We start from the raw sequence: 60,948 nt of genomic DNA, 5'->3' as shown, positions 1-60,948 counted from the left end.
ATGGGTCATGAAGAAAGTCTACAGTCCTCTGCAGTAGGAGCTGTGGGACAGCTGGGATAGCCTAAGGTACCACAAAAAGTACTGAATGTGTATATTTAGGCAACCTGAATGGAGTTCTTGTGGTGGGATTGTATTTGAGATGAAAAGCATGGTTCAATTGCCTGTAGGACACTAGGCAGGTCAACCTCCACCTAAATCCCAAAGGCTTCAGGATGTCACTAGTCCCTGGCTGCTTTATTAGTAGGGGCACTGCTTCTGCACAGCAGACTAAGAAGGGAGGCTGGGACAGTAGTGAACTCAGGGGAAACAACTACGATGTCAAGAAAAAAATCATAGAATAATGTCTCTGTTGTATTCTCCCAGTTCCTAGCAATCTGTAGATTAAAGACTTCTCAAACTGGGGAAGAAGAAAGGTTTTAGGGCAACCTGTGTGTAATACTTTCTGATGAAACCCACTTTCTGCGTTTCTTTCAATACTTCTGAAACCTTTTGTATTTCAGCCATGTGCAAGGTCCCATGGAAACCCTGGAGAGGAGAAGACTCAGGGCGATCTCATCAATGTATATAAGTATCTGAAGGGAGGGTGTAAAGAAGATGGACTCAACTCAGGCTCTTTTCAGTAGTCCCCAGTGACAGGACAAGAGCCAAGTGTCCACCGAGCCAGTTTGAATGGTAAAAGTCTGAAAGATAATTCTGTTCTAACAGGTTTTGGGAAAAATCAGTGTCAAAACAGGGCTGAAGTAGCTCAGCTGGGAGAGCGTTAGACTGAAGATCTAAAGGTCCCTGGTTCAAGCCCGGGCTTCAGCAGAGTTTTCTTGTAGATTTTTGTGTCCAGTGCTGGGCTTTCCAGTACAAGAGAGACATGGACATACAGGAGAGAGTCCAGCAAGGGGCTGTGAAGATGATGAAGGGACTGGAGCATCTCTCCTATGAGGAAAGGCTGAGAGAGCTGTTCAGCCTGTAGACAAAAAGTATCAGGGGCTATCCTACCAATATATATGAATACCTGAAGGGAGGGTGCAGAGGACAGAGGTAGGATCTTTTCAGTGGTCCCCAGTGACAGGATGAGAGACAACGGGCACAAAATGCAACACAGAAGGTTTCCTCTGAACATCAGGAAACACTTTTTACTCTGCAAGTGACTGAGCACTGGCACAGGTTGCCCAAAGAGGTTGTGGAGTCTTCATCCTTGCTAATATTCAGAAGGTGCCTGGACATGGTCCTGGGCAACTGGTTGTAGGTGGCTCTGCTTGAGCAGAGGGGTCAGACCAGATGACTTCCAGAGGTCTCTTCCAACCTCAACCATTCTGAGTCTGTGAAACAGGGACATAGTTTTACAATTTAAGGGCTTCTGCGAAAATAGTGAAATAAAGGTTTTTTTTTTTTTATTCCCTCAACCTTCAATTGCCTGTTCCTAATCCTATGTCATGGAGGGTCCCGTAAAGAGATAGTAACTTTAACCTACTGGCGTATGGGGCCATGCAGGAAACCAAAACTGTGATTTGGGAAAAGGAAAAATACCCTGTCAAAAAGTTAATTTTAGTCTGAATCACAACTGACCTTGCAGCAATTCCTCTCCCTAAAATTTGTCTTTTTCCAGGCTGAAGAGTTCCAGTGTGTCTACCTGTTACTCATAGGAAAACACCTCCAGATCTCTGATGAAGCTTTCTACCTTTTCCTGAACCTTTTCTAGTCTTACGTTGACCTTTATAAAATGTGCGGACACCCCAATGAGTTCTACAACTGAGTAACTGTGTTTTGTGTTTTGTTCTCCATCCCTTTCCGACTAACTCCTGATCTGTGGAGTCCTTCAGACAATCAGCAGAGACAAGACCTGAGTTGCCAATTGTCCAAAAAAAAAGAAGTGAGCATCAGCGAACCTTTGACTACTGATTTCTCAAAGATCAACCCCGATACTCATCCAGTCTCTCCTCCTTAATACGGCAGAGATATCTTCTTTCTCCCTGTCATTCTGGTGGTGCTCTTTTATCTCTGGATGTAACCCTATCAGATCCTGCAGCACTTCCAGGAGATAACTTCCCTGATCAGGATGTGAATAACAACTTGTGCGTAAGTCAATGACATCATGACCTGCTTAAGCCTTGAAGAGATTCCATGAGTCCTGCTGGGCAAATGCCTCTATCAGCAGCCACCACCCACTACTAGGTATGGCCAGAAGATACATTGCCTTCCTGCATAGCTCAGGAAATATAACAGCCGCTCACCCATCACCACCCTTTGCAGATATGACGTACTCAGGCAATATCCTCTGGCTCAAGGATGCACCAAGTACAAAATGCCTTCCCTTTGACCCTTTACTCCTACTGTCTACGTCTGCATCTAAATTGGGAATGAACTTCCTGGTCCCCAAACTGGATGAGAGTAGGTCAGAGCCCCCTGGGTGGTCCATGTGCAAGATTAAATTATATCAAATTTGGTATACGTCTGGGGCCTCGTTTTGTTATGAAAACAGACCTCGGGCAGTTGTTTATGTACATCCCAGGCATTGCCCTCAGGTTTAAGAACGGCTTACGCTCTGTGGCTATGCTGATCTGCTCTGACCTCATCTACCACACTGGAGAAAAGCAGCCTTGAGCCCTAAGGGCAGAAGCAAATCAGATGCCAGACACACAGGCAGTGAGTCAGAGAGCAGTGGGATGGCACAGGCTTAGCGATCAAGCAGTCCTGCTAAACAGTATTTTGACCTGGTGCTAGACTCATGGTTTAACAAGTGTGCTGGAGATCTAAATAAGGCCAGTGCTTGGCCTTAAGCACTGCCCAGTGCTCCTCCACACTGCTTCAGTGTGCCAATTCCTGCCCTTCCAGGCAATGTCCAGACACAGTTCAGAGGATAGCAGGGGGCAGGAACCATTCCCAAGAGGTGATTTGGACATAACGAATCTATTTCTGCTGAGGCAGCGGGGAGGTTTTTAGCACCATGACAGATGTGCCCTACCAGATGGCCTTAGTCCCATCAAGCAGGACAGACCAGTTGTATTTGCTTTTGGCATTATAACTCTCCCTGCAGAGGACTTGGTGTTTCCCATCACCTCTTTCGGTGGGAAAGATTTTCAGGGGTGGAAGAGATTTGGGGAGGGGAATATAATGTGCATTTGCCATGTCCTTACTCCTCACTGGGTATCTGTTCATGGACAGTATTGGAGGATGCCCAGTCTGAGCCGGCACCGTTGTTCTCAAGGAGGTAGCTGCAATCAAATTGCTTTGAAGCCTATCCTGGTTTCGGCTGAAATAAAGTTAATTTTCTCCTTAGTAGCTGGTATAGTGCTGTGTTTTGGATTTAGGTTGAGAATAATGTTGATAACACACTGATGTTTTAGTTGTTGCTAAGCAGTGTTTATACTAAGTCAAGGATTTTTCAGCTTTTCATACTGCCTTGCCTGCAGAGGCTGGGAATGCACAAGAAGCTGGGAGGGGACACAGCCAGGACAGCTGACCCAAAGGAGCCAAAGGGGTATTCTATACCATATTACATCACGCCCAGTATATAAACTGGAAGGAGTTGGTTGGGGGGCACCACAGCTCAGGGGTTTGGCTGGGCATCGGTCAGCAGATGGTGAGCAATTGTATTGTGCATCACTTGTTTTGTATATTCTTTTATTAGTAGTAGTATTACTATTATTTTCCCTTCCTTTTCTGTCCTATTAAACTGTCTTTATCTCAACCCACAAGTCTGGGTGGGTTTTTTTTCCCGACCCTCTTCCCCATCCCACTGGGGGGGGGGAGTGAGCTTAGTGGTGCTTAGCTGCTGGCTGGGGTTAAACCACAACCAGCCTGATCCGCAGCTGTGGGAAGGCAAAGGAAAGGCTCCCGCTGATGCCAGCAATCAGGCCTTCATGTTCACACTGCAGGACATAAAGAAATCCCCCGAGACCGTAATGCAGTGCTGCCAGAAGTGAGGAGAGCCGCTTACTTGCCTGCTCCTTCTCCCGACAACCTGGCTCCCTCCTGGCTGAAACAGCTTCGACTCAAACCTCACTGCCAAAATTGCCCAGTTTCCCTACGTTTGGCTCAAAGAAGGGTTAAAAGCGTCCCGTGCTCGGTGGTGCTTGCTCACTGAGAGGCAGCGAGGGAAGGTGCGGGATGAATAACTGCGGTGGGCGGCAGGCAGCGTGGGGGTGGCTGCCCTGCCAGCACCTTCCCCCAGCCCACGCACACGCAGCTCGCTCCTCTCACCGCCGCTCGGGTCCCTTCGGCGCTGGGGCCCCCACGTTGATCAATCGGCGTATGTCGGACCCCGATGACCGTCTTTTCCTGAGCCCCCAGCTCTCCCCCACAAATGCTCGCGGCTCTGGTGGTGTCCTTCAGTTCTGCTTTTCCGAGTGATTCCGCCTCTTAATGCCTTCAGTCCCCATTTACTGCTGCTGTCCTCCCCCCATCCTCGTGACACCTCTCTCCACCTTTCCCACCAAGAGCGCTGGCATGGATCAGTCCGCACGCATCCACCCTGACCGCACAGCACCAGTTCATATCTCACTGCTGCTGAGATGCGGGAGCCTGCACTGAAAGCTAAGTATATGGAAAATCCTCAGCAGGAGCTTAAAACCCTTTCCTCCAGAAAAAAAAACAAAAAACCACCAAACAAAAAAACAAACCAAACAACAGAGTAAACAGGAAAAAAAACCTGCAAGGCGTGTGGTCACTGTAGGAGCATGACTGGGTCTGTTAGTACGCCTGGGAAAGTTCCCACTGGAACTACTGAATGCAGATCACACCAGGGGTTACTGCATATGCAATGCTTGCTCGGTCGTCTTTTATGGGGTCAGACAGAAGACCCCAGACCTCTGATTTGCAGTCACTGTGAATCACTGCTGCAGTGTCAATACAGCTGCCCTGATGAAAAGGTCACACGGTGAGGCGTGCATGTTCCCAGCATCGTCTTCTCTATTTTGCTGATTGGTTTTGTGATAGTTTGCATTTCCATAGAGTGCTTTCGCTATTGCTTTCTTTTTATGTCCTTGTAGGACCTACTGTAATATATGGGCTAACTGGACTGCATGTCTGCTTTGTCCCTTGCTCTGCCAATGGCTAGCTTGAGGAGAAGGCAATTCTTTTATTCATACCTCAGTTTCACCCATCAGAAAATTGGGTAAAGTACTCCAGAGTCCTTTGGAAAGTGCTCTGAGATCTGACAGAGCGAGCTAGTCATGATTGAGATAGAGGCAGCCAGCACACACAGACAATAAAAGACATTGCCAGCCCTGAAGATTAATTTTCTAAATTACATGGCAGCTACAAGATGAGGAAAAGAAAGGATTATTATTTGCATGCCATGGGAGCAATAATCCTGCGATTACTACTCCAGGCATAAAGACATTAAGTCTTGGTTTGTGCTGCAGTGCAGAGCTCTTGGAGGTGTAGCAGCACTGTGCCACGAACAGACAGCTTGTGTGTGGTCAATAAAGGTTAACACACACTTTTGTGCACCTCTGTGGAGTCCAGACCGTGATGAAGATCACCTGTGCTCGCATTGACATGCATCCTGGAGTCCTTGCATCAGTGGGAGACAGGAGCTTCCATCTAGACCCTCTGACAGCAGATTAGGTCTGCGCATGTTCAGCCCTGCCCTTTCTCATCCCGTCTGAGCTGGTGAGGTTGGCCTCTAACGTCTTGGCAGCTGAAGTCTGAATCATCCTCTAAGGCACCAACTATCCCCACTGACTTTAGACGGAGCCTGGGGTAAGCAAGGTCTTTGCTGCTGAGGAGAAGTTCTGCCCCAAGGACCCTCCGGCAGCAGTCCACGACATGGGAGCTAACCCTTCACCACCCTTCACCATTCCCAAGAGCTCAGCTGAACAGTCAGCTTTTCCAAAAACTGAGCTTAGAGCTGCAAATCCATCCCTGCCTGTCTTTTGCAGCGGATGCTGCTTGGATTTTGAAAGGCACGGGGGTCCTAGTTCACCTGGTGTGCGTGATGTTGCACATCACTTACAAAATGTTGGTCTTGAGATGGCAGATATGAGGATCAGGGCAGTTCTTGCATTCAGGTCATCCAACAAGCCCCTGGAAAATTTTGAGTTAGGATTTCTTCTCACTGTCTAAACAGTGTCTTAAAATGGGGTTTGGTTGTGCGTCATGCAAAAAAAAAAAAAAAAAATAGAAAGGAAAAAGACAAAAATTCCTCTTTCAAATGCAGCAACTGTCCACAACCCGCTCTGAACACTGAATGCTAAAACTGGAGAATAACAAAATACTTTCTGGATCCAGCTCAGGTCCTCAGAGGTACTAAAGTAAATAGACAGTCAAAATACCTTTGAAGGGTCTTGGATTTAGTATCTATGGCTGATTAATTACTTGCAACTTAGAATGTTACTTGGGCTGTTAAGTATTTGGGCTGTTAACTTTTGGGGCAATGGGCTACCCTTTATTTTCGGTTTGAATAGCAAAGCCTAATTTTATTTGTGACTGCAGGTGCTAGTGGAGGAAAAGGAGAGAACATGAAGCACTGCTCATTACAAGTGGAAGTAGGCTATTTAAATATGCAAATTGTATTCAAAAAAGCCCAGAGAAAGAGGATTGTGGAGCTCCTGCTGTCATTTTTGAGATACGGAGATTTTCATTTCCCTGCCCAGGGTGCGATTCAGTCTGGGGCAAGAGTGAATACTCTTCTGTCAACCTTTGGGAGCACCCAGGAGGTGACAGACTGGGAAGAGTTTGGTATTCCATGCAGAAGGGTGGGTGGCTTTCAGTTTGGTTCCCAACAAGCACCTGCAGCACAGAAAACATCCTCGGCAAAGCTCTGCAAATTCAGGAAAGTAGTTAATGTAAAAAGTATGAGAATCCAGTACAGGAGTGATTATAATTACTAGATAGTATGTAAGGCTTTAAACTACACTTAGATCATCTTTTTAAGCTACTTGACTTGTGCTACATGGGTTGGAAACATTTGCTTCAGTCTGCAGAAATTCAACTATGTCTTATAATCCCTTGTTACAAGCAATTGGAAATGTCTGGAAGAAAGCCTGCCCTGTTGAGGTTTTTTTATGGGGAAAAAAAAAGGCAAATCTGGGAACACTGGAAGTCCCAGGCAAGCAGCAAATAGATAAAATTAAAAATCAACAGACAGCAGAAACAAAAGCAAAAACATCTTCATAAGGAGCAAGTTCACTGGCCATGGTCAGAACATGCTGGACACGTCTCTCGTCCTCCAGGGATTTTGGTGGAGTCGATTCCAGGCTCCCATTTCTTTCACCCTGACACGGGGAAACTCCTCGAGTCATTTTGAGTCAGTGTCTCTGCCTCCGATATTTTCATGCCAGCCTGGTTACGTGGGTGATTCTCTGCTCTAGTTTTCAAGCAGAAGTTCTCACAAATTGATGGAGGAGGCTTTGGCACCTCTGCAGGAGGAGGGGGAGAGGGAGAGAGAGAGAAAAGTATATGGAGGAGGAAGAGAAATGAAATGGGCTTTTGAAAACCTTAAAATTAGCATAGAAAACGGCGGCAGCTTTTCTTTACTCGGACTGAGTGAGAGGCAGTACAGTTGCCTGCTGTTTTTAAAGCCACACCATTAAAGATCTTGATGGGTGGCCACAGATGTGCTGGGTTGCCTGTTGCTTGAGGGAAGCTAGTTTTGCAGCTACAGCGTCAACCTGAAAGCTTGCAAAGGCAGAGTTCAGACTTTACCTTGGCTACAGATTTGCCACGCAAGCTCCCTAGTGTCAGAGCCAATAATTAAAAAAAAAAAAAAACAAAAAACAAACAAACAAACAAACAAAAAAAACAAAAAAAACCCCATATGTAAATAAAGCCAGGACTAGAAGGCTTGCAAAGCCACTGAGGATGCGCATTTTTTTCAGCCTAAGGATTTTTAGTCCCTAAGGTCTCAGATCATCACCTCTAGCTTTAAACATTTAACTGAAGTTTCTAAGTTAAGAGGTCCTTTTTTTTCCCCAGCCTCTCAGTATAGTCAGTAGAGGTAAGAGTCAGTTCCTTTGTAATTTCAGTGCTTCCCTGGGGAAAGAACCTGTTAGCTCAGGGTTTGGAGACGCAATCGGCTTTCCCCACTAAATAGATTAGCACCTCTCAGCTGCCTGATACTTTTGGAGCAAATGTGAGGTATCTGCACACAACCTTAGCCCCACCATGCGCTCCGGTAACACAAACTACCTTGGATTTGTTACAGACTGTAATTCATAGGCATACAGCTCTTGCAGCTCAGCTCATGTATCTGAGCTCTTGGCTTGTAAACTTTGCATAACTGTACCTACACGACCCTTAGGAAAGGGTCTTGGCATCTAGGAAATATAAATCCTGAGACTCTGATAGCTCTCTGGAACTGAAAGCCCTCCGGGAGATAAGCTTCTAAAACCAGGCTTTCAGGTCTCTAAATCCTGTCCAGCACCGGTCATCATATCTGCAACAGGACAGGGAGAGACAGCATTTGCTTCTAGCTGAGGAGCCAGTCCTTACCAAATTCATGGACGGCATGTGGTCACCCACCAAGATGAGAGAGTTTTTCTTTTCTTGAGTCTTCTCAGTTGTGGCTGGCTGAGAAGTGGCAAAATAGAAAATCTTTTTCCTGCCAGCCCTGTAAAGGTTCCTGTGTTGGTGTGCGACAGGGGAAACACAGTGACACAGCACGGGAAGGCTGCTGGCGCCTGGAGCTGCACGCTAGGACCTTCCCAAAGATGTCTTTCTGGAGGAGCAGGACCTGAGATCAAGACACCATACCTCTAGAAACATGATTTACCAGTTTAGAATCATAGAATCATTTAGGTTGGAAAAGACCTTCAAGATCATTGAGTCCAAACATGTGTATGTGCTGATGAAGAATCCAAGCAACACACATGGGAATCAGATGCCAGCATCCCTGGTGTGACCTTTGAGAGCCTCAGCTATGAGGGGTGGTGTGGGAAGTGAGCCGTGACTTCCCCAGGTGGGTCAAACGTGTCCTCTTGGAGGAGATCAAACATAAACAAGGCAAAAAAAAAGAGACAGGAGATGTCAGGAGAAGGAGGCAAACCACCACAAACATCTCAACACCTGCAAATATGCCTATAGCCATCTGCAGCATTAACCCTCCAGCAGCGCTGGGGGATTTGTCCCATTCCAGGGCTGGCAGCTGCCTAGATAAATAGTTAAAAGGCGGTCTCACACACTGTAGCCAAGTCAAGCGGTGTTTGCAAATGTGGAAGAGAGATTTCCTGAGGAATATGCAATAGGTTCATTAATCTAAATGAGCTAAACTTTCTGGATGATCCATTCCCCTCTATACCACACTGGTAAGGATGCTAATGCACCTCTTCTAACCCCCCCTCCTCCTGTCTTACATACTGCCAGATCAGGTTCAGTCCAGAAAGTCCCTCTCAAAATGCAGCCGTGGTATTTCACAGGAACCCCCGTCCTCCTCTCACCTCCTCCAGGGACAGCTTGCTTTCCCCTCCAGGTGAACTTTTCCCTTGCTGCCGTTCAGGCTGGCTCCCTCTCGCAGGTGGGTGTACTCAGCCTGGAGCTGGCGGGCCAGCCAAGATGAGGGGGTGGGCGGCACAGACAGGGAGCAAGTCAGTGCTCTGGAAATGTGTTACTAGTTATTCCTATTCCCCTGCTAGAGGGTTTCTGCTGTCACTCCTGGGGGCCACGGTTTCCCTCCCATGTCCATCTCCCCCATGGTAGCCACCTTTGCCAGCCCATTTTATTGTTGGGGGGGACAGGAGAAGAACAGTTGGGAAGGGGTGGAGGAAAGTCTGATGTAGAGTTGAAGAAAAGCTGAAAAATGAGATTACTGATCTTTTTCCCTCTCTGCCATGTCTTTTCATGAAACTGCCCACTTTTAATGAAACTTTCCGCAGGCTAGTCTGACAGCAGACCAGCTGCGCACACACACACAACCTGTCCAGTGAACACGCATGTAACTAGGATTCAAGTGAATGTGGTCTCTATGTGATTACAAGAAGGGAAGAAAGAGGGCCTTAAATCAGTTCAGCTTGCTGGAGACTGGTTTTGGGGGCACCTCTATCTTGTCCCTGCTTCCATACGATGGCCACTTCTCTTGCCAAAATGAACAAGGGCACCAGAAGTATCAGCAACCGGTAACAGAGCCCATCAACCAACAATTATCAAAATGATCAAGAAAGAGTTTTAACTGTTTTAGACAAAATCTTCACGGACAGATGCATCAGGGTTATTAAACATGGTAGCACCGAGGCAACTAGCAGCTGAAGATGTCTCAGCACCTCTAGTTTTGGCAGCTGGGATAACCAAAGGAGACGTTGTTCCACAGCTCCCTATATCAGAGATTTTCTCAAACTATCTGCTGCTATCCAGGGTTTGGTGGACCTGTGGCCATCCACTCCACCCCTGTGGAGTCAAAGTTGTCTCCTTCAACATTTTGTTATCAGTTGGAGAGCTGGAATGGCTGGAGAACAAAACTGCAAAAAGAGCTTGTTCCCTAGTGAATAATGTGACCAAGTGCTGTTTCTCACTTTGCCCTCTTTAGAAATAACTGGCTGGAGAAGAAGGGCAAGGTCAGAGCTATCTCCTTCCCTGTTCCACTTGCTCATGGAATCCGACTCTGTCTTGACAGCTGGTTTTAGTTAGAATTATACCTATTCTGTAGGGATGGAGATCCCTTGATTTAACCCACACTTCCATCCCATGTCACTATGTACCATGGTCATGGGCTGCTGCCAGCGAGAGTCAGGTGTGATAGTCTCTTCTAAGTAAGACCAAAAATTTATAGACAATAACATCACACATTGGTCCTACCTTCCCACATCCCTTATGCCTGCTATTGTTCTTCAGATCCTTCATCTTTGTCAAGGAAGATTGATGACATGGCAGTCTTCACATGGCATTAATTAGTTTATGGAAGCTGGTACTGCTAGATGCTTAAAGGTAAGCAAGCAGTGACCAAGAAGAGTTTGGGGCTACAATCTCAAAAGCAAAGAGGAATACAACTACTCCAAAAGTAGGCTAGAACCTAGGTGCCTACGTGTTTCACTGGGTTTTGTGGCTTATACAAGATCTCAAACTTTCTTTACAAAAATTACTTGAGGAAGGACAATGGAGAAGAGAAGGTTTTGATTCATCATGCCTTCTTCATCCACTTTGTTATGTCTAATGAAACCTGAGTATCCTCAGTGTGATCAGCCACTGCAGCAACAGAGGCAGTTGTGCAGCAAAATGAAAATTAAAGATGGAAGGTGGTTCCCAGCCACTACATGTGGCTTTCCTAGAAGACCCACTACAAGACTTTTCTGGCAGCTGTTGCCCTTCCTGAAGGACAGGAAAGAGCTCACCAAGAGCTGCTGTACCCTGACTGGTAGAAACCTTTGAATTTACAGCTAGCACACATCCTTACCCAGTTTAAACCCGGTCGTTACCATGCTCAACGACTTATTCTTCATCCTTGGTGTTTATCTCCTCCAGATACACACAGACAACACTCAATCTCTCTTAGCCTTTGCCATGACATGCAAAATGTTCCACGTTTTTCTCATCTCCATTTATGTGATAGAGTCTCCCTTTCCAGATGAATCCCAAAGTCCTTCTTGGCCATTTAAAATGGTCTGTATCAATGGTAACCCAGGCTTCTGTAGTCTCTTACATCATCTCCTGTCTGTCATGCTCTTTCCCACACTGTTTCCTCATTATTTACCTCATTCTTCACTGTTCTTCTGAGACGAGCTGTCCTCTTCTTTCTTATCGCTCCCCCCTCCTCATTTCCAATCAAGTTTGAGGTAAATTCACCTGAAAGTCATAGGAGTTCCTAAGGAACAGTCTCCTGAGCACAGCTCAGTGACGCTGATGCCAGCATTATGAAGGCTGTGTTTTCCTGGATAGCATGACTGTTCGTAGTTCTGGCAAATAAAAGGAATTAGAGAAAAAGAGGACTTGAGAGGTGTGTGAGTAATACAGCATCATCCGTGGGGACACGTGCTGGGATAACACACAAAAACAAGCTGAGAACACAGAGTACTTTCACCTACAAGTTAACTCTCACCACACTTGGGGAAGGTAAGGGAAGGCAGATGTCACTGCTACAGCTAGGGAAACTGAGGCATAGCAATGCAAATTGCACAGATCATTCAGCTGGTTTGATGGAGAGCCTAAGTTAAAGACTGTTTATCCTTTGTTGTGGGTTGCAGCTGTCTGAATTATGCAATAAAGCTTAATTTAATTGCATAATAGGAAGGCAAGACTATGAACTCCATCGATTACCTGCTACAAGGACCCAGAGCAACTGGATGTGCCAGTGCATTTGGACCTGTCCATGATGTCCCCAACTTGGCTCTTCCTCACCTCACTGCTCTTGCCCTCGTTAACAGCCAACATCCCACCGAAGCCTCTTCCCTTTCTTGTAGCCAAGCATGACCTCGTATTGGCTCTAGCTCTTCCGTGCGACTGCCCTTGAGCTTGCTCCAGGACCGCCTGACCAAGGCTGAGCACCAAGAGCACCCTGCTACCCAAGGACGCTGTCGCAGCAGAGTGATCTCCGCTTGCACAGAGCTGGCATCCGTTCCACCCGCTGACTTTCCCACCTCCAAAGACGGCTGCAGCTCAGCAAGGGGAACAAACATACCATAGAAGGGAAGCGATCTCTGCCAAGCACTGCAGAAATGGGACACAGATGGTGTCTTAAATGAGAACGGAAGTTTATTTGGGGGCTCTGTGTGTGACGTAGCGTTGCAGATCTTGCAACAGATGACAGAGACTAGGATTTCAGAGCTGGTGATGAGATAATTTTGAAGCAGTCTCTGTCCACAGAGCTATTAGCTTGTCTGAAAAAGAAAAAAGAGAAAAAGTTGAACTCAATAAATGGTTCTGTAAGGACAGGAATGTATAAACTTGCCTTTGTTTATATGTAGGTCTGGTTCTTCTGATACCCTAATCTTAATCACAGCTGTTTGTTGGCTGGTTGGTCAGCCCGGATGGTTGTGCTGATTGGCCGGGTGGCCACTGCTAGTGGAAATATATGAGGATGACATTAGCCTTGCTTTTCCCTGCTCTAGACATAAACTTTTGTCTTTGACCTCTACAGGCAGAATGGTTGGAAGGAACCTCCAGAGGTCATTTGGTCCAACCCCCTGCTCTAGCAGGGCCACCTAAGGCCAGTTGCCCAGGACCACATCCAGGCAGTTTTTAAATATTTCTAATAATGGAGACTCCACAACCTCTCAGGGCAACCAGTCCCAGGTCTCTCATCCACCTCTCTTATGAGAGATGTTCCAGTCCATCATCTTCCTGGCCCTTTGCTGGACCCTATCCTGTATGTCGATGTCTCTCTTGTACTGGAAAGCCCAGCACTGGACACAAAAATCTACAAGAAAACTCTGCTGAAGCCCGGGCTTGAACCAGGGACCTTTAGATCTTCAGTCTAACGCTCTCCCAGCTGAGCTACTTCAGCCCTGTTTTGGCACTGATTTTCCCAAAACTTGTTGGAACAGAATTATCTCTCAGCCTTTTCAGACAAGCTTAGTTGACATTAGTTTGTGAGTCAAAGAAGTTGTTTCAGGGAACAAGATACAGACAAACTGGGCTCAAAAGCAATGGTTCAAGGCACCACCAACACAGCCTCTTTGTCGATGTACATGACCTCTGTATATGTGTATGACTTTAATAATAATATGACTCTGGAGGATGTATAGAAGTGGAGCAGGGAAAAAAACAACCAGTTGTTCCTGAAGGGCTGACGGAGGAATAGTTACCTGGAGATAGGAGAAGGGCTCAGTTGGTTCACAAATCATCGCAAGGAAAATAAGGAGATTGAGCTAGGTCTCTATAGATACAAAGCTATCCATGAGGAAGCTGAATGTGAAGTGGCAAGGGTGATGGAGGATGAAGAGAAAGACAAATTGATTGTAGGAAGGGCTCAAGAGATGACTGAGAGTGGGAAGAGAGTAAAAGGGACAATCAAACATAGACTGCTTGCTCTCTGCTTCTGGCGTTGAAGACACCATCTTGTCTTATTCCTCAGACTCTCTTTCTTTTTAGTACTGTTTAGGGTGTCAGAGTCGGATGCCAGTTGTGTTGACTAATGCAGTTCTCTTCCACAGGGTTAGACTCGTCTGGGATGCCACAGCCATTCCTTGGTCCGTGACACACGCTGCTAATCGCAGAGTTAAGATCAGAACTGGGTGGAGCAGAGAGGTGTTTACACCTCTGTCAATAAAACAAATAACAGCATCCAAGAGAATGCGCTGGTTGCTTTTCCAAACTGGTCTGGTATATCCAAAACACCAAAACCCCTTCTCCGTAGGGACAGGTTTGTTTGTGCTGGTAAGAAATAAGAAAGTGGGGCTCCTCGCTGTACCTAAAGCCCAAGGTCCATATCATAAAATGCAGCTAAAATCTGGATTTTGATCCGAGGACCAGCCAAGAGCACTAGCATAAAACAGACATTTCTAATATCTTTTCATAGAGCCCACTGAAGGATTTGGAGTAATCCATGGAGCCTGGCTAATCCTTTCATATCAATCTGTCTCTCTCCAGCTAGGGAATGGGAGCCAGGCATATTCATGCAGCGATACAGGAGATGTTTGCCCAGCCCGCCAACTTATTCTGCAAATAGAGGACTTTCGCTCCCGGGACAGACAATCTAACATCTTTCACCAGCTCCAAATTCACATCTCCCCAAAATACATATGTGAAATGCACAGTAAGTTTTCCGTATCTGCTAAAAAACTGGTAGTGAAAGGTGTCAAAAATACATTTAATCTGGGTTTGAATGTTCAGCTCGACAGCAGCAGATATTTCCTCAGAGAGGTTTATTAGATAACAGTTCCTGATATCTAGGGCTCTCAAACTAGGCTGTGGAACCTCTTGCAATATCCAGACATTAGGATCATACCCTAAGTAGGTTTTCGTTCTACAAAACCACTTCCACCCCTGGATCCTAATGGTGATCCTACCCATGACCACTGAGGAGCTGATCACACATACGTGGCTGAGGGTCTCAGCATCTCTGTGCTTATGAGGTGGGGACATTTTGGACAGCTGAGCAGTGCTACAGAGTTTCTGCTTCTTGTCCATTTACACTTAGAAATTGTCTCCTTTATGCGACCTAGAAACATGCAAGATCCAGCCCTTGAAAGCTCTATGGTGCTGAGAACAGGTTCACATAACAAACCCAGAGCATCACCAAAGACCACGGCCACCAGACAACCCAACCCAAAACCCGATTCCTCTGTTACATTTTGTGTCTGGTACAGACGCTGATATGAGAGGGACCTAGAATATTGCTCAAGGATTTGGAGCCACAGAAGAGTGATTAGGTCTCAGTCCTGAAGTTGAAATGAGCAGTCCTTGTTATCTATCCTATTGACCGTCTCTCTCACCTCCACCTGAACCTCAGGATCCGTGAGAAGTTAGTTGAGTTGGCCCCAGTAAGTCTTTCCAATTGTCCATGAAAGAGGATGAGGAAGAAATCTTGCAACCTGCCCTGCACAAAGACATCTACAAACCAAGGCTGTATGTTCAGAGCAGGTCTGGTTATATTTATCTACAGAAGATGCTTACAGGAGCAGTTTCTCGAGCTCAGTGACTAAGGATCCTACAAATACAGCTTGGATCAGCCTGCAGGAACAGAAAACTCTTTCTGGTATATTTTTCCTCATTTGGATGCTGACGGAAGTGAGAAAAAGGATTGCATAGCCAGATGATTTATTAGATGAGTGTTGTGGGGTCCATCATAAGAGTTTACTTGTATGTAAAGCTTTGCTTTGAAGCGTTACTAAAGTCCAGAGTGTGGACCGGCTCCAGGTTTATTTTTTCTTTAAAGAGTCTGTTTTGAAACATCGGTGCCTCTGATTCTGTTGAAAGAGCACTGTTTTGCTCTTCCCTTAAGAGCTGTGAGCCATTTAGCATTACCAGCACTGATGATGATTACTAAATTCCTAGAAGGCCAGATGGGGACATCAGTATGACAGGTAACAAAGACCACAAGAGAAGACCTGCTGAGCCTGGCAGGACTTTTTTCTGCAAACCTCAGCAGTCTGGAAAAGGTTTCTGGGGTGACATTCATCTCACCTGACTTCTTAAAGGCTGACAAAGCAAATCTCTAAACCTGACCTAATCACTACACAGAGCTCGTAGAAATGGGAAACGCCAGTGCTGAGTTCCCAAATTGAATCTCCCTTCAAAACCCAAACCAAAAACTTTGAACATCAGCTCTGGAGGGCTCTGTATGACACTTCAGACATTATCAGCATGTGAGTCTGGCAAACTGAGCATCCCCTTTCTAGCAGCAATTCGTATAGCAGAACAGTATTGTTGCGAGTTACAACTCAGCTCCCTGCAGCCACGCCAGAAATGACATTAACCAGTGACAATGAGAAAAGGTATTTCCACTACTGGGTTCAGCTAAAACATTGGCTATCCCTAGAAATTACCCTTGTGCATGCACTGTCTGCTGTCTGTGGGGTATGAGGGTCACTGGGAGGGTGGTGGTGTCACCACATGAGCATTTTGTTTTGCTGTCCACCAGCTGCTAGAAAGTCATAGTCTGCATGAGCTGTCCCGGAGCATCCTGCATGGCTCAGGGACCAGCTCAGCAGCTTTTATACACTTTTAATGAAGCTATAACACTCTTTTGCTTAGAGAAGCCAGGTTATGGAGTCGGTCTGTGGGGTTTTCCCAAACCTGTGTTATGCCCATTGCAAAGATAGGCTGGGTCCTATCAAAAGTTTTTCTCCAAATTTTAATTAGAACTGACAGCCCATGTCACTTCTGGGTCTGAACAAATCCCATTTGTCTTTCAACTCTTCCTGAGCTTTTAGGGTGTGTGTGGAGGGGTCTATGCATTGGGATTTAGGTCAATATGGCATGAAGGAGCCAGAGCAGAGGAAAGCCTTCTCAAGGCCAGTGGTGCCACCTAATGGGAAAATTCCCAGGGAATCTATTTCTCGGAAGTTAAGTCCTTAACTGGGGTGTTGCTAGGTGACGCAGAGATGGAAATCGGTAGCTCTGATGTAAGTCTCTCTTTTCTGCTGCTTTACGACCATCCTTCCGTCAGTCTATTCCCTTTTCCCCAGCGTCTGAGCCACACAAATGAGACCGCCCCGGAAAATTCATTCTGCTTCCTGCTTAAATCCACTCTCAGCAATCCCTGAAGCTACTGAAGCATTTTTGACCTTGAGGCTCAGAGTCTCTCTGGAGAGGAAATTATCCCAGATTTTTGGATTATGAAGAGTCAAGCACAAAATAAGAGGGAACGAGGGGCTGCCACGGGAGGGGCCAGGACTCTGTGGGTTTTCTCCTTAGTTACACATTTTGCAAATGAGAGGCGAGACAGGCTCTCTGCATCGCAACCTCCACACACACTATTGCAGCTCAGCAGCGTTTGGAATCAGATTGTGGCTCTGCAAAAGCAGCAATAATGTCTCAAAGCAGTGCCTGACAAAAGTTCCCACATGGCAACCCCCTGCAGCCGCTTTGCATCATAAATAATCACAAGAGTGGGCAGGAATGAGCTGCAAAGCCTGTCCTGGTCTCAAGGGATTATTTTCTTCCCTGTGTTGTCTTCCCAGCACCTACACCTATTTCCTCATGACAATCTCGCTCACCATGGCACCCTTGCTGCCTTTAGTTTGCAGGAGTGTATTACAGTGGTTAGACCAGGGTCTTGGTCTTTCTCAGATCTCATCTCAGCTCTACCATCGATGAATCATAGGTTTTAAGCTGCCTCAGTCAGGCTTTCTTTACTTCAGTTTCTCTGAGGCTGAAAAGCTATTTCCGAGATTCTTCCCCATTTTTTCCTGGGATAAAGAAGTTTGCAAGGGCTGGCAGTTCTTATAGGTATCCAAAAAACACCAAAGAAAATTATGCTATGTGATGTTGAAGCATTGTTTCTGCTGTTCTTGGAGAGAGGGTGCAAGTGAAGGTATACGGGGGATCTCTTCCCACTTTCAGTGCCTCACTGGGCTGAAACACCACCATTAGAGGCAAGATGGCAGCTCACAAAAGCCCTGTGCAATTTCATGGCTGAAGAAGGCATTAACATTTAGGGCAAAGGGGAGAAACCTGCAATTAAGCAGGCTCAAGTCATTAATTCTAGCAGGGAGCTAAGCTCTGCTGGTAATGATGACTCTGCAGCTGTGGCTGGTGCTGCTCAAAGCCTTGAACACTGCCTGGCAGAGGTGGCCGGGCACTGGTAATTGTCCTCACAGTTCAGGCAGTTTCCAGTGACTTTTCTTTTCATATCCCTTACCTTGAACCCAAGCAACCAGAAAGGAATTAATCTGTAAGAGGGTTGGGGATGGGAAGTCTGTGGGTCCAAGGCAAGATGCTTGGGGGAAGGACGCCAAGGAGTTGGCCAATAAAGGGCTGAGCCCCAGAATGCCACGGAGGAGTGATCATAAGGCATGTGAGTCATGGAAAGGTAGGTCCAGCTCTCACTTTAGCTTACTGGGCTCATTTTTTTTTTTAAAGCTTCACTGTGTAGTGACTCCAGGAGTATTCAAACCCCTAAAACCAACATCACCTGAGGCATATTGACCTCAGGTATGGGAGTCAGGGTGCAGGATGGGTATCTGGGGAGGACTAGAGAAGAAAAGTTCAAGGCTCTTAATTGTCACACAAGTAGCCTGCAGTCAGGATTTAGCTCAATGAGTACTTTCCCCCGTCTCCTTTCTCTAGCCTGGGAGCTACATGATGCTGGGGAAGGTAAACTGAGCACCTTCTATCTACACCCTGTCCACAGACCTTACTACACCAGCTAGCCTGGGAGGAGAGGGTGGATGTATGGTGCTGTCGATGGGACTCCACAAGCCAAGACAAGCACAGCCTGGAGTGCTGGGGTTTTTTTATCAGATGTTGGGATCTTTAGCTGGAGTTTGAAGCAGAGGGAAAATATGCTCTCGTATCTGCCCAAAACGTTGGCTGTTTAACCCTGTCTCTCCAAAAACTCCCACCACAATAAATAGCAACCATATCTGAAGTTAAGCTCCTCCAAGCACCTCTGCTAGAGGAAAGGAGTCATCTGTGGCAAGGGAGACCATTCATAAGCCAATATCACCTTTCATTAGTGCCCACATGCTGTTCCCCTGCACCTGGGCTGCTGTTTCAGGCAGGATGATAATAACAAGTGTCACCCACTTCTGCTGCAATCACTTCAGTCACTCACAGCAGGGCAATTGCAGAGTCTTATTTCTCTGCAACCCTCTCCCTCAACCTGAAGCTGCTCAGCCCACTCCCCATCCCTGGGGATATCCTGCTAACAGCGTGACTTTCTTGGACTTGCATGTTTTGTGGTCCTTTGGCTGGCTCACAGCCTACCCCTGATTTCACCCTTTCCATTCTGCTCCCATCCAGAGATCATGCAAGCCAAACAGGAGCCTGTTTGCCATTCATTGCTTAACTGCTCTGCCCTTCCTGAACTGAATTTGCACATAGAGTAGAGGCAGTTTAAAAGTCAAAGCTTTAGTGTAACAACTCTCTCCCCTTTTCTGGATGCAGACTTTTAGAAGGGGAACTCCTGCCCCTTTAATAGAAATCTGTGATGTTCCCAATGGCTAAACTAAGCAAATATGTTTTATGGAGCTAGTTTGGTATTTGCTGTGTTTTTCCCAGAGGTGCTGAGCAGCAGCTCAGTAAAACTAGTAAAAGAAAAAAAAAAATAAATCCATTAGTTCCCCTGTGCCTCAATTCCCCCATGTTGTGGTTTAGCCCAGCTGGTAACAAAACACCACGAAGCCGCTCGCTCACTCCTGCCCCCCACACCCCCTGGTCTCGGCAGAATGAGGAGAAAATATAAAGAAAAGCTCATGGGTCTAGACAAGGACAGGGAGGGATCACTCACCACTTCTGGTCATGGGCAAAACACAGGCTCATCTTGGGGAAGAAACAAAATCAATTTAATTTACTACCAGTCAAATCAAAGCAAGGATATTAGGAAGTAAAACCCAACCCGAGAACAGCTTCCCCCAGCCCTCCCTCCTTCCCACCTCAACTTCACTCCCAATTTCTCTACCTCCTCCTCCCCAGGGCACAGGGGGATGGGGAATGGGGGTTGGGGTCAGTTCCTCACACCTTGTCTCTGCCGCTCCTTCCTCCTCAGGGGGAGGAGGACTCCTCACTCGTCCCCTGCTCCACCGTGGGGTCCCTCCCACGGGAGACAGTCCTTCACGAACTTCTCCAACATGAGTCCTTCCCACAGGCTGCAGTTCTTCACAAACTGCTCCAGCGTGGGTCCCTTCCACGGGCTGCAGTCCTTCAGTCCCAGCCTGCTCCAGCGCGGGCTTCCCCAGGGAGCGGCGGCCATCTTGTGGGGCATCCATCCCCCTGCTCCGGCATGGGCTCCTCTCTCCCCGGGCTGCAGGTGGGCATCTGCTCCCCCGCTGCCCTCCATGGGCTGGGGGGGGACAGCCTGCCCTCTGGTCTCACCACGGGCTGCGGGGGCATCCCCTCCTCCCCGCCTTCCTCACTGACCTCAGGATCTGCAGAGGGGTTCCTCTCACATTCCAATCCCCTCACTCACTGCAGGTTCCCCTTCTTAAATCTGTTCCCCCACAGGTGTTACCACTGTCACTGATTGGGTCAGCCTGGGCCACAGGTGGGTCTGACTTGGAGCCAGGGAAGCTTCTAGCAGCTTCTCACAGGAGCCGGCCCTGCAGCCCCTCCCCTGTCACCAAAACCCTGTCAGACAAACCCAAAACACCCCATCAGTAAAATGACTCTCTCAAGCAGATATGACAACGGATAATGGCTTTAAACTGAAAGAGGGCGGATTTAGATTAGATGTAAGGAAATTCTTCACTGTGAGGGTGGTTAGACACTGGACCAGGTTGCCCAGAGAAGCTGTGGATGCCCCATCCCTGGCAGTGTTCAAGGCCAGGTTGGACGGGGCTTTGAGCAACCTGGTCTAGTGGAAGGTGTCCCTGCCCATGGCAGGGGGGTTGGAACTAGACGATCTTTAAGGTCCCTTCCAACCCAAACCATTGTGTGATTCTATGATTCTATGAATTGCTGGCCAGACACTTCAAGCAGCTGAGCTGGGGTGGTCGGTAAGACCAGCTCGACTAATGGCCCCTATAATGGTGCAGAGCCCACTCAGTCCCCTGGAGGAAACACCATGGGGTGAGTGACTGACCAGACAACAAAGCAAGAGAGGACAGACGTCAGGAAAACCCAGGCCAGGAGCAGCCTTTCCCCAAATGGCAGACCCCCACAGGTTTCTCTGGTGGAGAACCAGCTGGGAAGCTGACACAGAAAACAGACTAGAAAAATTTTCAACTCTCTTTGCCTATTATGTCAGATATTGTACCATGATGTGCAATTGTTTAACTAGACTTAAATCACTCTGAACTACATAAATTACCTCCAATAATCCCCATTCTTTCCCAATGCTGACACTTTTTTATTCCAAAACACAGCAATCTTGCTATCTTCCATATAATTGTATAACATATGTGGCACATAGCTGCCTCTTAAATAAATGAGTTACGTTTCACAGTACGCACCAAGTCGCACATAATTTTCTCTGTCTTCAACTGTTTTTAACAGAAAGGCAGTTGGAAATGATTGGACAGTATATCTGTGGTTAAATGTAAAGGGTGTGGGACAAAAAAAAAAAAAAAAGAACAATTCCCAAATCTAAATGTTATTGTTTAACAACTTAATTTTTAATCACAGTCCCCAAGACTGGAAAGAACAAGGTGCATGTTGTTTGGTTATGCTACTGCTCAGAAAAACAGCTCCAGCTTCATGAGCAGCCCTTGCACAGGGGCTGCACATGGAGAGGGCCCTCATCCAAAGCGCTGACACAAACTACATGCTGCATGTAGAGTGAAGGTGGATTTGGAAATGTAGGCAAGGGACAGCACCAAGATGTGACACCCTCTGGCTATACTTGGCTTCCCTCAGCCCAGAAGGAAAGGCAGAGCCACCACAATGTTTACCTGAGTTTATACGAGGGTCCTGCAAGGTACAAGAACCAGACCAAGCATGTGGGGGTGTGGAAAAGGGCTGGAGCATCTTTAGCTCCCTCCACAGCAACCTCTTGCAGTTGAAGGCCATCAGTTCACTCATCTGCTTCATCCTTTGGAAGAATCCCTCCTCCCCTTAGCGTCTGGCTGTTTCAACAGTGGGATTCAAAGCTTTACCCCATCCTAAGTCTGGGCGCATGATTCAGCTTCATTCTTTGTCCATACAAAACAGGCAATCTCTATGATGAGGAATAAAAACTGGATGTGTAAAATGAAAGTGACTGTGGCCTGTGTGTCGATGAAATGTGTGATCTGGAGGATGGGAGGTTCTGCATCCTCATGGCTATCACAACTCTGACCCAGCCCTGAAGGCTAAACACATATACTGTCTCTCAGCATTGGAGAGTGCTTTGTCTGACCTTGGGGGACTTCTCCCAGTACCCACCCATTTCACAGATGAGGTGTATGCTGCATCTTTTCATGGTTCCTCCTCCAAAATTCCACTATTGTACATGGCTAAGTCTCAGCTGCTAATTTTGCACCTCCTGCAAGTGCACAATGAGCTTTCTTGGACAGACAGACTTTTCCTGCCAAGAATGGAGACTGTACGTGCCAGCTGGAGGTATTTCATAGGATATATTGGGAAGGGGGAAACATGAGCTTCAAATCTGTTTGGAAGTCAGGTAACTAACACCAGGCTGTTGGGAGGTCTTCACTTAGGATCCAGGCCTGGAAGTCTCTCCTGGAGGAAGGTGGCTAAGCCAGCCTTGTCTCACAAAACTTTGCTGCTTCAGACATATGTGAAGTAAATAATTGGCTATTGCACTTGGCAGTTAGAGAGGAGATGGAGGTTCAAGTCCCCAGTCTCTCTGAGAAGACCAGAACTTTTAGAACCAAGATTCACGCTCTGCTCACCAGGCTGCAGGTATCTTGGAGAACTTCCACCTGGCCAACTGAAGCTGGTTCACTGCTATTAAACACTCATTTACCATGTCAAGCTTTAAACCACAGCTTTCTGTGTAGAGCTTTATTTTGATGCCAGAGATGGCTAAACAATAGGTTTGGGGCCAAAGCTATTTCATGAGCTTTCCAAGCACCGCTCCCATGGTGGGACTTTTACTTCATGGACAGCTATGGACTAATACAAGGGTTTCCTGGCAATCCAAATGCACATCACCATTTAGTCCATGGCTTCAACGGGAAGGATCCCAGTCCAGTGCAGGATATCCTCTACCCTTGCCTAGGTGATTCCATCAAACGGTTTCTGACAAATGAGTGAGTGAGTGAGTTAGATTTTTGGGTGAGGTTTTGAGGCTTGAAAGATGTGAGTGATACTGGCCTTGGGCTGCTGTGTGTCAGAGACTTGCTCTTGTAACTGTGTGCAATGAGAGGTCCAGGCTGGAGGGTATTCCCAGAGAATGTGGACAGGTTCAAGCCCTGCAGACAACATAAGGTTGGCAGAGCAAAGACCCTTAGTGAATCCATCTCCCCATCATCGGTTTGACACGTGAAACATGGGAATAATTGACCTTCTCTTTTACTAGGGTGTTCGAAGGGCATTGCTTTAAAGCTAGGGAGATCCACAAGCAGTAAACAAGATAATGGCACTAATAAGCCAGCCCCAAGCCATGCAATTGATTCATCATGGCTAATGCATCCAGCATGAAATGGACCTGAGTGACACTGAGTTTGATGGGAAGATTGACAGGTTTGAGGGGGAGAAGCATTGACCCAAAGGGACCCATGGTAGCTTATCTGGGTCCTGTGTGGCAGGACTGACATTGGCTGTGGTGTCTGGGATCAAACGTCCATCCAAGATCTGGAGTCAAAGAAGCCTTGCTCTTCCCCTTCCCCCCATATTTCTCAAGTTGAGGTGTTACTACCCTTTAGTGCCAATAAACCTTCTGGACAGGCTGGATGCTAGGATGTAAAATAAGAGTATCCTGTGCACAGCCCATCCCTGCCCAGAATAAGTTTTTCCTTCCCTTTTTCCCCTTCTCCATTTTCCAGTTTCTCCTGTAGACACCAAACTTTCAATGTTCATCAGGAAAGGGGGGAAAAAAAAAAAAAAAGTGTTCTAGCCACAAAATGACTGTACTCTGGCTTTTAAAACCATTGTCCCCCAGGTGGGAAAAGACAGCGAGCAAAAAACCTGTAAACAGAAAATAGCAGAGCAACTCCCACTCACCGAAGCTGCTGCCTCTCCCTCCGAAGGCGGCACACTGATGAGTCACAGCAAAAAGCATTTCTCTCCCCACGGGGCCGGGGCTCTGTCTTGCCCACCTGCCTTCCCCCGCCGAAAAGGTGGGTAGTGCAGTCCCCCAGGCACTGCTTGTGAGTCAGGAGACCCTGAGGAGTCAGAAATGTCCCGGAGGAGTGAGGTAAAGCCACCTGCCAGCTTCTGCTCATCTGACATTCAAAGGATATTTTATCCCAGCAGGGTACAGCACTTTTGCAGGGGCAAAAAATAGGGGAAGAAGCCCCCATCAGTGGCCCTGTGGCTCTGGGAGGTCTGTGATACTGAATTGTTTGGGGGATGCTGAAAATCTGAACCACCTGAGGTTTGTAGGAGGGTGGTCAGACCTCCCGACACATCGACAGCTTTTCCCTACACAGAAATTATTTCAGGATCAGTGCTCAACCCGAGAGAAGTGTGAGGGAGAGATTTCAGGGTTTTAGCTACAGACCAGCATTGCTGAGAACTATTAAGCAAATAGGCATAACTAAATCTTTGCCCTTCACCATTGCTCCCTGGCCTATTTTATGCCTACTTTAACACTTATGGTGGTAAAGGGTGGTTTTGTATCTCATGGGAATTCAGAGCCTCACCCCTTCCCTAAAAAAATCCAAAATGCTTGAACTGAGGGTTCCCACAGCCAGGAAGAGGAGTCTAAATATAAGGCTACGAGCAAAGGGCTTCTTTGTTACTTAATATAAATGAAAATGGGAGAAAGAAAAAAAGTTTGGCCCTCAGTCTGAATTTGAAAATTATTTCAGGACCAAAACCCACATTTCTGTTAGCAAAGTATTTTGCCCTAGAGTAAAGGGTGAACTTCAGTTATAATTCCAGTAAAGGTCCTCCTGATGGCTAACAAGACAGAGAGAAGAATGACCACTTCCCAAAACTCACACTAGCTTCAAAGTTGTGTGTTTATTAAGTTTTAAAGTTATTACAGACATGTAACTACTGATCATCCAGCAACAGCCAGAGGGGAAAGAAAAAAAAAAAAAAAAGAAAAAAGATGTTGTTGTTGAAAAGTTTTGAAAACAAGCAAACTGTATGTTTGCTGAGCCTTCCCCCATCTGCTCCCCTTTGTAGCAGTAATTGCATTTGCTGCTGTATTTCACTCTGTTCTCACAGTCTTAAGTAACAGGCCCCAACTAATTGCAGAATTTTGCCTGCAAATATACAGCCTGGTTATTTTTAGCCAGCCTTTATTTTTTTTAACATCTCGCCAGGATGTTGAAAGCCCCTAATTTTCCCACCATCCTAATGCAAGCAAAAGTGAGTGGCGGGGGGCTAGTTGTGTCCATTAGGACAGTAAGAGCCAGAAGACTTGTCAGATCGTGTGGACAACAACAGCTACGAGTCAAACCCACAAACCCTGAACAGCTCTGTTTGGGATTTCAGGCCACATCCTCACCAGGGGGTTGTTTCTGCAGCTCTGGGTATGACCCACCATACCTAAGGAGGATGCTGTGGACTTCGTGGAGCATTCACCGTTCCTTCTGGGTGGTGTGGGCAGTGTGAGTCCACTCTGCCCCTTTACTTGCCTTCCAGCAACATAAAAATAACAATCTCCTGCTGAGTCAGCCTGTGAGAAAGGGACTGGGGTTTCATCTGAGAGCTTTTTTCCTCCCTAAGATGGAAGGATACAGGCTGTTAGCTAATGACACATACGGATTAAAAAACCAAACCTTCTGTTGCTTAAGTGGTTGAGTTTTAAAAATGCCAGCCAAGTATTGTATGTAGAGAAGGATATAGATACACATGCTTAGAGGTAGATATATATTCATAAAATAAAAATTACTCTTTTCATGGAACAGCACAAATATCTGTAAAGTTGGGGACAGATTTGCGGATAGATGATATTTTCCCAGTAGCAGGGGGAGTCTCTTTTGTTGGCAGAATTCTGTCATGCAGGACATGCCAGCATGTCTCCGTATCTCACTCGCACTGACAATGTGAAAACTAATTGGAATAATACCCACACGCAGCTGCTGGGCTTCCCCCAGGAGAAGACGCAGCCCACACGTGGCGTAGGTGGGTGCATGCGATGTAGGTCATGGCACACCGCTTTGCTTTGCGAGGGCAACCTTCCTGGTGGGTGACTGACAAGTGTTTCCCGCTGTATCTTCAGCAAGTCTAGCAGACACCGTTAGCTCTAGGGTTGTCTAATTATACCCAGTGTGTTAGGACAAGAAACAAGAGATGAGCCTGTAAAACTCAGAGCTGGGCGAGAAATTGGAGCAAGGATTCCTTCCAGTTGTCACCTAAATGGTTTCTTCAGCTCATTCTGGGGCGCTAACATTGCAGGGTCAGAATACGGAGAAGACTGTATGATTCCCAGCATGCCAACAGCCTGAATCATGGTGGGGGAGATCTTTTCCATAGGTAAATGCTTTCACTGGTGCATTTAGAAAGGCACAGGAAACCCACAGGTGGATTTTGCTTATAGCCCTGTGTTGAAACAGAGCACTTGTAGAAGATGCCCAGGTCTGGAGAGATGTACCGGTAAGTGCATCTGGGGCAGTACAACACTGTAGACTCACCCTCCCAGGTTGTGGGTGCATTAGTTGGCCTCTGGGACAGAGCTCTTCAAAACATTTTAGCTCTCCTAAAGCAGTGACGAGCCATAGGATGACTGTATCCTTGACCAAGCTAAGTCAGGTTCACTACTCTTGACTAATTCTGGACCGTATCCTCCCATCTGCCCAATTTGGGGATAACCGCAGGCAGAGCAATCTCAGCTCTGCCCTTGCCCAAGGTGGGTTTCTCCATCGGAGTTAGTCTCAGCTCCCTGCACAGTTGGTGGGGAGAGATGCCACAAGGCTGAGGGCACAATTTATCTCTTCCTGCAGCAGGTGGCTAATGTGGGTGTCGTGGTTTAACCCCAGCCAGCAACTAAGCACCACGCAGCCGCTCACTCACTTCCCGCTTCCCTCCCCCAGTGGGATGGGGGAGAGAATGGGAAAAAAAGTAAAACTCGTGGGTTGAGATAAGAACAGTTTAATTGAACAGAAAGGAAGAAACTAATAATGATAATAATAACAATAATAAAATGACAGTAATAAAAGAATTGGAATATACAAAACAAGTGATGCACAGCGCAATTGCTCACCACCCACTGACTGATGCCCAGTTAGTCCCCGAGCAGCAATCCCTCCCAGCCCCAGTCCCCCCAGTTTATATACTAGGCATGACGTCACATGGTACGGAATACCCCATTGGCCAGTTTGGGGCAGCTTTCCCAGCTGTGTCCCCTCCCAACTTCTTGTGCCCCTCCAGCCTTCTTGCTGGCTGGGCATGAGAAGCTGAAAAATTCTTGACTTAGTCTAAACACTACTTAGCAACAACTGAAAACATGTTATCAACATTCTTCTCATACTGAACCCAAAACATAGCACTATACAAGCTACAAGGAAGAAAGTTAACTCTATCCCAGCCGAAACCAGGACAGTAGGTTAGAGAAATCACATCCTAAAAAGTTTCTCTCTTCTGATTCCTTTGGAGGGCTGGAACACCTCTCCTATGAGGAAAAGCTGAGAGAGTTGGGGTTGTTCAGCCTGGAGAAGAGAAGGCTCTGGGGACACCTTCTTGCAGCCTTTCAGTACTTCAAGGGGACTTATAAGAAAGGTGGAGACAGACTTTTTAGTAGTGCCTGTAGCAATAGGGCAAAGGGTAATGGTTTTAAACTAAAAGAGGGGAGATTCAGACTAGCTATAAAGAAGAAATTTTTTATGGTAAGGGTGGTAAAACACTGGCACAGGCTGCCCAGAGAGGTGGTAGGTGCCCCATCTCTGGAAACATCCAATGTCAGGTTGGATGGGCTCTGAGCAACCTGATCTAGTTGAAGATGTCCCTGCTTATGGCAGGGGGGTTGGACTAGATGACCTTTAAAGGTCCCCTCCAACCCAAACCGTTCTATGATTCTATTACAAAGGGGACTGAATGTGACTAGCTCAGATGGAGTTCTCTAAGGTGAGATGAGGTGGATTGCTACCCAAGTGTCTCTAAGTTACTAATTCGAGGGACACAGTCCATCCTGGTTCTTGCATTACATTGCGGACAGGCAAGGTCCCAGATTCCTGCTCAGACAGCAGCATCGAGCACCATAGTTACAGGATTTCTATCAGTGAGGGTCCTGCTGTTTGCTTTGCTCCTAAGAGTAGGACTGTCCAGATACAAAGAGCCAAGAAGGTAAAGAAGTCATGGTCCTCCCTAAAAATAGAAATGTGCCCCCCGCTCCCCATTTCTTTCACAAGGCCAGACAATTTGGCTATGCAGGCTGAATGCAAACCAAGGCAGGACTGAGGTGGGTGAAACCCTGCCTGGCCTGAGAAGTTGCAGCTGGATGTCACAAACGCCTGCCAAGTCCAAAGGGCTTAAAACTCTTGACCAGAGGGTAAGGTATTCAATGTCCCATCATTGTTATCTGTTTGATAGCCTGGCTATAAAACTAAGGATATGCAAATGCCTTATGTGACCATCTGCACCTATGCGTCTTCGTTTCTTTCATCTGCCGCAGTCGATTGAGCCCAGATACTGAACTGTTGCACACATAGCAATAAAATCCTTGAAAATAAGTGTTCATTACTGAATGAGAAGCTTTCAGGATTTATACTGATAATAAATACTCATAATACTCCTAATTAAAAAAAAAAAAAAAGGAGATATATCTTGGTTGATAGCTTGAGCCACACTTTTTGCCTTTGGTGCTAGGTCTTTCCCATCTGCCTACCTCACCCAAGTCTTGCCCTCTCCTAGGGTTTTTCTCCCCTGAGGGCTCATGAGTTCATATTGAGCTCCATGTCCCATACCAAGGACCACCCAAGTATCATTGGTGGGAATCATCAGGCACAAGGAAATGAAGCTCATGGAGTGCCTTAGCCCATTCAAGATGGATAAGTTCTAGTCAGTGATTTGGGTGTCCAAGTCTAAGTGTGGAAATAGCAAAACTCCTAGCAATTCCTCCATTTTGGACAGCAAAGGTCCATGGGTGCTTTAACCACTGAGCTACTGTTTATGATGGGAAAGGACTGGCAACTAGAATGTGCAAATGCTGGTCCGCTTGGACTCCATTGCTAGGAAAGTGTTGATCATCCCACGGAGCCACTTCTCTCTGCTGACTCAAGAGAGACTCCAGATGATCAGCACAAGATAAACACAATGTAGTTGGATGGCTTCACGTCGACAATGAATTCCTCCTCATTGAAAAGCATTTTCAATATACCTCTCCCCCTTGGAGTTAGTGATCTGGAGACACCATCACCTTCACTTACAGTTGCTCAGGGTGCACAGCTCCTGCCAGGCAGGTTTTCCAGCAAGTAAGTGCCGTGACTGCCTGCCTTCCCTGTTACAGGACAGAAGTCTGGTGCTGTAAGCTTGCCTGTAAAAGTCCAGACACATTTCAGGACACAAAAGTCAGGGGGGACAGTTGTGTTTCTGGAGAAGTCCTCTTTGTCCAGAGGAGGCACTACAATCCTACCAAGAAATAGCAATAGTCATTATTTCTCTCAGGGGCATATTCCTCCTGAGGTTTAAAAAGGAGAGCTCCAAGGGTTTCAACAAGGCAACTTGAAGGCTGTTTTTTCAACTTGATATGTCGTTCTTGCTTGTAAGGATGGTTCGGGTAAGGGGCAATGATTTTGAGTCCGTTCTGCTTAATGCAATCAAATGCTAATTCAGATGACAGGATCTTTATTAAAGCTGGAACAGAAGATAATTTGTATATAGAAGAAACTCCAAGCAACCCTTCTTTGGCATTAGCTCATTTGACACAGTTAGAGCTAAGGGCACGTTTAACTAGAAAGGCAACGTATGAAAGACAAGTAGCTGCAAAAACTACATTTAAGATGCAGGTTTTAGCTGCAGTGAATTGGAGCACACACTGTTTATTCATGGTCCTAATGCTGGAGTTCATGACAATATAGCCTTCCTGCTACCACGAGCTGAGCCACCTGGCTTAAACCTGAATCAGAGAGATCTTCAAGAGTCATATCATACCTCTGGACTATAGCTTGAGTATACATGATCCTTGGGGCATCTTGTATGCACAAAATACAGTCCTGTCTATGCTTTTTCCACATCTACCCCCTTCAGTTCTTGTAGAGCAGTAACTTAGTGCCCATTTACCCCTCCCCAGATGAAGAGACTCATAATTAAAAAATCAAATTCGGCAGAGAAATGACTGGATGAAGAATATGTTGCAGCAAGATTTCTTACGTAGGCATCAGAGACCCACTGGAACTCACTAAGGGCAGAGCATAGATTGCAGATTTTCATTCCTCAGTTCAATTTAACATGGGAAGAAATTTAACTAAGGCATACTTTAATGGCAATTAATAGAGGTTTGTTGCTTTTGGTTTCGGGTTTTTTTTACTGATAACGTAGTAGCTCTTAAAGTCCCAATACTGTACGCCAGACAGATTGATGTGGAGGTCACAGCTCTGAAGAGCACTTAGTGTAAGGGTCCAGCCCAGAGGCACCCTTCCCACTAAAGGATTCCACTAAACCTAAATTCTTGTCTTGAGAACAGATGAAAAATGCCTGTTTGGCAAATTCAAAATTATTCCTGAGTTTCTGTTACTTTCACAAATTACTGGGTCTCAGGCAGACAAACAAAAATCTTAGTAAGAAGTACAAAATCTGTAAGAGATAAAGCATTTAAAAATAAATCTTTTGATCTTTTGATTGGAAATGACATTCGTTCAGTCAGAAGTCTTTTTTAACAGAAATCAAAAAATGTGCACTGAAGTGAAACATTCCTTTTGAGTGAAAGCATTATCTACTTTTCAGTTTACCAGAGAAAAACAATGTCTGAAGAGTCTATGCAAAATATGCTATTGGGCTTTTTCTTTCCCACAAATGCTGCAGAGCACAAGAAAAATAATAAATCAATTTTCCACACAGCTCTCATATTAAGGAGGTTAATATCTGTGTTGTAAAATGTGTTTATCAGAAATGAAGACACAGGATCTAAATGGAGTTCGTGTTACTTTTATACGCACTCTGATAAAGTTTCCCCCTTCTAGAAATTATTTGGAAGCTTATTACTCCCTCGAACATCAATATTCAGAGTGGTTAGTTCATTTCAGTATTCCCCACACAGTCCTTAATAAATTGTCTGGTCAGCTAGCATGATGTGAAAGCTGCAGAAAATATGATAGCAAGTCAGTAAGGTACGAAGAAGACATTTTAAAATAACACTGGGTTGCCCCACTTTTTCAGCAAGTTCCTCAATATGTGCATAATTTCAAAAGTTGTGCTCTGCGGAGATAAAATTCCCAGCGGAGATTTATGGAATGGACTTGGAGGTGCTTAAGGAACTGGGATTTCTGCCTCCTAAAAGCAGATTTACAGGCATGCACGCACACCTCTATTTCTGCTTCACTTCTAAGTAGAGCACGCGCTATACATACACCACACGAGGGAGAAAAACATATCCACATTTCACAGGCAAACTAGGTAATGTCAGAATCTCATCTGAGGAGATGGGAAGGGTTTTGTTTGCATATTAAAATGCATATGAAAAGAGCTAAGAATAGGCATCCGTTTCATTAATGGAAAGTAGATTCCTGAGGGCTGTCTGGATAGGGTTGTTTGGTCTTTATGAGCCTGAGAGCATGTTTTTGCGGGGAAGAATCTTTTTTCTTCCCCTAACTTGGGTAGGGGGCTTTTATAGCCAAAAGGGTGTATTCTGTTCTATGCTGCAGATCAGAAAATCAAATTTGTGCCTATGGTGCACTACAAAATAATGGAAAAGCCAAACCCTTTTTGTTTTCAGTGGTACCCGACACATTCGACTTAACCTTGAAGGTTCTATTTGATGGTGATCTAGTCTCTTTGTTCAGCCCCAATAAATAACACGTGAGATACAACTCTATTTTGCAGAGCAGCTTTCATCTGACTGTAGCCTAACACTGAGAGCCAAAAATTATGAAGGTAATTACTTGTCTCCTCTTGCTTGTTTACATGGCCTTCCTCCTTCCTGGAAGAAATCAGTCTAACCTGATCTCTAGGACCTTTGGTGATGGAGACTACAATTCCTGGGCAATCTGTTTCACCGTTTCACTAACCTTAGCATTAGGAAGCTTTTTCCCAAATGTCTTTTTTCCTGCAGGGCAAACCTGTGGCTTCTTGTGGTACCTACCACAGTCAAAAAGAATAACCTATTCCTTTGTGCCAGCAAGTGTATAAGCTATTCTTTATCCACCTGAAACTACTTTTAATTAGCACATATAACCAGCCTGGAGACCTAGATGAAATGTGCTGCCTGAACCATGGCATTATAGGTCTGGAAATAAGCCCATCTGTTCCATTTTTCCCACTCCAGGGGATTAATAATTCTACATTCAGCAAAAAGAACCTTGGGACCACGAATGCCACAATCCCTATAGATCTAACTTCAGGTTGTCAGATCTCGTTCCCAAACTTGAGCAAGGGTTGTCCTAAATAGCCAAACTCTCTAGTGCTACGTATTAGTGCATAAGGTATTGGAGCATACTGAGCTCTGTGTTCCTGAGCAAGCCAAGATGAAGTTCAGCCCTTGGCCAAATACTGAATGGAGTTGAGAAAGGACTGCATTTAAAAGGTTGAAGTTAACTCTGGTTTAAGTCTGTGTCTGCACTCACATGCATACCTAGGAGAAATTTTTGCTGAAGGTTGGAAATTTGTCTCCAGAGAAGAAAATGGTGTCACTGGAGAAGAAAATGTCATGGCAGTAGCCAGTATTGGGCATATTGGGAAAAGTATAAAAACAGGGTTCATAATGGAGTGACACATACTCCCGCAACCTGCAGTTTGACTCTCTCTTTTCAGAGCTTGGACTGAATCCATATTTGCTTGTGTGCAAACAGTGTGGATGGTCACCAGAAGCTCATACATGTTAAGCTGACCTTCCTAGGCCACAAGTCTACCAGCAACAGTCTTGTGGAAATCTGTTCAAGCCAGTATATCCCAGTATAGTCAGAACAGAGACCATCAAGATCTAAAAATTTAAAAAAAACAACAAAAAACCAAAAAGCAAAACCCCAAAATATTAAATGTCTAGCAGAGAAGTCACTGCCAATGCCCAGTCTCAACTCGATATTCAGGACTGCAGATGCAGTAAAGCACCAAAAGCTGCTGCCTGTAATATTTGAGGGGCTGTTGTTTTAACTTTCTGTTTGCATCAGTGTCCGGTAGCTCTTGAGATGACTGTTTGTAACTTACTCAACCTGATGCCCACTGAGCAATGAAATGGGCCCCTGGGACATTCTTTTTTCTTCTTCCCCTCCCATCTCACATTTTAGTTCCCTCATACATTTCAACAGGTTCGTAACAACTTTGTTTTGCCTCACTACTTTCATCGCTCCCCTCCCCAGGTTATTTACCAAATGGAGGTACTGCTGCAGAAAGGGCAAATGGATTGAGGGATTCAGAGCTCCAACGTGCAAATAAGAAAACTGCATCTCTCTCTGCACGTGCCAAAGCAACAGGGGTGAAAGGGGCACAGCAGTTAACTTTCTGGATCATGGGTACATGGGAGCACAAAATAACTACTCTCTTCTGATTTTGCAGAGTAAATTCCAGTATTCTGGCTACAACATTCCATCAGCCACTCATTTCTAGAGAACATATTATGGAAATAACAGTATATTTTTATCTTTTGCATCTTGCTAGGCATGATGTGTGAGCCACTGTTTGAGACAGAATACTGCCTAAACACACATTTGGCCTGACAAAATGTAGCCGTAAATTCCTCTGTGTAGAAGAAGAAGGGCTATAACACCTGGATGCAGCAAAGTTTTCCCATCATTTGTGATCCCCAGGCCTATAGCCAAAATACATCCACTGTGTGCACAGGGAGTGTTGCAACATTCTCAGTACACCCATATCAGTGTGTCCCATCGTGACAGCAAATGTCCCAATAGACTTAAGCTGACCTATAAACATTTCTACCAATTGAGGCCACAGGTGTTGCAAGGAAATATTTGAGAACTTCTGCAGCATGTAAGTTGATACTCCAGCTTTTCAGAAAAATCTATTGAGTGTTGGAAGCTCTTTTGGAATTGCATTAATTTTAACATATCTTGGAAAACTGGAGACCTTTCAAGGGACTTGAGGGCTGGCGAACACTTAATGGAGTTAAACGCTGGACTGTAAAGACTGATCCTCAGCAAACAAAATCACTGTTAACTCAGAATTTAATCAAAAAAAAGAAAATTCAAAGTTAAAAATACCACTATAGCACCAGATGACATTGTTCCCTGGAAAGTAGGTCTCATCAAAGAAACCTGTTAACTTTTTGAGGAGGTTTCATGTCTGGTTGATAAAGAAAGTCATGATGATATAACCTACTTTGGTTTCACTAGATTGTAACCACGTGCCTTCCGGATTGAAGCTGCTGCCGTATAAAGAAACAAAAAGACACATCCTACATCAATTAAAACCTGTCTCAATACATTAAATGCTATTATCAGTGAATTGTGTCTTTTCGCTGCCATCACCCTAAAACCAAATTTTGAGCAAACATTATTCAATACTTTTTTTCACTGATATATAAATGCTATTTTTTGTTGATTTGTTTGTTTAGTGAAAGCTGGCATACAGCATAAGAATGATTGTGAAGTCAATAATAAAGAGGACAAGTTACCATTACAAAGATACCAAACACCACATTAAATGGCTAAAGTTCACTGAAGAGAGCCAAGTAAAAGGTTTATTTACCTCTGGAAACAAGGAAACTGAAGGGATTAGGAAGCTGAGTACGTCCTAGAAATCATCAAAATGGATGTACCACAAGTTCTTAAAGAAATCCTCTAATAAGAGCACTAAGACAAGCTTGCAAAATGTATTTATTTGATTTATTATTTATTGAAATCATGTCTCTGCATGCTGTATAATGAAAGCTGCTATGAAAATACAACATCCCACCCTCACTTGAAGAAAAGTGTTAAAATAGTGCAGCTACGTTTTTCAAAGAAAATGAACTTTAGGGTGCAAAAATCACATCCATCAAGTGGATAAGAAGTATAGTAGTATTGTGTAGTTTTTCATAGTTTAACAGAACATCTGTGATATTGAGGAGGGCAACTTTTGTAGTTTTAAGTCTTGCAAGAGTAAGGTATTCCTGAATCAAATAACTGGTAATTGAAGTTAGTTGAATTAAGCATTGAAATAAGAGAGGATTTCCAAAAAGTGGCAGTAATTATATTTCAGGGTAATTTAAAAGTGGAGGTGGTGGACTCCACGTTCCCTGGAATCTCTGAAACAGGAACAGACAGGAGACTTAGCTGAAAATCAGGGTTTACGATTTGTTGGTCTTTTTGAAAGAGATGTTCTTTGCCTAAATGAGGAAGAAAGCAAAAATTATCCACATTTCCATGGAACTGGAAGTTCCCAGATCCCAGAAGTTTCTCAGCAAATATGACACTCTTGTGCATTTCATCGCTAGCTGGCAATTAACAAGCCCATTAAATGCTAGTTAATGAGAATGCTAATTTCACTGAGCAGCTGCAGGTGGCTCCCAGCACACCCAGTTCTGGGGCAGATCCTACATCTCACTGCCCAAAGCTGGGAAATATCCATCTTCCAAAATCCCCAGTCCTGGGGCGGCCCCATCAGAGCCATCTGCTCCGGAGCCAGAGAGGGTACAACAGTTAAAACACCCGGCTCTGGATAAACCCAGCAGAGGACCACCATAATGCAAGAAAATCAGTGTTCATGGCTTTGAGGACACATTATCAGCCAGCCCACCAAAACACAGCCTTGGACTTGATAAAAGTTCACGGGAACTGAAATATTTCAAGTAAAATCTTTCTAATCCAATGGCTGGTATTTTCATGTGCTTCTGCAGCAAAAGAAGCACAATAGGAGCAGTGTGGTTGATTTTGGGGAATTTCCAGTCCTGAAGAGGGAAATAGTAAATCCCGCTGGTGCCTGTTGTAGAGTGTGACCTAGTGTACATGAACATTTGAGAGGGGAACTCAGCCATCTAGCGTCTGGATTGCAAAGACAGTCAGGGTTTTAGCAGCTGATAGAGTTTTCTTCCCAAAGCTCTCATGCTTGCAGCTTGTAGCTTTAGTGATGAAAGATTTGGGTTCCTCCCAGCTCGCTCTGTGTGAAAGATTTATATAGCTGTGGCAGCATGTGGAACTGAAAGTACAGATAAACCTCTGCACCTTTTGATGCTAATTCAAGCAGAACCTTCAAGCATTGAAAGTTCAGCATCATTATTAATATAAAAACCTTTAAACGCAACAATACACCCCCAGCCCTGCACACCACACACCATTGTACTTACTTTACTTTTATTTCTTCTAATTACAAAGCATTACTCACAAGAATGACAGATTTTATTACTCACTATTATACAATTTCTTTATTCTTCAGTCCTACCAAAAAGAAAGTATGGAAAAAAAGTTATTTGAGAAAAAGAAAAGAATACCCCTAATAACAAATGACTTAATTTTAAGAACAAATTTTGATGCCAAGACATTACTTTTGCTGAATTTGCCAGTTTGGTTAAAACTCTTGCCATGTTTGACTTATCTAATAAATGCCACATGAAGTAATTCTGTAGTTAGCTTAAAATTTGTCACTCTCGTGACTAATTCCTTTTAATTAGACTTAACATATAAAAAAAAAGATGTCATAATTTAAAGTGAAGTAATGTATTGATTGGATGAGGACTTAACAGCATAAGTAGTCCTATAGAAAAATTATTCAAGTGAGCATGTTTTTAATATCAGGCAGTTTTCTTTCACTCTCCTGGGTCCTACTGTATATTACATCTCATGCTATGATCCTTCCAGATTTCCTCTATGTGCACACTCCCAGGTGCACACATACATTAAGGAATTCTATTCATCAAGTCAAGCATGTGAATTAAAATGTTTAACCATTCAGTAACAAAATGCAGCATTTTGAGGACATCCAGAAGGGAAACAGCCTTCTTTCCCCAACGATTTTTGACCACAGTTGATATGTGACTGTAACAGCAAAGGCAAGAGCAATGGAGCTTTACCCCCAGATAGCCTAGGAAATAAAATCTGAGAAGGCAGATTGATGGCATCACCTTTCAGCCATATATCCATGACATGTTCATCCTGTGCCACTTCACAAAATTATGAAGATGTTTGCAAGACTTCATGTTGCTTGGGTAAAAGTGTCTGAAAAACACCTCTTTGGGTGTTAAGATGAAAGCTCAGTCTTTGGGCAGCTTTATCTAGTCTACGTTCAGGATTTTTCTCTTTTATGTGACAGATGCCTTCAGCATAAATGAATTGCCTGAAATAGTGTCATCTTAACCCAGAACTTTTTAATACGTCATTGCACTTTATTTTTTTAGCATCATCATGGTCATGCAATCAGCTACAGCAATGTACTGTCATTGTGCTGTTACCCATGTTTGCTTGAAAAGACTTCCCCTGGAATCTCCTTCTCTTGTTCTGCTTTTTATATAGGAATCCTAATGAAATCTTACTGGATTGTCACTTAAGATAGCCCAAGGAAAACATGTAGATCCCGTAAAAACTATCCAGATTAAAGCTATCCTTCAACACCTACGGTTCACAGGTCCTGCCCAGGCCAAGGAGCCTTGAGGGATGGCTGGTGAGCCTGCAGGATCTTTCAGAAACTCAGGTAATTTACAACATTTATTTGCAAGTAGCTAGTCCACTCTAAGCTTGGGTCTTCAAACAACTCTCTTGGGAAGAGGGGTAGGAATTTAGACAAGGTTGAGAATTCAGTCTTATATTTCTTCTTCTCCTTCCTTTCTTCCAAAAGTGCTGAATGACGAGTTCTATGCTAATAAACATGATTGTTGACATCTGTGTGATCTCCTGAATTACTTAGTAAAGCTGTGCACTTGGCCTCTGTGTCCATTGCCGATAGTTGATTTATAGTAATTTGTGAAGAAGCCAAGAAGAGCAGGGACAGACCGGAGCCCTGAGGCAGGCCATTATTTTGAGACTGTAGTTCCATTCGAGCTGAAACCTGGAATTTCTCAGCAGCAGTTCCACAATTTGACAGCTCACAATGCAAAAATAATGAGGAATATTTATTTAACCTATATGACATGTTAAGGCACAAATATCAGGCTAGTTTAATATTAAGACCACCAAAACAGATGTATGTACTGTGTACCACTTCCTGAATGGAGGAAGCACACTGTAGGCTTTTCAGACTCCATTAGTGCATCCAATGCCCAATACACTGTGCAAGGAATCTGCACTTGCATCCTATCAAAGAAATAGGGCCATAACTCGTTGGTGTCCCTGAGATTAATCCTGTGTGTCATTGTATCTCTAGCGCTGGTCTTCCTTCTTGGAAGGAAGGCTAACTAACTGCTAGCTGATTATCTGCTTGCGTTTTCCTCTGTTTTTCAGGAGCTGAGGGGAAATATTACTAAGCCTGTAAGCTTTTCCAGTGTCAGTCACCCATTTTATTGCACCCAGTCCTTTCCTTCTTTGCCTTTGTTTTGTTTCTTACACAGTGGCAGCAGCCTATGGAAAGACTTCTGCCTTCTGCAGAAACTTCTTTGGACCAATTTTGGCAGAGGCGTGCCAATGCCTTTTGAGATTCCCATCTAGGCTCCTTCAAGAGTGAAGTTGTACAAGATACGAGTTAGGTGAATAGGTTAATTCATAAAGCTGACCAGATGGCTTTCTTGTCATTCCAGACAGGATTTCTAGTGATAGTTACCGTGTTTATGGATTCTTCACTGACTGAAAAAAAAAAGACTCAAAACTTGTTGATGCTTTATTTCTAGCTTAAAGTGCTTGAGTTAACTCACCTGTTGCCCCCAAGCATGGACAAAAGAGTTTTACCCCATGGAGTTAAGACAGAGTAAGTTTACGAAGCCAATAAGAAGGTCAGCTCCATATTGACCAAGATATGAAGTCAAGCCCTGCTCAGGATCCATGCCAGCAGACCACTTCAACTCATTGTAGTTGTAAAAAGGTGCTTGATCAATAGATCGGAATTGTATGGTGAACCTCAAATGAATAGATCCTTGACTTTGACTTACACAAATTGCTTCTGGCAAGAAATTGAGCTTGGCTGGTTTAAAGCTTAAACTGTTTTCCTAGGCACTGGACAAATCTTTTTCACGTTAAACTATCCCTTTCTCTCTCTTATGTTTGCTTCCCAGGGATATATACATTGACTAGAGCTGGGAGTTTCTTGTAATGTGGGGCACAAAGGTGATGGCTCTGATGATGATGTTTGCACTGCCAAACAGCCAACAGGACTTGCTTGCACTGCTAGCACATATTAATATGCACAAAAAGCACAGTGCATCACACAGCTATTGCACAACTTATCTCCTGGATTCTTGAAAAATGACTGAACTGGCTGGTTTTATCCATGCAAAGTTCCCATACCCTGGCAGTATCAAGAACCTTTTTACTGTCAGCCAAAAGGATGCTCTCAGGGGAGGTGGTAAAAGCGTGTTGCTGGAGATATTTTAAAGCCAATCTGAGGAAAGTCTGTAATGCTCTGGTGAGGTAAATAATCCTCTGGAAGTGAGTCCAAACAGCTAACAAGTCTTCTTTGGCTTTTAAACAGCAATTCATTCCCCTGGTGCAGAACAATTTCCAGACATAATCTTCCACTCAGCCTCTACATCTCCAGGCAAAGCACATTGGGTAACACTACTCAGCATGGCTGAGGGCTACAGCAACAGGCCTTGATCCCTCCTTTGTGAAAATGTTTCCTACGAGTGCATTTTTCTGAATCAAACCACTCCTGGGAATGCTCAAATGTGAACAGAAGCACCATGGGGAGTGTACTTAGAGATTGTTTCTTCCCTCAAATGTCAACATAATAGTCTGAGAGTTACTTCTCCTGGAGAATCCATCAGAGGCAGGTGTCCTTTGATGAACTCCAGGAGTTTTTAAAGCTGATTGCAAACACATCAGCAATGAGAGGAAGTGGGGTGAGCCAGAGAAAGGAAAATGTCATCCTCTTATGCAGCTGGAGTTCGTGGTAAGTGGTGACAATGCACCATCAGCAAGAAGACTCTTTGTCCCCACAGTGGTCTGTACCACACTACCGATCTGTGTGGAGGCTCTGGCATAAAATCCATGGTATGTCTCAACCTGCTCTTCTTCTTTGGAGGAAAATAGCTGACAGACACTCAGCACCATCAAATCATGATTCTTAGTATCAGCATCCCACATTGGTTTTAAGGAGTGGTAAACAGAAACAGTTTCCTCTGGCATCAATTTACAACTCACCTGGTCTGGCAGTAAAACAAAACCTTGGCAAAAAAACAGGAGCCCAGGAATTAATGAATTTATTGCATCCAGCCACCCGTGTCCTTTTTCTCTCTGTGGTGACTCGATCCAGATTTCTGAGATGAAAGTTAAAGGACTGAACTGGAACTAGTTCTTAAATAATGTATCCCCTCCTAAGGATAGTGTTTTCCTGAAGGCCAACAGGTAGAGCTTTATATCTCACAGCATGAAGATCTATGTTCCTTCTAATACCTTTTTCTCTTCATCTTTAGTTTGATTTCTATCATCATCTGCATTGTCCTCCATCCCCAAAAATCCCCAAATAGCTTTGCATCCACTTGCCAAGTTCAACTAAATTTGACTGATAGAATAGCAGAAGACTTAAAAGTACTTAAATCCTACAATGGACTAATTCTGTGGGCTATGTGCATCTCCTCCAAAGGCTTTTGGCTTTGTCCACTTGAAACTATGAGACAGTGGATACTATTGGCTTGTTTCACAACCAAAAGACAGGGCCCAGCTGGCCATTAAGCATGGTGGAGAGCTGACTAGCTGCAGCACAGGCAGCATATGGCTGGTGGCACGCTGAGTAGAAAGAGGCCATAAGTAGATTTGACCATGTTTCTATGTAAGAAAGGAGGATGAGAGGACTTAGAGGCATTGCTATGGAGGATCTAGGGTACATGGAAAAGCTTTGGAAGGAATAGAAAGCCATATGAAAGAGCTGAGGAAATAATAAGCAGTTATATGCAATCAATCTTCTGTAGCCTGCTCCTTACAATGATGATGTGTTTAATCGGTGCCAGTAATCTCACTAATAAATGGACAAATGAAGATGGGTTTCTAGGATGCTGAACTGTGAATAGCCTAAACAGGCATTTAAAAATAAAATTTAGATATCTATATTCTTCCATTAATCTGTGAGCAAGTAATGGGAAAAAATTAATGAAAGAGACCGAGTCTGAGGAAGCTGTATGGCTTCATTCAAACTTGATCATTACTGGATCATTTAACCATGTATGCCATGCCATAGTGTTGGCTTTTTCCTGGCGATATTGAATGATACCTCCAGGATTTCATTGTTGCCTTTTTCAGCATCCCATGAAGGTCAGCGTTCCTCCAGGCCCATGAAGAAGAGATGTTACAGAGGGATGCCAGATGAATTCTCCTCATTGAAGCCTTCTAGAGCCCAAACTCATTGCCAAACTATTGGTGGAAACAAGTGCATTCAAATGACAAAAGCTAAGGGGCATTAAGATGCAATGTCTGTGTATAAGTAGAGGTTCAGTTTGTTTAATGAGTTCACATTAAATTCACACCCTTACTTAAGTCAGAACAAGAAACAGGAGGGATTTTCTCAGTCATCAGTACAAGTCCAACTACATCCAGAATGAGGTCATATTTTGTGAGCTGATGAAGCTCAATTTTAAAGGCAGCTCAGATTGTTTTGTACCATGTGTTCCCTTATACATATATCCTTAGCCTGAGGACAATGTGAGAAAACCTACCTGAGGACAATATCAGCTCCTTTAAAAACAGAGAACGATATCAGCTCCTTGAAAACAGGCTCTGGGTTTTTCATTTGTTTGTTTTTTTGGTGGAGAGTTTTTTGTTGTCATTTGCTTGTTTGTTTTGTAACTGTGGGCAACCAGCTGCTTCCCAGGGTGCTCCCAGGAAAAGAAAATGCTGTGACAGACCACACAGAGCAACTTTAATTTCAATGGTGAACAACTGTTCTGAGATATTCTTAAGATGCCTGGCAAAGCCAAAGCAGCTCTGGCACTGGATTAGAATGAAGAAAAACAGCACTGCAGGGAAAAACAACCCTCTAGAAATGGCAACCTTGTGAAAGGATCCATCTGCTTGCAGATTTTCATGGATCACATCAGGCTTGGTATTATGTCAGTCGTGGGGCAACAAATACACAGTCCTTTTGAAAGCAAATGGGCTATACTGGGAAAGGTTGAGGGCTGAATTGGTCCTGACTCGAGATGGGGAGCAGCAAAGCTCCTCGTCCAGAATTGACCTCTCTTCTCTGCTCCCTTCTTATGCTGGATAAATCATGCCTCAGTGGAAGACCATGCTGTGACTTTCATGGCCCATTTGGCCCTTTGGTGCTTTATTTTCTATTACCTACTACAGAATAGCATAGATGAAAAATAATAGTGGTGGTGATTTGTTTCCCTTAAACTCACAGACCACTGGCCGTTCCAGAGTAAAGGTGGCATTTTCTTCACAATTAAGACACCTACATGTCTACAACCTCCTCTTTTCACTTTTCTGCAGGAATGCTATGTGATTTTTCACACTTGTAGTATTTATTTCTTGATCTTAGATCTATGGAAACCGAAGTAGCATTGTAAAGCTTGCATTCCTATGGTCTTTCCAGTAGCGGGAGCAAAAATAAGCCTCAGAAGTTGCATTCATGCAATACATGAACACCAGCTCGGTAGACCTGAGATGTCCAGACAGTTTAAGCAATGTCAAAGAAGCATCTTGACTTGTGAGGTTGGGCCATACCACTGGAGACAGAATCAATCACGGTGTAATGAAACATTCAAGCCCTCAGTTGTTACAAAATAAGACTCACAACACAGTGTTTACTCCGCTGAAGTGCAGCTCATATAAATCTGGACCACTAAATCTTTTGAAGTCATTAGGTCTGACTGTGCTTGTGGATTTCTACTAAAGGTCAGGGTACCAATGACAGTGTCAACTTGCTCATATTTTCTGGCCATCCAAGGGTTGACTTGGACTCAGGAGCACTTTTGTGTGAGCTGGCTTGTTCCTTCTCCCATGCTCAGCCTACAGAATTGTTAGGGCATATTCAGAGGACATGAGAGAGGAGTCTAGTGGCTGCTCAGAGCAGCAAATGAATCTAGGGGTTGAGGCATCTATCCCTCCTTCTGTCTAATGTTTTAATACACTATAAAAAGAAAAAAGAAAACAGATAAATAATACAACACATACTCTTTTCTTTCTCTCATTCCTTTCTGAAAGGGAAGACTCTCCAGTCTACTCTGTGTCAGCAGAGAATCATCCGTGTAAGAACAAACAGCATGTAATCATCTAACAAGAGAAGGGAGCAATGCACTGCCTTCTGTCTGGATTGCCAGCAATTTGCCTGGGGAAGCTGCTTGCTTATTTACTTGAATACTTGATTACTTGAGTACTGTTCCTCCAAGACAGGCAGAATTGCCAGGAAAGAGATGGTGTTCCTACCACGGAGCAGATGATCAGCCCTTTTAACATACTAGCTTCTTTCTATTAGTGGCAGGGTTGGTGACCTCCCAGAGCACGTGTAAAATCAACCTCTTTGCAACTTCTTTGTGAGTTTCCTTAGTCACAGCGTGACATTTCTCCTGCATCCCAATTGAGGTAGCAGATGTACTCGTAATTTCTTTCTCTCAACTAGTATAGCCGCTGAGTTATGTTTATTCATGTCAAACTGATTTTTTTTTCTTTTTTACTACTTTCCTATCCCCCAGTCCTAGATTTTCTAAGCAATTTAACTGAAAAATATCTCATGAGAAAGTTAGCTTATTGATAACAGACAGTAAGGCCACGTGAGAAGGAAATATGGCAGCCTGAAAAACAACAGCTAAAAAAATCAACTAAACGCATAATCCCTTCCAAAAAATCTGGCAAATAATTATTTAAAAGGACACGTCCAACAAAACCTTTAAAGAAACCAGCCTACTACCCGACAAACAAGACCAATTAGCAAAACTGCAATGCATTAACCAGTGAGAAGAGAAAACATTCTAAGGTTTCATTTGCTGATCTTCTGGCATAGGGATGCTGGACATGATGTAACACCAGCCAGGAGAAATATGAGCTTTTATGTGCAAAAAGACAGCAGGAGATGAGAAAGCAGCTCCTCTGATGGATTTCCTGATTGCACTGAGCCCCCCAGAATGTAAAGATTGGTATTTTTATTGTTTTGTCCACTATCATGGCCAGAGATTTAATGGATATCATTTACAGAGATGATAGGATATTTAATTTCCAGCACAGGTTTCTTTTGACTCACTCTTTTTCTCTTTTAACTTTAGGTTATATCTAATCTTCCCCATCAATACTAGTATATAGAAGAGCTCTTTCTACAACCTGGTCAATGAAAAAAAAAAAAGAAATCCCCAATAATGAACTTTAGGCAGCATTAAAGAATCTCTGCAATTCTCCAGTGAAAGTCATGTCTCCTGAAGTCTTAAGGTCAATGACTGAAGGCTATGTGACACTTCAAGAGATGGTTTTCTAACCTGGTTTCCTCAGGAAACAAACTTAGGCAATTCTTTTGCACATGTGTGCAACCATACAAATAACCATCTGCCCAATTGTCACCTGTGTCTGACAAGAAGGCAGAATTTCCAAATTATATTGATTTCTTCCATTGTAAAAATTGGTTCTGAGTAAGCACAACCCTTATTAGATATCAGAGGGGCCATCACATTCCTTTGTGTTGACTCAAAACTGCACTGGAAATCAGTGCACTGCTGCTCATTGACCATCATAAAATTCAATAGCAACTAGAACACATCAAGGAAAATTAAAAAGTGACTGATGTTAAACATTGTTTATATACATTATCAAGGACTGTCAGTGTGTCCAAGCATTTGCAAATGAGGAAGAGAAGGCAGATGAAGGATAGGAAAAAAGCAAGCTTTGTTATCCATATTTTAATGATAAGCAGCAAATATGCAGAACTATTACGTGATTTTTTTTTCCAAGGTTATTTATGTACTGGCAGTCAATGGGGAAAGTGGCAACCATCCTGAAATTTCCTAACAACCAGTATAAAGTAGGAGCCTTTTTTTCTCACTTACGGATCTAGTTTTCTGTTCCAAATGGGTTTATCTGAATGAATTACAGATCTCGCTAACATATTGCCATATAACTCCCAAATCTGGTTCTACATTTTGAAGAAGTAAGTTCCTTTAGCAGCTTGTACACCTCTTCTGAGAGATGAGAGAGAAGAAAAAAAACCCAAAACTCTTCCCTTTTCCCTTATTTCCAATTCTGTGGGGGTCTGAGCTGAAGACTCCAGGAACTTAATGTCTGTGTCTGCCAAGAAAAAAACCAAAGCACACATAGCAGCAGAATTTCCTTTTTTTGTGTTCAGCTAACAGGCATTTGAATTGAGCATTTCCTACGCTTAGCTTTTGTAGAGGAAGGATGTCCCAAACAGCGCTGGCTTCCAGTGACATCAGCTCAAGCCTCAGGTTTGCTACTAACACCTTGGGTTGGATGGATTGGGATCTAGCAAAAATACCCCAGCAAACATCGTTAGCTCAGCTGCCTTGCTTATCACATTGAATTAGAGCTACAGCCAGTTGATACCCTGCAGCATTGACAGTCCATGCACGGGTTATGCAATATGATAGGCTGACACCTCCAAATAGAGACATATCCACGTCTTTCCTTCCCACTGCCTAATAACCAAAGGGATAGCAGCAGGTTTTTTCCTCACCGGAGGTAAAGGTGGATGCAAAAAAACTGTAATGTGATCAATAGTCAGGGAGCGGGGAAGGGGGAATGAGACAGTCATGAATACATGATGCTGCTGCATACTGATTGCTAGGCTGGTGCCTCTAATAAATATTCTACCCAAAAGGCTCTGCCAGCTAAGTCGTTACCAACTGGAAATGCCAAATTTTTCACCACCATTTTTTTCAGCGTTAACATTGGAGTAGCAATGCTGGCACAAAGCAGAGCAAGGCAGAGTTTCCCCAGAAAGAGGGAACGAAAAATCAAAATTAAGCTGCTTTTCTTTTCATCCTTTTAGACTGGAGCAGATAACTGAAGATGGAGGCCTCGACGATTAAGAGGGAAATGCAGCATCTCTGTATTGTCTTTTATAATTGCCCACACACTCGGGTGAGGGAGGCCTTGTTGTGTGTCGGGTGGCTCAAATCAGCTTTATCACTGGGGAGATTTAATAGTCTAACAGTTGTTTCTCAGGCACTCAATAGATTTGCAGCATGGGGACGTGCTACAAAAATGTAGAACACCAAAACATATTATTAGTGATGCATTTAATGATAAACTGTCTCCTCAGCTGAATCAATCTCTCTGTTAAATGCCTTTCTCATTAGATAATCCGGAAATTCTATCATTTACTGTAAGATGGAGCTTGCTTGTGTAACCGGAACGTTATTTCTCTCTTCACTCCATCTTCATTGCTATCTCATCAACAAAATGAAAGGCATTCATAATAATAATAATAATAATAATAATAATAATAATAATAATAATAAACCAAATACTTTTTTGTAGACCCTCCCAAGGTAGAATGGCCTCTTTGAGAAAATGCGCTTTCTTAAGTCCAGGTTCAGGTACTTGGTATCACACGATATTGAGGTGACATAACCATACTTATTTATTCATTTTTCCCCAAGGTCCTTTGATTGAAATTTCTATTTTATGTCTACCAGAACACACGTCTGGTTTTGGCTGCTTCCCTCCTGGTTTCCTGCAGAAAAAAAAAAAGGGCAATTTTTTTTATACCATATTATCTTCTAGATTTATAACAAGTCTTATTTTGTCAGCAAAGTATAAGAAGCAAGCACATTTTGCAGATGGTGTAATTTGAGGAATGCCTCTCAATTCCTCCTTCAGTGTGTAAGATCTTCTCTAAAGCAGACTGTCCCACTCCCACTCTTGGATTTCAAGAGGGTTTAGTCTTATTATTACACTTGTTAACGGAAAACAGTGCAATGGATTTTTGATCATTGAAAAAAGCAAGTTCCATCAAAATGTAAACATTTAGCTAAATCACACTCATTTCAGTGACATTTTCCAGTTTGTTATGAAAAACATTTCAACCAGCAATTTAATGAAGATTTTTGCAGCTTGTTTTTACTTTTAAAAAGCTGTACATTCTCACTTCTCTTTGAGAGGTTGTTTTTCTCACTTTTAACTTCATGCTGCCTGTTCTTTTGCCATGGAAATTCACGAAAAGAGAAGTGGTATTGAAGTGATTTTTATTATGTTTTGCCAATGCTACTTCTCTCATTTCCATTCATTTTTTAAGGGAAAGGACAAAGGCTGATTAAAAAATTAAGACAAAATTAATATCATAACTATGAATTAAACACTTTTCTTTTTCCTTCTGAAAAAGCTAAACTACCAGACACTTCAAAGAAAGTCTTCCTCTGTTTGCTTGTTCTTGCCTGAAATCCTAAGGAAACTAAATTTAAACAACTCATGATCACTTGGCACGTGTGTTTACTTTCTTGTATGCCATTTTTTGCTTTCCTCCCTGTTCGTATTTTCTTCCTTAATAAATTATACAGCCAGCAGACAATTTCAACTTACTTAATTTGTCAGGAGGGAGAATTATTAAAGTATTCCTAACTTTCAGTGAAATGTGTGGCTTAAAGAAAAGAGAGAGGTGTGAGATGGGTCATACCTTCACAACCGTGACTTGTTATCAGAGGATCCACATCGGTGTTAAACCCCAAGACAGGTATCCTGAGGAAACCACGGGTGCGTTCATGTGATTTAGGGTGCGTGTTTCTGATGAACGTGTTTCCATCTGAAAAAATCACCGGAGGATCCTTGCTCCATCTCTGGAGAGCAAGGCAATGGGGTCAATGAAATTCGCGACATAATCTCCATTCAACACCAGCACTTGGTAAGACAAATAACATCCTACATTCTGCTGACTTGTTCTCTGGGGGTTACTAAAACAGGGAGTTCAGTGTGGCGTGCTGAGGTCTGAAGTTAGGTGGTAGAAACCCAGCCCTGGACTGGTTTGGCTGCCTTTGCAACTGTTTTGTTGCTTTCCTTGTGGAGGCATTGCAGGAAGCTAATTACTTCAGGGATTCCTAGAGGTAGTTCCTACTTCAAAAGTGCATGATTTCTAGCAAAACATCTGATCAAAGCACCTCTTTATGACTAACACATTTCTGTAATTATGTCTTTCAGAAATTCCTTTACTGGCTTGTCCCTTAACTGAAGGTAAAGAGAAGCAATTCAGCCCCTTCCTCTCCCAACTCTTCCTCTTCTCTGACTCACCACAACAGAGAAGTTTTGGCATCAGAGTCCATCCCCCCCCGGGAAGGGAGTGCTGTCGCAGATGCGGGCTGCCTTTGGAAGTGATTCAGGTGGGAGTAGGAGGCATATGATTGTTAAAACATAATAAGAGAGACACTCCCAATTAGTAGGTAGCCCACTCTGCAATCAGCTGTGATGGGAACAGAGGAACAGGAAATTCGGTGTCAGAGAGATGATGCAGCAGGAGTGGTTATCACTACCCGTGCGCCTCAATGGCTAATTAAACCCACTGTTGCCCTTATGTGGCATTATTACATGACTGATGGGAAAAAGAAAATTATGAGAGCAAACTGGCTTCACGATGGGAATTGCTTCAGCTGTCAGCAGTTCATCTGCACTGACAGAGGTCCAGAAAAGGCTATAGGTGAGGAGTGAAGGTTTTGATAGCTCCTCCGGCCAGCCCTGCTTCTGTCCTAAATGATGTATAGATGTCTGGAGCCACACTGACCCCCTAATCAGGCTTCTGTATATCATTCTTCTCTTGGCAATCTCAGAAAGAGTTATGTCAAGTAATGTTATGTCATCTTACATTGCTTGAGATTTTCAGAGGGACTTCTTTTAAACTCTGCTACCTGAATATTGCAGGTAGAACAGAGCAATTAATGCACCTGAGAATTGACAGAAAAATCGGTGTGGGAAAAAAAAAAAATCCCCTCCATTACCACTGCTCCCTCCCAAGGGGTGGGTGGGGAAGATAAAACAGCACACCAGGTAGATCTAAACTATTTCTTTTGACTCAGAATGAAGTGCTTGGATTGTCTTCAAGTTACTTAAACTATAAAAAGATTGACCATTTATTTTATATGGAGGTCAATTTTTCAAATTAAAAAATGCCATTTTGAAATTAAGGGTGAAAAGGTTTAACTTAGAAAAATGTCAAAACAAAGGGGTTTGGCATTTCCAAAATGAAACATTTCATTTAGAAAATGTCAAAGGGAAATACACTGACATTTGAAAAAATATTCCCACATTACTGTTTTGCAATTTTTTGGCTAAAATGCCTGCTAAATTCAACCTAATTCTGTAAAGATTTTCATCCCTCTAAAATTTATTTTTATTTGGAACTATTATGTATTGAAATGAAAAAAAAAAATCCCCCATGTTCACTCTAGATGAATTTATAACCAGTTTTATGAGTGTCTACCAAAGATCTGATGTACTGGTATTCAGGTTAAGGCCAAGGTGACCTGTTGCATTCAAGCTTGCTGACCAACCCAGAAGATAAACAAATAATATGCAAAAAGTTCTATATCAGTCCCACTTTCTCATCTGTGATTACCTGTTAGCTTCTGATACACGTACATTAAACAAGTCACATATCACCTGGACTAGAGTCTTGAAGGAACTCACATATGAAATTTTGGCCAAGGTGTATAATCCCTCATTACAAATGGCCACTGTTGCCAAAGACTGAAATAACTAATCTAATTCCCACCGTCAAAAGATGGGATAATAAGCAGTAGACTCTTTATAGAGAGATATTACATTGTGACTCCTTGGCAAACGAGCCTACAATAAAGAATGAGACCACTAAGTGTAGGGTAAATATGGACTGCTGGGAAATAGTCTACATGGCTCTGTAAAGGAAAATCAGCTGCAGTTCAGGGAGGGTAAGAGTCCACTGGAAATCCAGTGGAAAAACTGTGTTCGGACTTCCAAAAAGCCTCCACACAAAGGGTTATTAAAAAATATAATATGCCACAGGATTGGAGAATAGTTTCTTTCATGGGCTGATATCTGTTTAAAAGGAAAACTAGGACTGAATAGTCACTCAGAAGAGTGGGGTGAAATGCCATGGTGATGAGGTCCAGAAGGACCTCCCAGGATCGCATGAGTGGGCAGCAAAGTGGTGGATGAATATCAGTACAAATAAATGTTATGTGCCTAGGGAAAAGCAATCTAAACCATACCTGCATGCTGCTGTACTCAAAACTGTCAGTTAAAACTCAGGAAAGATATCCTGGAGTCCTCACTGGGAGTTTTCTGAAATCACTGGCTTTGTGTGCCACGACAGCCAAAAATGCTGACAAAATGCTGGTCCTCACCAAGAATGTTTTTGAAAACAAGACAGAGGGAGTAATTTTGTTGTTACACAGAATTTTGATGCACTCACACATTGAGTAATCTGTGCAGTTCTGGCCTCTGTCTCTCAAGAAAACCTAGTGGAGGTAAGAGAAGGTCCAGATAAAAGCAAGTAAGATAAACAGGAGGGTGGAGTAGCTGTCTTTAGAGGAGAGGCTAAAAAGACTGCTCTTCAGTCTGGAGAGAAGAAAGCTGGGGAAGTGGAGGGTAAGGCTGAGGATTACGAGAACACGAAGATGGCTGATAAACGAAATGGGCAACTGTTTTTCAACAAAATTAGTAGAAGATCAGAAAACAGGCCACATATTGCTTCTTAATCCAGCAGACAGAATATGGGACTCGCTGCTGCACTAGGCAGTGGAGTCAGACAAGAGAATTCAAGGGCAATAGTTACTCAAAACAGAAACAAAAAGGAATTGTCAGAGATGTCCCTTTACCTTCTCTAATACAGCAGCTGTGGATGCATGGGGAGTAACAAGGGAAAAGACTGCAGAAAGTGGCCAAGGTATTTCAACCCCCAACATGGCACCTTCTAGTCCCTAATTCCAAATTCCGTTGCTGGAAAGGGAATCCTATGCTAGAAGGATTAGAGGTCTGACCCAATAAGTAATTTCTTACATCCTTATGCAAGTGCTGGGCAACAGCATGTCATGCAGATTGTTTGCTTCATTGTTAGCAAGCACATTCTGCTGAGGTTTGATGTCAACATTTCCCTTTTACCAACTTGAATATAGCTTGGTTTTAAAACATGATTTCATCTGAGCACTGTAGTGACCCAGTTACAACAATGGAAATATTATAAACACATGAGTAACAAGTCTATTCAATTATTCTCCACGGTTATAAGAAGCCAATTTGACTCAGGAACAACAGGCAAAATATATATTAAGCCATCTATTAATCATTATTACTTCTAGGTAAATTTTTTATAAATACCAGAATGAACTACCTAGATTTCAGTGGCTTTGCATTGATTTTATACTTTGGGTGCTTAAATCTGGGAAACAACGGATTCATTAACCCACTCGAAAAGTTCATGTGGATTTTCTTGAATTGGATTCCCTGTTAGGGAAGCATTCTGCAAAATTTCAGTGTCTTGTTGTTGGCTTTATCATTTTGGGTCTTGAATTTTGTAGAAAAGATCCTTAACAGTTAATCTCACTTACATCAGGATTTTTTTTTTTTTTTTTTTGCTTAGAAAATGCACACATGGAAACTTAAGAAAATCCAAATGAGCTTTCCAAGTGGGCTAATGAATCCACACAAACCCACTGTGTGGCACTTTTCTTGCCACCTCCGCCAAGGTAAGCCAGTTAACTAAGTCACTCTGTCCATTTCCAAGTGATGATTACATATTCCCTCTAACAGCCAAACAATTCTCCTCAAGTCTGGTTGCTACTATGGGGGTCCAGACCTCAGGAATTTCTAGCACAGGCTCATCTGTGGCTCTGCATGGTCTGGCTTTCAGTTAGGACCCAGCTCAGATAGATTTTTAGGTTGTGACCTACGACTGATTTTACTGTTGCACGTGACCACTAGCTCACATTCACAAATGTCGTGGGCTGAACTCAAGACTCCTCAGTTCAATCTGAAAGAGAATTAAACTAAAATAAATCAGGTCAAATTTCACTCTGAATACGGGCATGTCCACTTGCTTCTTCAATATGTTTAAAAACTTCCAAGTCACACTTCCATATGAATTAAGCTCCTGATGGTGCCTCCTATACAAGCTCTTGCACATAACTATATCTTGCTGAAGCTTGTACAGATTCTTTATGGCAATTTCATCAACAGCAGGCATGGGATTTTTCCTTCTTCATTTGGATATAGACTTTCTGTTTATGTGTGTCTCACTCTCCATCTAACTTATGTCCTGAGGCAGTCGTGCTTCCAGAGGGCACAGACTCGCCTGGGTCATGCATCCAAATGTGACAGTGGCAGCAACACTTCCAGTGCCTCCACATTGACAGGAGCAGGCGTTTGGCACAGTCCCACACTGGGAGAGGTGACACTTCAGAAGTCTCCTCAGCTCTGAGCATTATGAACAGAGATAGATGCAAAGACCCTTTATTCTTTTGATCTGTCTGGGGCTGACTGGGCCGTCTGTGTTTGTCATCAAGGGGCCAATGTTCAGGTAGAAGAAGAGATTTGAACAGTATGCAACTTTTGCCCTATCCTACTCTGAAGAAGTTTCTTGTTTCCATGAGAGTACAATAAAGTAACCAATAACAAACTAAAAGGCAATTAAAGGCTGGTGATTGAGTAGAGAAGTACATTAAAGTTTTGACTGTATTGTGTCTGGGGAGGCATATGGAATCTGCATGTCGGTTTGGATGGAGAACAATCAATTGTGCAGCCTGCTAACCCTGCAAACTTTGCACAGCCCAGATGGTGCCAAGGATTCTGAAGCAGCTCTTCAAAGGCTATAAATTGGCATAATTGAGGTCACTGCTTCACTCCCACCAGGGGTTCAGCCAACCATGTGCTGGCCTGCACCCATGCTCCCCAAAGAGATTGAAGAGGTGATCATGGTGAAACTCATCTTCCACAGCAACCCCAGGGACCAGCAAAAAAATCACTTGCTTGGACAAACAAGGATTGAAAGTAAAGGTCAAACAGAAGCGCGCCAGAAAACATATGGTGATTCTTCAAAGCAGGCATTTTGTTGTTCATCTCCTCCTGCAGTAACAACACTCAGAGCATGGAGTGTATATCCTGGCTCTCCACCAAGACTTCTTCCCTACGTATTTTGCTATTCTCACATTAAAAGCCTCTCCAGGGATTATGTTTCAACAACATCCTCATCAGATGATGCCACAGGGAAGTCCACCCCCACTCGCAGTTGTCTGCACCAGGACACCCAGAGTGTATCTCCCTGTCTAAGAAAAGCAGGGCATGGGGTGGAGGGAGTGGGCTGCCCTCCCCTTGGTTTTGTTCAGACACAGGGTCAGGATCTGGTCAAAATGCACAGTCTGGGTTAGGACTGCAGTACAGGCTTAGACAGAAGAAACATTCCTCAGGCGAAAAAAAAGTGCATCCTTCCCCCGAAGGATGGCTGTTTTCAGCTGTGTCCCGTTGGTTATTCAGTACAAGAGAATTAAAAGACGTGGTGATAGCATATGTCCATACATTTCGTGTGATTTGTTCAAACTTTTATGGTTTTAATATTTTGTACCTTCTATGAAAACTGGTTTGCTGCTAGGTGACTGTGCAAGTAAGATTTGATAAATGATATATATTAACACTATGGTTGAAACAATGGACAAAGGGTAACCGGGGAGATAATTACCAAGTCTAGTCAAGTGATTAACTAGTAATTATTCATAAGTTTTGCAGTTCTTTGCTCTTATGACTAGATGTTCCTGTACGCTAGATGAGAACAATGTTGAGATTGAACACGTGATTGAAACTGCATTAAGCTTCAAGATCAAAGAACAAGGACAAGAATAAAGACTTCAAGGACAGCCAGCAAGAACTTCAAATGGGTCGGTGGTCGCAAAAGCAGCCCTTCGACTCAAATGGATCCTTTATTGTACACGATTGGAGGTAGGCAGTACTATGATAATCAGTTGCAATCATTTTTATGTATATGTATACTAATCTGATTAATATGTAATTAGTTATTCTATATAACCTGTTAGTGTTAAAGCTGTGACATGCAAGCTAGGTGGAATTATCCCCCGTGCATCTAGTGCTGCAATAAAGAATGCCTGCTTTCTAAAACTCCAAAACGAGTCTTAGAGAGTTTCTTCGACCGGCTTTTCAGTATCAGTGGAGCTCTTCTCTGGCCCTAACTCCAATTGAGATGGCACAGCCTGACTCCATGCTCCTAACTCTTCTCCATAAAACAGATTAAATTAATCCCAACTGTCTTTCAGGAAAGGTTTCCAGTTTGTTTTAACTCCTAAACTACAACTGGTTGTTTTTTTTAAGAGACATTAGACTCAGACTAAATCTATGCCAGGAAGCATCTTGATAGTTAAATGGTGTGGAGGAACACGGATCATTGCTTTATCCCATGCCATGGCCCTCTTTGCTTAGCTAGTGTCAATACAGACATTTAGTCCAATTGCACCTCATTTATCACACTATAATATCTGTTCAGGGGGGTTTACCAAGCCTGGATTTTACCCTGCCCTGTAATTAACACCGGCCAATGTGACACCCATCTCTGCATCAGATGACACTGTCCTGAGAGAGAAGTTTTGCAGATCTTCCATTGCTCCCTTTTAAAACAGGACTACCTCCATCCCTCCTCTTAGCCCTTTGGATAGAGGTGTGTCTGTAGAGACATTAATATTTCTATTTGATAATAAATTAATACAAGCTTGTTTTAAAAGAGGATGCTCAGGATGGCCACAATTAAGTGAGTAATTAAGCTTACATGGATGAATGATTTCCTCCATGAAGCATTGTAAGAAAACAAAGATGGGTGAAAGTCAGGGGCAACTAATACGTGTCCCAATGCTTCAATGTATTACAAGTGAAAACTTTTGGTTCAGAAATGCTGAAATATTTCACTTGGATACTTTCAACATGTTTGAACTTTCTGGGCTTTTTGATTTCAAATTATACTGGTCTTTTAAATGTTACTGTGAAGAAAAATGTGATGAGGTTAAGTAGAGGGGTTAAAAAGCCCTGCTGTGGAACACAGCAATAATTTGGGGATGAAATAAAGCATTTTACGCTGACACAATCCTCATTTGGCCAAGTTTGCTGTGCTCGGTTTTGGTTTGCTTTCACCCGTACCTATTGCTCTCCACCTTCCTCTCATCTCCACTCAACCATTTTTTTTAACTTTGGTCTCCTTTTTGCTCTGCAAATCCTTTTCACCCCCAGCTCTTTCCTCCACTGCTATTTTCTCATTCTTTTCTATTCCCTTATTTTCCCACTGCACCTTTTCTTCTTCGTCGTCCTTGCACATCCCACGCACTTCATTGTCTCTCCAGCTCTTTCCCAGCCAGCACAACCTTTCATTCACGAACTGCTCCTAACAGCGTTGAGTGAGATGGAGCTCTTTGCCAACCTGGGGAAAAACAGGTCTGCGGCTTTCAGTTGTGCTGTGACTCCGATCCACGGGCTCAGGTGGAAACACCTGAGGACCGAACATTAGCTGACATGAGGAGAGCTGACATAGACATGAAGGAGGTGTCCTCTCATGAAAAGATGTGAACAGGCATCTTCTCTGGGACTTTCTCGTGTGGGTGGCAGATCCATATACTCCCTTGTTCAGTGCAGCCTGCTGGAAATTAGTTCCTCTCTGATCTCCTGGCTCAGTCACTGGTATAAATGCTTTTCAGCCTGTTTTAGGCAAATGAGTCAGACGCTGTTCTTTTTCAATGCAAATCTTACAGCATGAGAGGATGCAAACTGCCAGGTTCGCCTGACAGAAGTTTTTAGGAGGCCATATGAAGGTCAATGTCATCATCTCCAGTTAATGGCTGGGCAAACTGAGGGGAAGTGGTTTCTTCCAGGGTATCTCCAAACAGCAATAGCAGGTCTAGGAATAAGATCCAGCTCTCCTCAACCTATGTCTGTTGTAACAGCCATTAGAAAACATCACAAAAGTATCACATTCCTACTGCTGGAAGTGGCATAGCCACCTGAGCAACATCATTCCATGGAAGAATGACATTGCCTGATGCCAGCAGAGACCAAAGAAATGTGCATTGCTAGTGTAATATGTAATATGATATTGGAGTCTCAAAATGTATTTGTGTGTCTGCATAAAATATATACTTGCTCATGCTTAAATCTGTAAGTAAAACTTGATATTTCCAGGGGTGCTCTTTGGAATTGTCTCAACTGTGCTAGCCATTGAACAGCCAGGAAGCATTTCCTTCAACCTGTAGTTCTGTCTGCAATTTCCCGAGGCCGAACTGAATAAAGCTCAGCTGAAATTTGTGATCCCTAAAAGCAGTGACCATTCAATTGTTCCTTTCTTTTTCCAAAGTTAAGTCCCATTGCTCACCTTTGAGGTGTATTCTCAGCTTTTGCAGAGAGCGGAACCTCAGCCAAGCTTTTTTTTTGCCTGCTCCTTAGCCAGAAAATTAACAAGATTAAAGTTATTCTGGAAACACCCTGAATTATGTGATCTAAAATCAAAAGGAAAGCAATTATTTGTTAGCAATATGCAAGGCTTTTAGATAAGTATTTTTTCAACTGCAGCATAATGCCTGTAATGGCCTATGATGGTTTTGATGAGATGTAAGAATTCTGGATGATTTAAAGCACCATCAGGCCCACAGAGAAAAGTGTTAGAGATTTTGGGGTGTTAAAGACAGTGAGGAAGAACTGAACTGGTTTATTTTCACTTTAGAATTTCTAGTAGCAGCAAGCTCTTCGCAGATTGTTGACGGAGTGACTCTCCTGGGAAGTTCATCAATGAGATACTGTCATTTGCTGGTCATGTTCGTGTCCAACAGCCACGTGAGATGTAAGAAAGCATGTCAAAAAACAATCTTCTGTGTTTCCTTTATGCAGAAAAGCCCACTTTTTTGTCCAGCTATTTGAATGGCTGGTTGCAGATGGAAGCCACAGCAAGTGCTAGTGCCTTCTCTCTGTGACGGGTTTGCAAGAGCTCTGTAAGTCTCACTGGGTAAATACCAGTCTCAGTAATTTCATTCTACTGCAGATGACTTATGAAATTACACTTTGTGGGTTAACACCAAATTAGAATGGAAGTCACACACACATTGCAATCAAAGCCCTCGCGCACAAAGAAATTGTGCAAAACTTCCCCACTGTTGCTGCCATCTGAATTGGTGACAACCTGGGAGATGTTTTCTAGCTTCCTGTCACACAACCCTTTGAAGAGCAAATCTGGACAATGTACGGAGTCTGCTAGTTCAGGATAAAACCTAGTCTAGACAAACCAATGCGTGTTAACAGGTTTAACTGGCGAAATCAGTTATTTTATTATCCTGGCTTAACAGTGTCCTTAATAAAAACACTTAGGCTCTGCCCCCCAGTCAGAAACGAGTAGTTGTCTCCTCCTGTGACATGATTATAGTGCAGGTGTTGATGTGTGAACATGGAACATGTTAAGTAGATTCATTGATGAAGGAACATTTTGTGGATTTTGATTAAATATCTCTTGGGAAACAGAAAAAAGAGTGCTATGTTCCAATAATGCTGAAACTCCCTCTCTGACCTTTCCAGCAGATAACATTTTCATTCTTCATTTCCAAATTACTTTTGTTCTTATTTTTTCCCTCCTGAATGCATATTCTGTTAAATCATATAGAATGAAATTAAAAAGTAAAAATCAGAGGAACACATTTCTGCTTTAGTTAAATGAAATGTTTCAATTAACCCAAGCTTTTGGCCTCAAAAGATTGTAGGATGCCTTGCCACTACCTGGTTTTCTTCCAGGCAGTTTTAAAATGAAGTGAAAAAAGAATTCTAGACAAACAGAAAATCCATTGTCTGTCCAGTTCTGGTAGAGAGGGAAAAATTGTCACAGAATATGACTTATATTCTGGGGGAAGACAAATTCCTGGTGGCAAGAGACCTATTTTAATGTGGGATGTGTACCCCTAACAGTGTGATCACTCTAGGACACCCTTCCAGTATTGCTAGAAATAGTCAAATGGAAGTGGCGTTTTTTAGTTCCCTCACACCAAAAGGTCCAATTCTGTTTTAATCTGATATTGATGTAGAATGGGCAAACTTCTGAAATAGGGTTTTAGCAACTTTTTAAATGTTGTATATTCAGATATTGCAAAAACACCATTGTACAGAACACCAGAAAGATATCACCAAAATCTAGAAGTACGGTTACCAATTAATATCTTACTAGACATCCTGAATATATAATTACCAACCACTTGAAATACTTCCTTTCTGGTAGTATCATCCTATGTAGTCTCCCAGCTGACCCATATGTTTTGCCCAGCCCTGTCCACTTTAGAGAGCAAGTGATCGCTCTGAGAACTTCACCTTAAAACTTCAGTGTTGCTCTGGCACCCATAGGGACATAGGTTTTGAATAATCTACAGGAATTTGACTTAATTCTTTTCTCCCTGCAAAATGTCCCCCATGGGAATGAAGTGATGAGAAGGCTACAAGCACTGTGCTGCACCGTCCAAGCCATTTTTAAAAACAGTTATGGGGCAAACTAAATTATACATATATATATATGTATACCCTGTACTGGTTCTGGACGTGCCAGAGTTAAAAACAGCTGCTGATGTCCAACTCCGTTTTTCCAAGGTAAGCCAATGGTGCCTTTGCTGTATCACAGACGATAACATTGATGTGATTAATATCTGACCAGGTTTTAGCACGATGCCTCATTCTCTTCACCTCTTGGTAGGCTGACAGGAATGCAAAGAAGCTCCTTAAAGCATCAGGTCTGCCGTGACCTCTACATTAGACATGAGATGCCCATTAGCTCCTCACGCATGGGCCCATGCCTCGTGCATTTTTAGCTTCTGTCTGCTCTGTAGTCCTCTACGTTGCTCACAGCTTGGTGACCTGATCTGTCCCACTGTGTGTCGAACCTAGGGGTGATCCCCGAGGTAGTAGCTGTGTCAACAAAGGCATGAAGCCATTGCATTATCTCAAATTTGTTCCTGTCATTGCCCTACCCATCAGTTCCCATCTAAGCTCATCCTTGCTTCAGCTTTACCTCCCTTTCTCAACGTATGCCTTGCCTTATTTTACGGAGGTGACAAGGGCACTTCATACCCAGAGTACAACATCCCTGAATGCCAACTGTCCCCTGCACATCTTGCAAGGTTCACAACGTGACAAAACTATTGCCACCTTTTTATGAGGCAGACACTTGCAAAGTTGTGAAAAACCAAACTCCTGTAGCTTGCTGTTCCCCATCACTTTGTGAATACATTACCACAACGTGAGTCACAGCAGCCTCAGCACTCAGTATACAGAGCGTGGCATCGTGTTCGGCTCCATGTTCTCTTCTGCTTTTGTTGTCAGTGTTGTCACTTCTGACTTACACTGATAAGTCGAAGAGCAATAATCCAGGTCTGACAGTCCAATCACACAGTTTCTGTCTAGAAAAGCAGCCAGGTTGGGCTGGACACCAACAGGATTCCCAGCACAGGAACACACACACTATCTGTGTATACCTGGGGCTAAAAATGCATAGGTAGATGGGTCCTGCTCTACAGTCTGTAAGTCCCTGCAAGCTCCACTTCATCCCACGTAGCTTTAGACACTTAACTAAGTCATTGAATAAATTTAAAGCCTATTCAAGTAAAGGAAAAACAGCAAACTAAAGATCAAGGTCACCTCCAGAGAAGCTTTTCTGCTTCCCTTTACCTGCAATAATAGCCTGGGTAGCTGAATCCTAATTTAACTAATCACTAATAGCTAATTGTTAATTTAAGCACCTAAGTGGTGGTGAACCTAGGCCTGAAGCACAAAAGAGAATTTGCTGGCTAATTCCTATTCACTAAACCCTCACTTTCTAAGTTATGAGTTCTTTGAAATCACATCCACAGAAGACAAGCCGAACAACATCTAAATATACTCTCCTCTTTTCACAGAGGCAGCGAAAGACTGACTCACTTGCCCACGGTTATGCCCTTGGCAAAGGTGAGAATCAAACCCAGCCCTCTTGCTCTCTCTTGCTTAACAGCATGAAAGGATCCAAGACCTGCAGATTTCTGTCAAGGTCAACTTTTCTGGAGGTACAAAAGGAAACAAAAGAAGTAGTTTTCCAGCTCCAGACTTTTAAGCGTTGTGACAGATATGGGGATAATAATATTAATTAAAATACTATTACAGTACTTAGTGGGAATTATTTGGCTGATAAAATTAGGAAAGACAACATGTCATTATGCCATCTCCATGATGTACAAACAGTAACAGCATCTACTGTAAATTACTATGGCAATAGTAATTAGCTATAGTTCTAATCTAACTTATTGTAATGAGCCATGAAAGGAAACACAGGGCTCAATAAGAGACAGCAGCTGTTGAATCCTGGATAGATACCCTCCGTGGTCTTGGTGTAATGCGGTATCAGAGGCTGAAGGTTTACAGGGTGGCAGAGCTGACACAGGAATTTGAACACAGATGTGGATCAGGACCCATGAAGACCATGGGACAGTCTGCCAGGATATAGAAATACTGGATTCACCTTCTTTCAGCTTGGTCTTCTGTTAACATGCCTGGAAATTGAATCCGATACCCATTTTGTGTGGAGAAAATCCCTCTGCCCTCCTATGCTAGGATTATCCTGTGGATTTATCTTCACCTCACCTGCTCCTGCTCTGGAAAGCAATATTGTGGTCCATTAGTGTTATTTATTCATATTTCTGAGATAGTAACTTTCCAGGTGCATGAAACAGGCTTGCCCTGGGCAGCGTGACTTTCTTGTGTCCAGAGCAGGAATAGCTCCAGGTGTGGACAGTAGTGATGCAGATGCTCTTTCCCATCTCCTCTCCACCTGGGGGACTGTTCCTTCTCCCAAATGCTCCTGTTGGTCTCCTCTTCCCCATTCCCCTTTCCCAAG

The 60,948-nt window shown here is 43.6% G+C and overlaps 1 long non-coding RNA gene and 2 other non-coding genes across 3 annotated transcripts; 2 read left to right on the top strand and 1 right to left on the bottom strand.

The window, feature by feature from the left end:
- The first annotated feature begins 504 nt into the window (after positions 1 to 504).
- LOC115340455 lies at positions 505 to 3,270 on the top strand. Its single transcript, XR_003923062.1, has 2 exons — positions 505 to 672; positions 1,601 to 3,270. It is a non-coding gene; the product is annotated as an uncharacterized LOC115340455 (long non-coding RNA).
- TRNAF-GAA lies at positions 735 to 807 on the top strand. Its single transcript has one exon. It is a non-coding gene; the product is annotated as a tRNA-Phe (tRNA).
- A 10,020-nt stretch (positions 3,271 to 13,290) lies between the features above and the next one.
- Positions 13,291 to 13,363, bottom strand: TRNAF-GAA. Its single transcript has one exon. It is a non-coding gene; the product is annotated as a tRNA-Phe (tRNA).
- Between the last annotated feature and the right edge of the window lie 47,585 nt (positions 13,364 to 60,948).

Source organism: Aquila chrysaetos, chromosome 4 (assembly GCF_900496995.4).
Source record: "Aquila chrysaetos chrysaetos chromosome 4, bAquChr1.4, whole genome shotgun sequence".
NCBI classification, from domain to species: domain Eukaryota; kingdom Metazoa; phylum Chordata; class Aves; order Accipitriformes; family Accipitridae; genus Aquila; species Aquila chrysaetos.
The sequence above is the reverse complement of the archived record's forward strand: the minus strand, read 5'-3'. Positions and strand labels throughout refer to the sequence as shown.